The sequence below is a fragment of the Manis pentadactyla genome, chromosome 13 (assembly GCF_030020395.1).
Source record: "Manis pentadactyla isolate mManPen7 chromosome 13, mManPen7.hap1, whole genome shotgun sequence".
NCBI classification, from domain to species: Eukaryota; Metazoa; Chordata; class Mammalia; order Pholidota; family Manidae; genus Manis; species Manis pentadactyla.
The window spans coordinates 107748105-107819879 of record NC_080031.1 but is presented as its reverse complement, the minus strand read 5'-3'; the positions used below and the strand labels follow the sequence as shown (position 1 = coordinate 107819879).

Here is a 71775-nt window from a genome sequence, read left to right as displayed (position 1 = left end):
AACAGTGCATGGCCTTCTGATGATATTGGGTGTTTCAGGCCTGTTTGTTGGCTTTTGGGTTATCTGTCAACCAGCTTCATTGTAGGTGGAAATTCATTGCCAACCTTTTAAATCCTAACTGAAAGGCTATTGGTAGCTAGCTAGCTGTCAGTGGGACAAAAATGTAAATGCTCGGAAGAAACTAAGTGCTTGAGGTGAGTAGATGGGAGAAAAATAAAACTAACTCCATTTTTACATGAAGTGAATATACTTATGTTTTTAAATATTCCGAGCTTTTCAAATTTTCTTACTGCCTACACACTGGTACTGTAAAAGTAGTATACTGAAGGAAAAGCACTAAAGTCAGTATACATACTGAAAAAAAAAAAGGCTAGGAAAGCATTTTTTGGCATCAGCATGAAACTAAGTGCATGAAACATTCCCTTTGCTTTTAAGAATCCCCTGATGCAGTACCGGCAACCATAGAACTTTTTACACTGGGATTTTAAAATTGGAGTCTAGTTCTCCCGTGATTGGAATGCAGTGCAACTGAGGACCAACTCTGTGATTTATTAGTTAGGTTTGTTTTACAGTGCTTAGCAAATACTGTATAGTTACCTCATGCATGAGCAGGGTATAGCACTTAGAAACATTTGCTAATAAATTTTAGTGCATATTTTATCACTTGTTATTACTGTATAAATGATGTAATTTTCAAAAAATGGGTCACAAATCCCTATTATGTTGCTTATAAAATGTAGCAATTATTTTTTACTTAAACCTAGTCTAAATGACTTTTCATTGATACACATATTTTATTAAGTGATACTTACAATAAAAATGCACAAATCTTAGTGTACAGCTTGAGGAATTTTGACATGTGTATATATTCATGTCCCTGTCACTGAGATCAAGATATCAGACATTCTAACCAATTTTTTCCCCTTTTGTCTATTTCACCCATCCCCCTGTCTCCTTCCCCGTGGCAACCATCAGTCTCTTCTCTGTGTATATGGATCTGTTTCTGTTTTGTTTGTTTGTTCATTCATTTTGTTTTTAGGTTCTACATACAGTATTTGTCTTTGTCTTATTTCACTTAGCTTAATATCCTCTAGGTCCACCTATGTTGCAAATGGTGAGATTTCATTCATTTTTATGACTGAGTAATACTCCATTATGTACATATGTACCTCATATTCCTTATCCATTTGTCTGGTGATGGACACATTGCTTTCGTATTTTGGCTATTGTAAATGATACTGCAGTGAACATAGGGGTGCATATATCTTTTTGAATTAGTGATTTTGTTTTCTTCAGGGTAAATTCCCACGAGTGGAATTACTAGATTGTATGGTATTTTTCACTTTTTGAGAAACCTCCATACTGCTTCCCATAGTGGCCACACTAACTTACATTCTCATCAACAGTTTAGGAGAGTTCCCTTTCTCCACATCCTCTCCAATTCTTATTTCTTGTGTTCTTGATATTAGTAGCCAGTCTGACTGGTGTGAAGTATCTCATTGTGATTTTGATATGCATTTTCTTGATGATTAGTGATATTGAGTATCTTTTCATGTCTGTTGGCCATCTATATACCTTAGGAAAAATGTCCATTTGGGTACGGTGCACAATTTTAATTGGATTACTTGTTATTTTTCTGGAGTTGAGTTGTATGAGTTTTTTTTAATATATTTTGTTTGTTAGCCTTTGTTAGCCCCGTATTGGATATATAATTTGCAGATATATTCTCCCATACAGCAGGCTGCCTTTGCATTTTGTTGGTGGTTTCCTTTGCTGTGCAGAAGCTTTTTAGTTTGAAGTAGTCCCACTTGTTTATTTTTGCTTTTGGTTCCCTTGCCTGGGGAGACACATCCCCCCAAAAATTACTAATGTGAATGTTCAAGAGCATTCTGCATATGTTTTCTTCTAGTTCTATAAAAGCTATGTTTTATAGTTTCAGGTTTTATATTTAGGTGTTTAATCCATTTTTAGTTTATTTTTGGATGTGGTGTAAGACAGTGCTCCTATTTCATTCTTTTGCATGTAGATATCCAATTTTCCCAACAACATTTACTGAAGAGACTCTTTACAGTGTGATTTTTTTTTCTAAATGGATCTAACTTTGAAACAAATTCTAAAGAGGTTAACATATCTAGTGGGAAAGAAACCTGATTACTCTGCATTCTGTTAGTATATACTCTGCACTTGAAACAGTGAATGAACACGTGAGTATTGCAAACTTACTGGTTGTTGATTTAACAAATATTTATTGAACAATTGCTATGTCATCCACTGTGTTAGGTGGTAAGATTCAGTGTTGAGTAAAACCAGATACTTGACCTTCATGGAATTTATAACCTACTGAAAGGAAGACACATTAAACATAATTAGATCAAAATTAAAATTAAACTAAATTAAACTAAAACTAACAGTCATGATAAGTTCTAGCAGCACTCTAAGTGCTCATAAAAGGAATGTTTTACCTTCTCCAGGAGGCCAGAAAATATTTCCCTGAGAAATGACCAACGTCATTGGATAAGGATTTCCCTGAGAAGTTGAGCCAACGTCAGAGGGATAAGATGTTTACAAGCTAACTTGGGGAGAAAGAGCATTCATACCAGAGAATATTGCAAGTGTAAAGACTTGGAGGTAGATGTGATCATGGCGAGTATGAAGGAATAAAAAAGGCCCGTGTGACCATCTAAGAGCAACTGGAAACCACTGGGGAGAGTTAAGTAAAAGTGTGACATCGGATCTGCATGTTAAATAACGTATTATGACTGAATTGTGGATAACTGGAGAGGAACAAGTGTGAGTTGGAAATAATTTTAAACACACTCGAGAGGAAATACCAGGTAGGCAGTTGCAGTTGTATATTTAGATCTGGACTAAAAGAGAGATCTCAGACAAAGGCAGAAATGTTTGAGTCATCTTTGGTTAGGTGGCAAATTAAAACAATATATGCATGTACATCTTTAGGGTTCAAAAGTATATTGTGAAAAGAAGAGTTGGCCTTGAACTCATGACTGATTAGAGGTCTGTGAGCCTTAGAAAACCGAGATGGAGTGTGTAGGGAGGAAGGAGGAAAACCAGGGGAGCGATCTGTCCTGGAAACCGAGGACCGAGCGTTTCAAGGAGGAGGAGGCAGTCAGCAGTGTCCAATGCTGCTCAGATGTCAAGTAAATGAAGTCTGAAAAATTCCTGTTGAATTTTGTGATAGCTTTAAGTGGACCATGGGGAAGGGAAACTGGAATTATGTGGAATGCGTGAAATAGTTTGAACTCTTTAAAAGCTTAGCTCTGAGGCAGTTGGAGAGAGAGGGTGCTCCCAGTAAACTCTGTAGTGTGGATGTTTTGTTGTATCTTTAGTGAAAATGATCCTGGCATGATTAAAAATCACTGGAAAACATCCATTTAAAGAGATGGACAATGGTAGAGGAAAGGAATAGTCTATAGAAAGGGTTCTAGGGAGGCAGAAAAGGATGGGCTCCCAAAACACAATTAGGAGACTAACCTGACATATGTGTAGGGGTAGTTCTTATAACTTTATTAATAGAGGATGAGGATGCAAGTAAATTTGTATTTGTGGTAATAAAAAATGATGGATCCCGTCTGATATTTATTTTCTCCATGAAATTGAAAAATAGAGGAAGAAGGTCAGATGTTTTAGGAAAGCACGCAAAGGTTTAAAATAGTCGTTGTAGAGTGTATTGACCAAGAAAGTCCAGTAGAGTTGCTAGGAAGTGTAGAGGCCAGTCAACGTTAGCCCTGGGGGATTTATCGTAGAATCTCAAATATTTCCTGCCTTCTGGAGACTCAGAATGTTGCTTTCATCCAGGATTAACCAGAGGGAGTTTAAGGTATTGGCAAGTGTTGATCATGTACCCAAACTGGATAAAAGGAAAATTAAAAGGCCTAACCGTTTGGGAGAAGGTGAAAGGGGTCAGTGAACTGGTGGTTTTGGTGAAGTCACAGACGGTTGTGGTGGATGAAGTTGAATAAGCAAGTTGATGGAAGTTGTGATCTCACTGTGGAGTATTTGAATTCATGGTTTTAGAAATGGGGTTGTTATTAGTGATGACAAGGGCTGCAGTATGACCTTGGAATTGTGGGTGGCTGAGATGGAAAAGATTAGGTCATTAGAAAAGAGGAAGTCAAGAAGTGAGGATGTAATATCAGATGGGTTATTCAAGTGGACATCTACCTCACCCAGAATGATGGCAAAACTTAGAATGGAGAGAAATTGTAAGTTGGTTGCCAATATCTTCAGCAGATAAGGGATGAATGGTACTAATAGGAGATAAGAGAAGCTGTTAAAGCTAAATCCAAGAGCCTTGAAGAAACAGGATGAGGTTGATAATACTATTTTTGTGAGAAGAATTTGAGGGCTTGTGTGTGCCAGGCACTCTTGCAAGGCACAGAAAACACTGTGTAAATATTGCAAGGCCCTGTCGTCTGAGGGGAGGTCAGACTATAGAAGAAGGCAGCCACATGTGCAGTTAGTGACAGTCCAGTGAGACCCTACCTTCAAAGTATGGTGGGAACCTCAAGGGAGAACAGGTTATGTTTAGCTGAAGAAATCATTGAAGGTTTCACAGGAGAGATTATATCTGAACTGAAGTTTATGTATTTCCTCAACTGGAGAAGGAGAAGGACATTACAGGAAGAATTATAAGATGTATGGCTCCTAACAATGACAGACGAACATAAACTCAACATGGTAGCATCCCTTCTCATAGTAAGCACTGTCGTAATACGGAGTTCTTTATCATTGTAATATCTCCATGTCTTTGGCCATAGTTCTATTTTTTTGTTCTAGAGTTAAACATTGTTCTCTAATGGGATGATTGAAAGCATGTATCTGGTGTGTGTATGTCCTTGTGTTTTTGGTGTTTCTTTTAAAGTTATGCTTGAAATAGTATATTACCAAAAGTAAATGTGGAGGTGCTCTATAAATAAATACAGTACAATTCTTTGACATATTTGCTATTGTTGTTCCAAACACTCCTTCAGGAAATTAAATGTCTCCCATTATGGGTGAAGTTCTGTTTTAAACCACAAGGACCCGAAGATGAACATGATGGTCTCTGACCTCAGGGAACTCATCGTTTATGATGATCCAGGAACAGGATGGAAGGGTGATATCAATATACTAACCACAGGGAATGCTATGACCTTTTTGAAAAATCACAACTTATTTCTCTTAAATCCTCAGACATGTTTTTAGAATGTTGATTTATTCCTTTGCTGTTGATGGAAGAGGTTTGATTTCATCAAACTGAATATAGTTAAACAAAAATTTGGTTCAATTGGTAATCTATAAGAAACTCAAAACAAAGTATGTTTCTTCTTGAATTAAGAGCCTTCGTAATTTTGGCTTTATTCCTCACAGGTTGGGAAGATGAGGAAAGAAGTGAAGAGAATCCGAGTTTTTATCTGAAAACTTGTCAGGAGTGTGAGCAGACTGGAGTCAAAAAGTTAGTCACTTAAACTAATGGTCCTGGGCTAATAAAATGTGAAAAGTTGTTTGTATTCAGTATTTACAAAAGTGAAGCATGGGACCTAGAGGAATAATTAAATATCTTACTCATGCAGCACTTTGTTTTATATGTGGAAAGGATGTGAGTGAGATAAAATGTGCTGTGTCAGCATGTCATCATATGGTTTGGACCTTATTTACTTTAAAACGTGTGATGGATTCTTCTGATTTTTTTCCCAAACTCTCCTTTCCGCCATTTTGGAATGAAAGCCCTTTGGGGTTGTTTATGTGTTTTATGTTATTGGAAGTTACTTTAAGATGTTGCTATAGTTTAACAAATGTACTAATGCTTTGGATCCTTACAAAGATTTTATATCACTTTATTCCTTGAATTGGTGATTAATTTGAAATTCTCAGTGTCTTGTGGAAGTGCTTATGAAAAAGTGTTCAACCTAATTTTTTTGAAAATGTACTTTGTAATTTTAGTTTCACTAGTAGTAGAGGAAAAATATGCTATTTATAGTTTTTATGCTTTAAGATGTGTTCTATTCCTGATTAACTTCTTGTTCCTTCTCAATAAATATTTCAGAAGATAGCCTTCCTCTCCAGTAGAATCAGATTTTTAACTTAGATATTCCATTAACTCTAGAGAACAAGTTTTGGTTTAATAAAATCTAATTCAACCTTTAATTATAGCTTATGAAATTTGTATTACATTAAAACAAAGCATTATTAATCTGTTAATTTAAAAATATTATTTGGCCATCCTATTAAAGAATAGAAGGCAAACTGTTAATGTTAATAGTCATTGATATAATGCTGGGACAATGCCTCTTTTTGCCAAAAACTTGAGTTTGTTAATGGAATTGAGTTTGTTGAGGGCAGTACAGGATGACAGAGTGTTATTTAGAGATTTATTATGCTTTTTTAAAAGAAATGAAGAAATTTTTCATTTGATATGAGTCCAAGAGAAATGCTTTTCTTGGCCTCATATTGTATTATCTGCAGGGGCACTGAAGATGTACTGTTAAAAAAAACCAGAGACAAGCACAACGATTGCTTAAAGAAATCCATACCATGAAGGTAAGGACTTACCACATGGGTGTGTGCATATGTGTGTGTCCATGTCTCCTGTCAGCCTGCACTTTGTGGGTGTGCAGGGGGTAGGGGTAAGTGGTGTTATTTACTTGAATATTAGTTGGAGTTGACTTAGACTTATTTATATGGGTCTGTTTGGTGCAGAATGTAGCACATTTAGAAAATTGTAATGTTTAAGCTTGCATTTTTTCATGTTTTTAATGGAATTTGTTAAAGTACTAGACTAATTTGAGCCAAACCATGCCAAACTAAACTCATCTATGTTTAATGATGCCTCATGCCTAAGGTTTTTGTTTTTACTGTAATGTTAGCCATGAAGTCTAAGAAGTTCAAGCATTGAACGTTCATGCTGTTTGGTAATGTGGATGGTGATATTGGAGGCTGACATCATGCTTTGCCTTTTGCCCGCTCAATACATTTTTGTGTGGTGGTGTCAGCATTTTATTCAGCTCTGTAGGAACTTGAAGTAAAATTAGTGTTGGATCAAAATGATCCATATTTTTGTTTCTTTCAGCCAGACTCTTCACTAGCATAATTTTTAGGTCATCTCACTGCTGTTACTTTATGGAAACTTTCATTTACCAAGTGACATACTATTAAATGTCTGGGAGACTGTTTTATTGCAGAACTTAAACACAACATTTGGTACCAACAATTATCTAATTGTAGGGTCATTTTGCATGTATATTTGACTATTACGTTTTGGTATTCTAAGTTCTGAGATAGATAAGAAAGCAAGATAATTCTCCAATAATATTTTAATTGAGTTAGATTATCAAACTTCTCACCATGTTTTCCTTTTGAAGAGATGATTAAGTGTTTTATAGGACAAAATTACCACAGTTAATCTGAGTGGAAGTTGTAGGACATGGTTTTTCTTTGGTGTGAGGTATGTTTTTTTGTGAGGTATTTTCATTTGTTTTATTTTCACAATACTGCCGAATTCATGGAATCCATTTGATGCACCATTCTCAAAGCTCCAACCCCCTTCTTATCCAGTCATTCAGTAACAGTACCCTGTATTTGACTTCTGATTATCATTTGTGTCAATTCGGGTTACACATTATTTAGACTTTTTTTTCCCTATGAAATTCCTGTAGAAATAAAGTCTTCAGAGACCTTTGTTCTGAGGACGACACTGAGATGGGAATCACGATTCATCCTTTTGCCTCTTATACTTTCTCTTAGCCGAGGCCCTCACTAAATTACATTCCTTTACCTAGATTTTTCCATATAATTTCTTCTGGGTAGTTTATAATCATAGTCCTAAATTATCCAGAGGCTTTGAACTACTATACAGTTCCTGATTTTATTTTATCATGGAAGGATGCATTATATATAATAAGGCTATGTGCAGTGTGTGAAGAGTTTGAAAACAGAAGATTCATTACTACTTAGAATACTTTCCCTCTGTATCTCTCAGTAGTTGCTTTAATTAATTAAAAAAGGAAATCCTATTTGATCTATATGTGGAAGTTGTTTTTTCTTATCCTTAAATTTCATCAGCAGTAAGAAATCAGGCTCAGTCATAGAGTTCATAGGTTTATAAGGCCTTTATGGAAAGGTTTTCGTTTTGTTGCCTCATAGAAAGCTAAAATGTATAGCCTGTATGTTCCTTGAATTCATAAAATTAGTAGTGTATGTATTCTTTGAATTCGTGGTGGTGGTTAGGGTAGTCTAGATGGGTTGCTGTGACTTCAACACTTTTTGTAATATTATTTGGAAATTGCATTAAGTTTAAATGTAGAAACCAGAATAAAAAGAATACGAGGAAGACTGTGTTTGCTCTCGTTATATGTCAGATTTCATTTCTCATTCATGGTTCTTTTACAGAGTTGGTCTTCCTTTCTAAGAGAGGCAAATAGAGCATTTTTAAAAATTGAAAGTTCATTTGTGATTTCTTAAGGAAGTGTTTATCATGTACATGGGAATATCAAAGAAATGGTCACAGTTTCTTTGATAGAAAGAAAGAAAACTCACAGTTTCAATGAAATTTGGAGAAAAACTTCTACTTACTCATTTTTTCCAGATGGATTTTTTTCCTTGGCTCATATACCACTATGTTTTTTTTTATTAAGGTTTCATTGATATACACTTTTATGAAGGTTTCACATGAAAAAACAATGTGGGTACTACTTTACCCATATTATCAAGTCCCCACCCACACCCCAGTGCAGTCACTGCCCATCAGAGTAGTAAGATGCCACAGATCCACTATTTACCTTCTCCATTGGTCTATGGGTCTGTTCTTGTGCCAGTACCAAATTGTCTTGATTACTGTGACTTTGTAGTAGAGCTTGAAGTTGGGGAGCATAATCCCCCCAGCTTTATTTTCTTCCTTCTCAGGATTGCTTTGGCTATTTGGGGTTTTTGGTGGTTCCATAGGAATTTTAGAATGATTTTCTCTAGTTTGTTGAAGAATGCTTATGGTAGTTTGATAGGAATTGCATTGAATCTGTAGATTGCTTTAGGCAGGATGGTCATTTTGACAATATTAATTCTTCCTATCCATGGGCATGGGATGTGTTTCCATTTATTGGTATCTTCTTTAATTTCTCTCAGGAGTGTCTTGTAGTTTTCAAAGTATAGGTCTTTCACTTCCTTGGTTAGGTTTATTCCTAGGTATTTTATTCTTTTTGATGCAACTGTGAATGGAATTGTTTTCCTGATTTCTCTCTCTATGCTGCAGATTTGTGTGTATTAATTTTGTATCCTGCAAGTTTGCTGAATTCAGATATTAGATCTAGTAGTTTGGATTCTTTGGGGTGTTTTTAATGTGCAACATCATGTCATCTGCAAACAGGGACAGTTTAACTTCTTCCTTGCCAATCTGGATGCCTTTTATTTCTTTGTGTTGTCTGAACGCCATGGCTGGTACCTCCCGTACTGTGTTGAACAGAAGTGGGGAGAGTGGGCATCCTTGTCTTGTTCCCGATCTTAAAGGAAAGGCTTTCAGCTTCTCGCTGTTAAGTATAATGTTGGCTGTGGGTTTGTCGTATATGGCCTTTATTATGTTGAGGTACTTGCCCTCTGTACCCAGTTTGTTGAGAGTGTTTATCATGAATGGATGTTGAACTTTGTCAAATGTTTTTTCAGCATCTATGGAGATGATCATGTGGTTTTGGTCCTTTTTGTTGACGTGGTGGATGATGATGGTGGATTTTCAAATGTTGTACCATCCTTGCATCTCTGGAATAAATCCTACTTGATCATGATGGATGATCTTTTTGATGTGTCTTTGAATTCGGTTTGCTAATATTTTGTTAAGTATTTTTGCATCTTTGTTCATCAGGGATATTGGTCCATTTGAATTGGTCACCCAGTTCTCTCAATATTTTATCATTCTTAGAGATCCCTTTTTCTCTCTGTGGCTCAGCTTCTTTGTATTCCTCTTCTCTAATTTCTATTCCATTTATCATCTTGGCCATATGTAATCTGCTTTTAATACCCTCCATTGTGCTCTTCAACGATTGGATCTCTGACCGGAATTCATTCCTGAATTCTTGAATATCTTTCAGTACCTCCATGAGCATGTTAATGATTTTTATTTTGAACTCCGTTTCAGGAAGATTCATAAGGTCAGTGTCCTTTAAGTCTTTCCCAGGAGTTGTATTCATAATTTTACTCTGAACCAGGTTCCTTTGGCGTTTCATGTTTGTATATGGCGTCCTCTAGTGCCCAGAAGCTCTACTCTCTGGAGCTGCTCAGCCCTGAAGCAATGTCGGGGGTCACAGGGGAGCGGTATTGGTGCCTGGGGGGAGGAAAGAGCTGTTTCCTGCCTCCCGGCCGCTATGCCTGTCTCCACTGCCTGAACCAGTGGGCCGAGCACACAGGTATAAGCCTCTGTGCTTTGCATTTGTAGTTGCTGTAGACAGATCTTCCCTCTGGCTGGCCTGACACCCGGGTAGGGTTTGCTGGTTCGCGAGCCAGGTGGGTCTGGCCGGGAGAAAGGCGCAGTCGGCTGCGTATCACGGAGGGGGTCCTTGGAGCTGTGTAGGCAGCCAGAGAGCGGAAGCCTCTGAAGATCGTGAAAGCTCCCAACCTGCTGGGCAGAGTGACCCCGGACAATCCTGTCTACTCGTCCTTTCTCTTGAGCAGTAAGCTCTGTGCAGTCCTTGCCCCTTTGGCAGCCCTCTTGCTGAGGGCTTCCTTGTTCGGACGTCTCTCAGACCGCCTGCCTTTCTTTTGTCCCAGGGCAGCCGGGGATGGATCCCTGCTTTCCACCGGCGGCTGGAATCTCAGTCCCTCCAGGAATTCTGCCTGTCTCAGCTTTCCAATCCCCTAATCACGAGAGTCTCGTGAAAGCACCATGAAGTGCAGGTCTGTGCTCCCGGCGCAGATCTCCGGAGCTGGGTACTCAGCAGGCCCAGGCCTCCACTCCGTCCCCGCTCCGTTTCTCTTCCTCCCGCCGGTGAGCTGGGGTCGGGGAGGGGCTCGGGTCCCGCGGGGCCACGGCTCCGGTGCGTTAGCCTGTCCCGTGCGGTCTGCTCTTTCCTGCAGTCTGGCGCCGCCCTCTTTCCCGCTGTCTCTCAGGATTAGTTGTATCAATGGTATTTTCGTATTTTATGCGATTTTTGGAGGAAGCCTCTGTCTCACCTCTCACGCTGTCATCTTTCATCTCCTCCACCTCCACTTTTCTAGGGCCTGAGAAAGTCTGCGCACTCGCAGCACGATGTCTTCCTGCCAGTGTTTTCTGGTCTAGCGTCTAAATGGTCTCTTCTTGGTCCTCCTCTGCCTCTACCCCCTCCTCCTGCTCTTCCTCCACATCGCCGCCTGCACATCCTCCTCCTCCTCCTGCACATACGCCTCCTCTCTGCCCCGTCCTCTTCCCTGTTCCCCCTCTGGACGTCCTCCTGCGGGGCTTTGCTCTCCAGGCCGGACACGCTGTCAGGCCGGTGTTGCTGTGCACACAAAGGGCTGGGTGTTTTGGGGCCCCTTCAGGCAAAGCACATTCTTCTCTGGTCTCCTTTGAGGCGGGCTCCAAGACTTCCGCCCTGTCCCGTGAGACAGCCACGCCTGTTTTCATCTGGACGCGCTTGCCGACGCGTGTTGTTCCCAGGTGTGGGGGAAAGGAGTCCTGGGTAGACAGGAGGCTTCCCGTTCCCCCAAGACCTGGGGGTGAGTCACCTCACGAGGCCCACTGCTAACAGTACCCGGAGGCAACCGAGGGGTTCCTGGGAAAGGAAATTTCAGACGTGAGAAAACTAGAATAAGTGTGTGAAGTCTGTAGGAGTTGGGATGGTCTTGAGACTATTCCTATGTGGGCACATGGCCTGGAAGTACATACATATGTGAAATCACAGAATGCCGTGGGACGTACATTTTATCTGAGGTATGTGTGTGGTGCGATTTATGTAGAATTGAGGGTGTGGAGGTCTGCGTATGTTCTGGGACATACCCGGTGAGAGTTTCTGACATTGGTAAGGGGGTGGTGAATGATGGTGTACATGTGTGTGTGGTGCGACAACATGTGAACGGGTGGTACGTGTTCTTATTGTGAAACAGTTAAAGACGGAGCGTGTTGGAGGAAGTGTGCTTGAGCTTCGCAGAACCCCAGCTCCCTGAAGGGCTGAGGGCTTTGGGGTGAGGGTTTTGTGGGTGAAGTGGTATGTGCAATAGAAAGACTGTATATGAAAGTGCATTCCCTTCAGGGTACATGAGTTTTTCAGTGCTTAGGCTAGCTCTAATGAGGGGGGTAAAACAAGCTACCTGTGTGAAAGGGTGTACATTATTTACAGGTTAGTGTGTAGACAGCAGAGTCTGAGAATGATTGTGTGAGCAGGGAAGGTGGAAGTGTGTATCTGTGTAACACTAGTAGAGAATGGGAAGGATGCATCTGGAATGAAGGTACGTGTATATGAGAGAAAAACTGAAAGGAAGGAATAATGGGGCTATATGTGGAATGAAGGAATATAGTGTGTGTGTGTGTGTGTGTGTGTGTGTGTGTGTGTGTGAGTGAGTGAGTTTGTGCTGATCTGAGGGAAGAGGTTGTAATTGAATTCCCACACTGTTATCAGCACAGCCCACTATCTCACTCACAGCTGTCCCAGTGTTCACACGGGGAACTCTCCTGTCCTTGAAAGCACACCCCCAGTTTGTCCCTCTGCAGAGGCTTCAGTCTTAGTTCCTCTGCCCTGAAGCCCTTTCCTGTTTTTGAAGGGAAAGTGAAATAAGGAGGGATTGGGCTGAGCAGCTCAGCTGTGCATCCTGCCCAGCCTCTGTGACCTCCCTTACCATCCTCATCGGCAGCATGAAGGTCTCCTGCAGAGGACACGCAGGAGAAGTACTCAGAGGCCGAGGACTCTTCTTCTGGGGTCTGATCGCTGCCTCCGGCCACCACATGCGCCTCAGGCTCAGGAGAGTCCTCTGGGGTCTTCTCGAATTCTGAGGAATGAACACAAAAAAACAGACGTGGCATTTCCTGGGATCTGTATCCATTCAAAAAAGACATGTTGAGTGGACAATCGTGTTCGGCATTGAAACCCCCCATGAAATTAAGCATTTGAAACTGCACTTGCTCCAAAATATAAGGAAACAACAATTATGAAAATTGTGTGTAGTAGATGTCAGTGATATTGGGTATCTTGTATGTGATATTTCTAAAGATGTATACAGAATATCAAAACTACTGACTAAAATTAGATATTAGCTCCTTTTTCCTCATGATTAATTATATAATTAGAGGACATGGGGGTACAAGATTTAAAAGAATTCTGCATGTCTACCTGCCTGCCTATCTATCTAGATTAGTATCTGTATTGATGATGACATATAGAAAGATAGAGGTGTCAATATAAATACAGAGAGGTGGACAGATACAGAATTTTTGCAGGGAATTCCTGGGCAGTAGCGATGGTGCTGGAGACGTTCAAAGGAAGACTTTACACACTCGCCCCAGACTCCTCCTCTGGGAATGGGTTTCTGTATTTCTCCAAGACTCTTAACCTCCCTATTCAGATCTTTTAAAATCCTCTTTCATAGGAGGCTCACACACCCACAGGATACATTTCTGCCCATGGATTGGAAGTGGACACGCTGGGCAGGTCTTGGACAAGGGGTCACTTACGGCCACTGCTGAGGGAAGGGACTCAGTTTTGAGCCTGGGCCCTCGCGCTGCCCCGTGTGCCCGCCTGGCTCTTCCTCAGCCCCTTCTCGCTTGCAGCCCCCACCATAGTGAGTAAGACTGTCTCCAGCAGCGGTGGGGAAGTAGTGTGTGTGCCAGTCTGGGGAGCGTGAGCCGCCAGTGACTGCAAAGAGGAGAAGCCTTTCTCCCAACCTGCTCTTTCCCTGAGCTTATCGTCGTCTCACCGGTTCCAGAGGGGGCCTGGGCCCTGGGCCGGGAGCGCGCATCCTCCAGAGCTAAGGTAATTCTGACCATGTGATTAAGTTTTCTGCAGTGGGAAATGAGTGGCAACCAGGCATAGGCATGAAGTCCTACTCTGTGCGCTGCCGTGTTCTTTCCTTTTCTGGGATGTTGATAACCTGGGGTTTATTTGAAAGCTGAGTGTTAATGATAAAAAAGTTTCTATCAGCAGGGAGACTTGCCCTATTCCTTCACATACACTAATTGTTACATAAGAAAAAGATACTAAGGCCTAATCTACTTCAACTAATGAATCTACTCCATTAGTGATATAACGAGTTTTGAGAAGCAAATAATTGGACCTGGTACATATTAAGTAAGCCATTATGTTAGAAACTACTCTGTGTCCCCCCTTGGCTTATTTATGCTGTATATTTACGCTATATAAGCCAAGGGAAGACACAGAGTCACCTCACAGTCACAACTATTTCAGTTTCCCGTTTTTCCAGGAAGAGCTTAACTTTCTCAGTTCAACCATCGTGCTTAAATGGTATTTGTGTGTGTGTGTGTGTGTGTGTGTATCGTGCTGGTGTTTTTATTTCATAAAGGAGCCTCACATTTACATGTCTGTACTCTCTGAGACAATGAAAGAAGGTTTCCATGTCTGAGATGATCTAAGAAATCAATTTATTTTCTGTATAACTTTACACTCTTATCCCTGCACCTCCAATTTTAGGCACTCAGACTTTTTTCCTAATTTTTCATTTACCTCTTTGAGCCACACTTTCTTCATTAACTGGAAAAAGTATTATTGGAAAATTTGTAACATTGTCAAAAAGGAAATAAAGGGAAATACATTCTATAGGAAATATCATACCAATCAATTTCTACACCTGCGGTACAGGAACCCAGAGCGGCACGATGTGGGGAACACACGTCCTGAGCCACAGAGACAAGGACCTAGTCACAGGAACCTTTTCTTGGCCCTCAGATGATCTGGTCCCTGAGAACGAGTGGCGCACCCACCCCTTCTCCCTCCCGCCTTCCTGCCCTTTCTCTCCTATTAAGTAGTAATCTTCGCTCCTTTTTTCTTTAGAAGATGGTTTCTAGCTCCCCAGTGCTCTGAGAATATCACTGACACAAACCTCCTGACGTCCTGGCAGCTTTGGGGGCACATGTGGTTTCAAGATGGTTCCTTTTTTGTTTGCGCTTCATGGCTCAGCACTTCAGAGAGTGACGGAAATCAGGTGCCTTCCTCCCTGGAACTCTGCTGCCAGATGTTCAAGTGATGACAGCCAAGAATCAACTCAGTATATGCAATAGCAAGCGACTGGAGAGGCTCTCTCCGCACTCACTCACTCACTGTCCTGGCTGCTGCTTAAGTACACCAGTAGGGCCAATATGATGTAAGTGAGACAGGGTTCTGTAGCATTCTGACTCGTGCATCAGAGCAGACCACTGATGGGGGGGGGGCCTTTTACCCAACAAACTCTACCATCAACTTGAATTTTATCTTGCCCTTCATATGAAAACTTGAGAACCAATGATATGGATTAAACAAAAGACAATTACTGTATGTATCTAGGGTAACCACATTACTAAATCTCCCCAAGGGTGAGGATAAGGCATTACCTGAGAGAACCAGGCCTAGACCCATAGAACATGGTGAAGTGTCCTATCTTAGCAGTTCCATATAACTTATGTACACATGTAAGGTATATGGGAGGTGCATGTGTATAGTGGGTTTGCGAACACCTTGTGACTCGTGTCAGCTCCAACATTTATTGAATTTTCCCCACTACCGGGGACAGGCTCATGTTTTAACAACCCATTGTCTCTTTTGAAACTCTCTTCCCAGTCGCTTCCCCAAAGCTTTCAGGGAAAGAAGAAGCCCCTGACTTTACATCCAGGGCCCTCGTCATGAATCCTGTGCTTGTCAAGCATGAAGGCTTCATTCACCAGCTTCTGTTCGAGGCCCCCGTCTCCTGGAAACCAATGGGCTCTGCACAGGGTTTGAACTCTCGTTAGCTCCATTCTGCTCCCAACCTCCCACTGACTGGCTCCTCCTTGAGGGGCAGTATGTATTTCCTTCAAACTTAGCAGTTGCTCTAGAGCCAGGCTGTGATCCAGCCAGCTTCAGCCTTCTTTACCTCCAGTAGATCCTCCCTCATGGTGCTTCCCCCACATGGGCTTGGCCTCTTGCAGCCACTAAACGGTAGGCACATTTCCCAAGATATTCTCAGCCTTGTCAGCTACTGGAAAAGCCCAAACCAAAAATTAGATACTATTTTACACATACCAAGTTGGTAAAAATTAGATCAATGTATACAAATGATTGTAAGGATATGGGTGAAAGAAAGAACCTTCGTGATGTGAAATGAAGTATTGACCTATGTAGCTGTGTTGGGGAACAATTAGCCACCATTTTATGAAATTAAATAAGGATATAACCTATGAGCCTATAATCTCATTCTCTAATGGGATCTTTACAAGGGTGATATTCGTAGCATTATTTATACTAGTAGGGAAGGTGGCATTTTAGTTTCTAACTCAAGAAGAATGGATAAGCAACATATGGTTGGTATATACAACAGAATACATTTTCAAGAATAGAAGGCAAGCCCGTTAAACTGTATGCCTACAGGGCAGGGCATCAGGAAGGAATTGGAGATCAGATACAAAAAGAAAATTTAAATAAATGAAATAACCATAAGCTAGCGACTAAGGAGAATTATTAAGTTACTAGGCAATAAACATTAAAGAGGGAAAAAGAGGATCTTTCCCAAAAGTAAAAGGGTTCAGATCAGGTCTAGAACTAAGAGGATTATTCTAAAACTACCCTATAGTATTAGCTTCCTATGGTAAGTTACTTTACCTCCTAAAGTCTCACTTCTGTCATCTATAATCCAGGAAAAAATAATTTTTCTCTCCTACCTTAGTGGGGTCCTGCATGGATGCCAGTAGAAAGACACCAAAGCTTGAATTTCCTTTTAAATTCTGTCCCTAGGTTACCTTGACCAAGTCATTTCATCACCACAGGGACCTGGGTCCTCCTGTCTCCCTGCTAAGAATCTCTGGGCAGCTGAGTAATGGGAAGGCTGGCTAACAACATGCAGAACACAGGTGGGAAGTGGTAAGGTGGGCCTTGTTCCATGTCACCCTGCTGCGGCTGGGAAGGCATGCAGCAAGGGCGCCAGGACACGGAGAACCACTGTGCTCTGGGCGGCAGGCAGTGAAGCCACTGTCAGCTGCTCGGGTGCCTTGGAAGCTCTTTCACCTCCCTTCCTCCTCTCAGTTGCCAGCTTCAAGCAGCCAGTTTAGTGAGGTGGCGCTCCTAGAAGGCAAGGTACCCTGGTTTGCCATGCTTTTGATTTGGGACTCACTTAAACATTGATGTACTCCTGCTAAGGACTTCGGATATTCTCGCCCTGATGGGGGTGGTGGCAGGGCAGTGGTGGTAAGGAATTACGCTGTTTATAGGAACGGCTTCCTGTTGGTACGATGAGGCGTACAGCATCCTTCAGAAATGCAGTATCCCGTATGCACCATGTTCTGCTGACCTCTGGCTGGTGGGGGGTGAGGAGGATATTGCAGGACTGGACATTAAAACAATGTGTCCTTTATCTCTAAGTAGAGACAATACTGTTGTATAGCCTCCTCATAAACTGCAAAGTCTGTGTTTGAGACCAGGACTGCCCTTCAACTCTGCTTACTCAGGGAGCCCCTACAGGGGTTAGGACTGAATCCTGGCTGTGCCACTTGTAGCTCTCTGATCTCTGACAAGTGTTTTCATGGCTGTTTCCTTATTTGTAAGTCAGGAGTAACAGTGCCTGCCTCGTAGCATTGTTATGAGTATTAAATGAGATAATGCATTAAAAATTTTAACACTGTGCCTGGACAATGAAAAATGCTAGAAAGCAAATTCAGCAGTCAGCCACTACACTTGTTGACAGAAACCTTGGAAGTACTCGTGTGTTTTCCTTCTCCCTCACCCTCCACATTCATCAGTTTTGACTGCCCCATTCTGCATGCCAAGGAGCTTCTTAATCTTTCTACTTTTTCCCCTACTGTCACCATTCCAGTCCCACTGAACATTAACTCATCCTTTGACTCCTGGAATACTTTTCTTAAACCCTCTTCCTTTTCTTTATCCTCTAAAAAGAACAGTAATGAGTAACACTGGGTGAGGGCTCAGTAAACACCCAGTGCTGCGGTGCACTTTACTTTTGCTCTCTCATTCAGTTCTCACAGAGACTTTGCAAAGTAAATGGCTGTAATATTCTCCACTCTTTGGAAGGGAAAACTTTACTTAGAAGCAAACCTCTTAATACTCAAAAGTTCCTCAGTAGCTTCCCATTTCCCTACATTCCTGATATCTATTTTTATGTAACAAAATGTTCCAAGATGTACTGTCCAAAGAACAATAATGACCGTTTGTTTACATTAATAATCTACAAGGTGGGCAGGGCTCAGCAGAGAAGGCTCATCTTGTCTCCTTGCAGCACCAGCTGAAGAGACTCGGCCGGAGGACGGGGAATCGGCTTCTGCACTGGCTCACTTACATGGCGGGCAGCTTAGCGCTGGTTGTTGTCTACAAGCTGAACTTAGGGCTAAGGGTCAAGGATTTCAGTTCCTGTCCATATGGCTGCTCTGTGTGGGCCTCTCCACAGTCTGCTTGGGCTTCCTCACAGCATGGTGGCTGGGTTCCAGAAATGTACCAAAAGACAGGAAGTAGGAGCTGCTGTTTCTTAAGACCTGAGCGCAGAATCTGGCGCAGGCTCAGAGTGCCCAGTTTCAAGGTGAGTGACCTAGAGCTCCTCTTAATGGGAGGAGAATCAAACAATTTTGGGGTCAAGTTTTAAAACTGCCACATCCTAACTATAAAAATATATGAAATGAACTAAAGGGCTTTTTAAAAAAATATGATTGAGTACTTGCTAACCAATCTATGATGCCATTTCACAATAATCTCTCTCTGATCACAATGGCCTTCTTTCAGTTTTCCAACATACTGTGTTCTCTCTCACCTCAGGGCTATTGCGCCTGTTATTTGCACTCACCTGGAGTGCTTTCCCTGTCTTTAGCCAGTCCCCTAGCTTGAGATCTCAGCATAAAAGTTCTCTCCCAATACTAGTCTAGGTTAAGCCCTTCCATTTTAAGATGTCATACAATTTCTGGATCACAATAGGTACATTCTAAGTATGTTTTGAAAAAAGAATGATTGAGTGAATGAGAAAATTCACTGCCCCTTCAGTTTGAAATGCCTTTCCATCAACATGTCTTTTCATGATGCACCCCAGCCCCACCCATTGTCCAGTTTCTGGGTGAATGGACTCTGTCTCTTGCAGCATTTCAGCTCTTTTTAAAATTCCCTCTCCTCCAGGAAAGTGACAGTTTTCCCTAGGATCCACCCAGCATGAACACACAGCTTTCAGGGCTCACCAGCCCCGTTGCCCATATGAATGGAAAGTCTGGAGTGTGCGTGTTTTCACAGACCCTTTGTCTAACGATCACAGTGTTCCTATCAGTATTGTCACTGTTTGTTTTGAAGCTCCTGGAAGGCAGGCACAGTATCTGTCTGACTCACTCTTCTCTATATTCTTAGAAAACAGGAAACAGATGGCCTGAGGAGCAGCAGAATGAAGCTGAGTTTTATCAGGCAGAGGGTACAGAATGAGTGGGCTGGGTGTGCTCCCTGTCCTCCAGTGGGGGGAACTCAGTTCTCATCATGCATGGCCTGTGATCAATTTCTGGTCAGGGAAGGACACAGATCTTATAATGGAAAATATACCCAATAGGAAGCCAGAGTTCTGGCTTACCACCAGCGGGTGCTGTCACTTAGCCTCCCTGGGCATTGTCTCCTTACCCAGAAATCTGGGGCCCTTACACAAGAGGATAATGGGGGGCTTCCCCGGCCACAGTGATAGTGATTCTCTCAGTGGTTAGGTGCTCCAGAGGCAGACAAACTAGGGTTCAAGCCCAGTTCTGTCCTTTGAGCTATTTGGCCTAGGATAAGTTACTTTACCTCCTAAAGTCTCACTTCTGTCATCTGTAATCCAGGAAAAATAGTTCTTCTCTCATACAGCTGTTCTGAGAATTCAGATGAGACAAACTATTCAAAGTGTTTAGGTCATGATAAATACTTACTTATTGAGTCACTGAAAACCTCTCACAGGAGGATGTGGTGCAGCGATGGTGGTCTCAGCTTTGGAGCCAAATAAGACATGAGTTTAAATACTGGTTTCATCAAATTTACTAGCTGTGCGACCTTGGGCAAGCGGCTTATCCTTTCTGAACTTTAGTGTTTTCATCTCTAGAATAAGGGTAAGAGATGAAATCTCATCTCTTACTATGAGTGTTTTTTGATGTGATTATTGTGATAATTCAGTAAGATGTAGTATATAAAATGTTTTGTCATGATGTCTAGGACATAATATATGCTAAATAACTAAAAGCTGTTGTTTTGAAATTAATATTATGACTAATGACTCTCCTGCAGGGAATAACCTGTAGGTTAGTGTGATTGGGATGCAGAGGAACCCTGTAGAAGATCCTGGGAGACGTTTAGAAAAGATAGGCTGGGACCATACATGGTTGTTCTTGAAGGCCCACATGAAGGTTTTAGATTTTATTCCACTGGCGATGATAAGTCACTTTCATTGGAGAAGGTCAGGCTTTCAAAAAGATAATTTCAGTGTAGAATATAAAAGATACTGAAGAACAGACACCTGGAGAAACCATTCATCCCTTCACTCACTCGTGTATTCCTGCATTCTGTTGATCCCCAGACAGTTCTTGAACCCCACCTGCCAGTCACTGGCTTGTGAGGATGTGGAGGGGAAGTCCTGATTAGGGAGTACCTAATGCATAATCAACGCTAGAAGAGATGTTTGGAGGGATCCAAAAATCCTTCCAGAATTTGTAAATGGAGGCCCGAAGTGTAAAGGAGGGAAAGAGCATTTCCATCAGAAGGGTCAAGTGCAAAGGATGCACAGGCCACAAAGAGCAGGATGAGCGGAGGACTTAAAAGACAGGCCACCTTTAAGACCAAACGTGAGGACAGTCAGAACTCGGGCGGATGATCGTGGGATGGAGAAGAGGGGATACATCAGTCTGCACTGTGGACGTAGATGCAAAGAGTGTGATGACGAACCGGGCTTGTGGGAGATGTAGGAGGGCCGACGTGGGCCCTAATGCGATACCCTTTCCTGCATTCGTGGACCCTTTGCCTTTTGCTTCTCAAGGGTGGGTGCTGGATTTTGCTGTGTCAACTCAGATTAGCTGGGAACTCATAAACTTCCTTTTTTGACCCCAGGCCAGAGTTGTGCAAAACGGAAACTTGTATAAAGTTTGGAAGGCAGAAGTGGAGCAGCGACCTTCATTGCTCTCTGAAGGTCACTGAGGTCCGATGAGATGACAGGTGCAGAAGCACCTGGCAGGTTTCAGCTCATTCAGTTCTTCCTCTTGACAATCAGTGGCACAGGCCCGCCACTTTGTTTTAGACCCCCAGAAGCAGTAGCCTCTGAGAAATAATGGCTTCCCACAGACCTCTTCATACACTACGTCTTTGTGAGCCCAAACTGGTGGCTGGATGTGCTTGACTTTTCAGATTTACTATAACTCCCTTTCTGCTCCTTCAAATCTGTCTTCAAGATATTTACTTCCCCAGCTTCTCTAATAATTGTCCAATTTTTCTAATAACTCTCTTATTCTCTAACACTCATAATCTATACCCAGTAGAAGGAAACCGGACTGATAATAAGGTTCATAAAGTACTAAGTAGTTTGGATTTCACTTATTCTTGAGTGTGTCAGCCAGGGATGGACTGATATCATTTCTTCTCCTTAAGGAGAGACATAGATCATCACCTCACTTAGTCCAAAACCAAATAAAGATACTCACCTGAGACTCTGACTATGCTCCCCTCCCTTAGCTTAGCAGACCAGAACATAGAAATAAGCCAGGTAACTAAGCCGTTAGCATAGGAAAAGGGGAGAGGGGGAGGAATGTTCCAAGAAGAGGGGACAGGATATGCAAGGACCTGAGTCACATTCCTTGTCTACTTAGGTTTGTTGTGGAAATTACATGAGATATGCATATGAAGGCACTTAGCAAATGGTACAGAAGTGTGTAGATAAGGAATCAAACTGGGGGATCATTCCTAAGAGAGACTTCCTGCTTTCTGCTCTTCAGTAGTCCTCTGGGATCTTCAGTTCATCTGTGTGCTTTAACCCTCAGAGAAGTGAATTTCAAAGAACATAATAATGTGGTTAGTGCCAGCAGGGCCTAGAGCATTTGGCTCAGGGAAAACCATTGTCTGCTAAGCAAGTAGGAAAAAGGAACTCGGAGTACCTAAGGACCAGTTTGTTCTCCTTTCATGCCAGGACTTTTCTGGAATGGAAGTGTCCTGGCAACCTCAGAATTACTTCACCGTTCCTGCCCTCCACCCTTCTAATTTATTTTTTTCTCTCCTGACCCTGGAACAAGTCAAGGAGCAACATCCCTACATCCCTAAAGAATCTTGACTCCAACACTTCCTTGCCATGTGAATGTGGATATGTGACCTCACCTTGGTGCATCTCAGTTTCTTCTGCATCTGGAAAATAGAGATAATGAGTTATCTCATGAGGTTGTTGTGAGGGTAAACGTGTTCTATGCATCAAGTCTTTAAAACCATGCACAGCACCTAATGAGTGTTCAGCAAATGTTAGCTGATATTACTATAATAAAAAATAATTTTTATTTTTACTGTGGAATGAAAGGGTCCACTGCAGCCTCCTTGGTGTCCAAATCAAATGTTGTGATATTCTCCATAATCTCTATTTCTGACATTTTCTAAAGAGAAATCAAGTGATTCATAAGTTCAGTGGCCCCTGAGTAGTAATAACATTGCTTATTGATTCTAGTGCATGTGAGGAGAAACTGGTCTCGTTCATCCTTTTATGATAACAGCGAAGTGAGAGGCTGTGCTCTCCCCCTGCCACCATCCCTACCCATCCATCTCCTTGCCTGTATCGCCTTGGAATATGTGTGTCCATGCTCTTTCTCCACACCTTCCCTCCTACTCACCTGCTGAGCGGCTACCATGCCGTCTGGCTTCTGCCCCCACCTTGCTGCTCAAGCTGAACTTCCCAGAGGTGACCAACCACTTCCTTGTTTCTAAATCCAGTTAATGTTTCTTTGCCTGCCAACTGCTTCCACCTTCTGGAATCGTTTTCTTTGCAGGCCTCCAGGGCACCACACTCTTCCTCTGTCAACATTTTCCTTACTACCCTTTTTGGCTGCTGTAATTTCCCAGGCATTTTTATTCTTTTCAGTCTTACTCTTTTTCTAAACCGTTGCACGCTGGTGTTCCGTGCTAGGCGCTCTTGTCTTCTCGCTGTGTACTTCTCCCAAGGGAACCTTTCCCGAGGCTGAGTCATCAGACACATAGACCTGGAGCCCAGCTCCTTCTCCTGAGCTTCAGACAAGCTTCTCACTGAGCATCGCCACCTAAATGTCACAAAGGTGCTTCAAACCCAGCTTGTCCTCAAGTGAAGTCATTATGTCCCCTGGAAATGAAATCCCCCTCGTGTTCCTTCTCTCAGTGACCGGCTCAGTCAGTAGATTACTTGATTTGTCTTACTTGAGAACCATCCCAGCATCGTATTTCTGCCTCCCTCTCACTTTCCCATACTCAGTTAGTTTCTACATGTGTCAGCTTTACTTCCAAAACATTTCTGGGAGCAGACATCTCTCTCCTTGTTTCTTCTATTCTGGTTCTTACGCCATTGTCTTTCTATGGGATTCACTGCCAGAGCCTCCTGACTGACTTCCAGGCCTTCATTCTTGATTCATTCAAATTATTCTCCACTGAGTTGCCAGAATTACATATTACAAATGGAAACCTGACCTTGATGCTTTCCTGCTTAAAACACTGCAGTGATTTTCAGCACTTCTAAGGATGAACTTGAAATATCTTAACTGAGCTCCCGGGGCTCTGTATCATCGGGCCTCTGCTTGCCCCTCTGGCCTCATTCCCACCTCCCCGGCCCCTGCAGCATCACACATCCAGTCCTGCCGACCTTTCAGTTCCCATATGTTTCCCAGGTCCTTGTCTTGAAGCTTCTTTTCAAACAACTGCAGCCCGTTCTTTAGGTTTTGGGTAGAGGTTGCTTTATGCAGGAAGTTGTTCCTTATACTGAGGTCTGGCCTGGGTCCTCTCCCTGGTGGGGTCTTGGATGGCTTTTCTGATAGCTCTTCCCCCTTCCCTGTGATTTATTTAGAGTTTGGGCTTTGGAGTCAGGCAGGCCAATGGCATCTGAATTGCAGCTCTGCCAATTACTAGCTGCTGCTTAATGCAATGAGCCTCAGTTTCCATTTATAACATAATCTATTTCATAGATTTGCATGTTTATTGAGATAGAAATTAATTGGCATTCAGCTCATGATTTGTATAGTTAATTATTTAAAATCTATATTTTGTACTTGAATTTAAGCTGTATAAGGGCAGGGCCTATGTCCACCACTGAACGCCCAGTATCTGCTATAGTGCAGGTGGCAGTTCGATAAAACGGACTGAATTACTAAATGTGATTTGGTATTTTGATTATCTTTAAAAATTGTAACATTATTTGTTTTTCCCAATCCACTAAGTGTTTCTCTATTAATTATTGGTTGCTTAATAGTCTATGCCATAAATGTGCCAGAAATGATTTAAGTGTTCATTTATCGTTGGATGTTTAGGGTATGTCAATTCTTCATTGTTTCACCCAATATTGAGACAAACATTCTATGTAACTTGGAGTATTTCCTTAACGTCCTTCCATTGAAGAGGACTTTTGTTAATGTCTTCTCCTGAAAATGTGTCGGAGCTCTCTCTTTCATTTCCATTTCATTGCCTGCAGAATATTCACACTTGGTGTTTTGTGCCTTTGTCTTTCTCTGATGGCTTTGGGAGAAGTGACATCAGCCCTCCTGCTTTCCCTGCTCCACACAGGTGTTTTTGCTCCTATACTGGGAGCTACCAACATTTAGACCTTTGTCTTTTTAAATATACCAGGCTACAGAGGGGTATTGAAAATGTATTACTATTTTTGTTCTTTTTCCTCTTCATCCCCTTCTCGTTTCTCTTCACCCCCCTGATCTGCCTCCTCCTCCTCCTCCTTCTTCTATTTGCTTCTTCTCACACTCACCTTTTTAAGGAAGGAAAGATAAAACTCTGGAAAACATAAAAATGTAGTTGTTATTACTGTGGGTAATAAAGGGGAAAAATAATGAAAAGAAAGGAAGAAGAGAAAGGGGAGAGAATGAGAAAAGAAGAAAAACTAGAAAAAGAAAGAGAAAAGAGAGAAGGGAATGACAAGTGGCCAGAAATAACATCTCAGGGAAGGAAGAACAACTAGAAACTGAGAGAGGAGAAAACAGAAAACAAAAAATCCCAGTGTAGCAAAATGCACATTTAGGTCCATTGTTACACATGCTGTGATTTAAATTATCTGACAGCCTTTTAGAGATTTGAAGAAGCTATTGTGACTCCATAAGATGAGTTTTTATTTCTATTTTTGCTTTTCTCCAGGGTAAGTTTAACCAATTATTTCTGTTGGCCTTCTGGGGATATAGTTATCCTCCTCAGTAGTCTGGTTGCCCTTTTTGGGTAGTGTACATTTACTTGTCAGCAGCCTTACAGAAGTGTGGTGCTCAGAGTTGGACAGGACGTTCCAGAGCGTTCCTGGCGTGGGCTGATGAGCAGAGGGTGCACAGGGCTGTTACCCTCCTGGGCAAAAGGGACTCCCCTTCACTCGCCCCTCCTCTCTGCCCGTCTCTCGCAGGCACCTCTAGTAGTGATTCTAAAGCTTCTTGGTCGTAGATCTCTTTACTCTTTTAAAACATGATGGAGGACTACATACAAATTTTGTTGATGAAGGTTTACACCTGGTCATATTTACCATGCAAGAAATTAAAATGTATAAGTTTTAAAAATATTAATCAATGAATTCATTCAGCAAAAATAACAAGAAGCCCACTGCATGTTAATATGATATATCTTCATGAAAAATCTTCAAAAACAAAAAGCAATATTGAGAAAAATAGCATTGTTTTATATTGTTACATATCTTTTCAATATCTAGTTTAACAGAAGACAACTGGATTCTCATATCTGACTTTGCAATGTATTCATTTAATTTCAGTGTTGCAATGTGCTGTTTTGTTGAAGTATGTACATAAAGTCTGGCCTCAGAGGCATAGTTGGAGGAATATTTTAATGGTCTTTCAAGATAATTATGGCTATTCTTTGATATTACATGAAAACTTGACAAGAGGTAGTTTCTGAAAGGTTAATTGCAATGTGGAATCTGGAACCATGTCAAGGAACTTTTCATACTTTATTACATAGAATCCATTAATCTAACTTAACTTTTCAAACAGATCTTTCACCTATGTGTGATTTTGTAACATTGTGCATTGCTCGTTGGGGATATACAGTTCACTGAGTTATGCTGATCTTCTAAGTGTTGACACATTTCATTCCACATTATAAAAAAAAATACATTCATTAATATTACCATTAATCTTATTAGAAAAAAATCTCTTAAGCATTGGGAAGCTGACAAGCTCATGGTAGCAGATATGTCTTCTAAATTTCACTTGAAAAAAGCGTGAATTTAATCATTGGCAACAAATATTGGTTGTGATTTTCCTTGAGGTGACAGGCTCTCTTCATGCATTTTTTCAGAAATGTCTGCCAAATGCCCCCATCTGAATAACATGGTTCATTCATCAGCCAGTCGTTCTTTCAAGTAAAAATGTTACTTCATGAAACAGCGGCTGATTCATTCATTCCTGCCAGTCAGACAGCTACAGGAGTGTCCTTCCTTGAGACGTGCTTGGACTCTGGCTCCAGCTCCTGACACTCGCATCCTGGTGCAGCAGAGGTGCTTCACGCACCTCTTCATTTTGTAGCACAGGATATTAACAGGAAGTATAATTAAAAACCAAGATTGAATAGAACTACCAATATTTACTGCTTAATAAAACACAGTATTAAGTGAAACAGACTTGCTCTCTTTGTTTCTGGGAGGGGATAGCAGTAAAAAATGAATGACGAATTGCCCGGTCAGGCACCCCTACTTTGATTCAGGCCAAGGTATCAGCTGTTTCACCGGCCATTGCTTTGCATCATCTGTGCAAATGAGAACAGTGGTAAGGACAAAGTAGTAGTATTTTGAAACAGTTTGGCTTTGGGTGCCTTGAAGGGCTCTTGACGACTCCCAAAGGTCTGTGGACCACACCTTGAGATCTCATGGTTTACAGGATGCCTACTGAAGACATGAGTTATGTCAAGTCTTACGCTGATCTGATTAGTGATGCTGGGTCACCAACAGGTTGGGGGTCTTCAAAGAGCTAATCCTAATGTTATCACACATTACCTCCCAGTAACCCTTGAGGTAGGTTCTGTTTTATGCCTGTGTTGTGTTCTGATGAGGAAATGGAAGACCAGAGAGGGGGTTTAACTTGTGGAAGATCACCCAGCTGCTAAGTAGGAAAGCCAGCAGGGACCCCCCGGTGGTCGGGCTTCAGAGCCCACGCCCTGAGCTGCCTTGTCATGGCTGGAGCAGTTAACGGGATGGGCCAGGAGAAGCAACAGCGCGTCAGAGTGGCAGGAGGGTCAGGATGGGCTGCGAATCTTGGACCCAGAGACCTAAGTAACAACTCAAAGGCTTCCTCCAGATCTGTCCTCCCATTTGCCTCTCACAAAGGCCCTCTGAGTTGGCTGGCGAGGACTCCAAGCTCCATTCTTCAGGCAGGGCACGGATGCGGCTTGGCAGAGAAGAACCTCCTTGCTGTTCCAGAGTCTGTGCTGGCAGAGCTCCGCCTGCTCACCCAGCACCTAGTGCTCAGGACCCTCTTGGCGGCTTTTCCCCCTGGGGTGTCCCGCTGCCGCCTGCCACAGAGGGAAACGTGGCAAACAGTCAGGGGTGCCATTGCCCTGGAGAGAGAGGAAGGTGGGCCCGTCAGCCCGGTGCTGGGGGCAGCAGCGCCTGAGGTCCAGGCACTGAGTCTGGCCAGTGTGGGAGCCCTCCTCACCCTGGGCGTCTTGAGACTGAGACTCAGGGGTTCCCCATTCTTGGGCTGCAATTCCACATAAAGTGAGAAAGTTTATCCGCCAACTGAAAGAGAGGCATGGTCAGGGGAGAGATCAGGCCAGAAAAGTACACTGAAGCCTCTGAGTCCCTGACGATGAGGTTTGAAGGAAGACGAAAAGGTGCCCAGATGCAGATCTCCCTCTGCAGAAGGAGAAACAGCCCTGCGGAGGGGGGGGACTTGCCACGAGTCGTACAGCCTGTATGAATGCATGCTGGCACCCAGGCCCCTGGATGCTGGATTCCCAGTACTGTCAGGAAACAGACCGTGTTTAGGTCAATGAAAGCCTACCTGGGGTCTCTTTTCTGCCCTGCAGAGCAGGCGGAGGTGCAACTGGTAGCCAAGGTGGCTTTAGGAGGATATGCTCAAGCTCAGGGGACACACACCCCTTCGGTGAAACTCCTGTGAACAGGGACTGAGAACCAGGATGGAATTTCTTTGGTTTCTCAGGACCACTCCTGGGGCTTTGTTTTCTTGTTCCTTCTGCATACCACTCTGGGTGTGTAAATTCCAAGCTGGTTTTATGTTCGGGTCACTCTGAGATTCCTTCCCTTCCAGTGAGTTCATGTTGCTTTTGTTCTTGTGTTTATATTCTCTAGACAATCAACAGTTCCTGAAAGTTACAGGCCTCCTGGATTCGGAAGAGGGGAAATGTCAGGACAGTTCCTGAATGTCCAAGCCTTCAAAGCATCATGCAAGGCCAGCAAACAGCCCCCAGAATGGGGGGAGATCCTACCCGAGTCAGGTCTGCTGGAGGTGGAATGTATGTTTGCAGCTCAGCAGCCTCGCCTGGCCCCATGCCCCAGGCCTTCCACCTGGGACTCCATGTAGAGAAACCTTATCAGGAGTAAGGGGAAGATCACCCAGTTCCTTTCCTCACAACCAGGCAGAGTTCTGAATTCTGACAATTAGGAATTAATTATTTAACCTCAGGTTTTGCTCGCCAGGACAAAGAACAGTGTTTCTTCCCCCAGCTCCCTCCCATTCCCCATTCCTCCTCTTTCTTCCTTCTGTGTACAAACATTTGTTGAGAAGTTGCTACAATCAAGGCCCTGCTTTAAGAGCTGGGGATTCAGCAGTGAAGGAAGCCAGTCCCCTGCCCCAGTGGCACTGCTGTTCCCTTGGGGGAGTCGGACGGCATATGATGTGATGTCAGCTGTGTGTGAAGCAAAGTGTGGGTGAAGGGCCTGGAGACGGCAGAAAGGACGGTTCAGACAAGGTGTCAAGAGCGGCTTGGAGCGTGGCTCAGGGCTAGGCGGGGAGATCGGTGAGGTGATACCTGAGTGAGACCTTAACGAAATGAGAGAATGTGCCCTGAAGCCATGGGCAGGAAGGTCTACCTGTCAGAATGGTCACCCCATAAAATGCCCTTCAAGCCAAGGATTGCCGAGGACCAGCTTGTTGCTGTTTCCAGGTATGTCCTCATCCATATTCTTGAAGACCATTCTTTGTCCCAATTAAACCTTATCCCAGCAAATCTGGCTGTTATTTCAGTGTATACCTCTCTTTAGGAAAGCTCCCAACAGCCCTTCTGGATTCTGGGGTTTGCTGACTAAGCCTGTTTCTTCTTCTGTCATTCTTGATCCTCACGAGATTCCAGAGCTTTAGAGTTGGAAGTGCCCTCTGAGGTCAGATGCCCTAACCCCCTCATTTTACAAATGGAGGTCCAGGCATAGGAAGGGCCTTGCTTGTGGCTGGTCATAGGGTTAGTTACACACATGGCAGGGAGGGTCCCATGCCCAGGCATCCTACAGGCCCAGAGCTCTTTCTCCTTCCACCCCTACTCACCACATACACCCTCTATTCCACATTTATTTTCTACATTTGGAGAATAACAAACAGTAAGAGTTCGTGTTCCTCCAGAACTTGGGTTTTCTGCAATGTTGTTCTGTTCTTCTCTGAGGATGTTTTCTGAGAAGGGAAACTCTCTGTAGGTTTCTTTTGTTCCTTTCAAACTAAATATTATCTTTTGCTCTACACCAGGCTCTATGTAAATGGCTTTACACTGGGGATTTCATTTAACCCTCACAACCCCTTTATGAGGCATTATTATAATTTTTACTGGGGGGCTGGAAAGCTCAAGTTCAGAGAGGTTGAATAACTTGTCCGAGGTCACACAGCCAGAGAATGGTGGCACTGGAATAAGAACCTAGGCAGTGTGACCCCAAGGCTGTATCCTCACCCACTAGGCTGGTCTGCTTTTCATGTGTAGCCTCCGTCATCGGCTGGGGTGCCATGCTCCGGCGGGAGCATCTGTCCCTGCAGACTTCTGGTGTCTCTCTTTGGCTGTTCTGGTTCCTTCTCTCACTGTATCATCACAGGCCCATATCCTGGGCCAGGAAAGGGGTCTACTGCTCCCCAGCCTTTCTCTGGGAGGCTCCTGGCATGGGTGGTACCACCTCATTTTGACACCCTGGCCCCAGCTGATGCCATTCAGAATGGCAGCCCGACCCAAGGACGACCAGCTCTGTGCTGGCCAGCACCTGCCAGGTGTGAACTCTATGCAGCAGGCGCACTGCTCCTGGCTGAGGACTGGCTGACCCGATCAGAGTTCACATAGAGTCAAGGCACAGAACAGGGCTCATAGCCACAGCAGGCAGTGGCAGAGGCCCACCGCTTGTGGGCGGCTGAGACAGTCCAGTCTCTAAGAGTGAAAAACCGTCCAGGGGCTGCACAATACCCTGGCCTCCACGGCTCAGATGGCTTCTTACCATCCTTACTTCTCAGCAAATTCTTCAAATAACCCCCTAGTAGAGAAGTAATGTGCATGGGTCTTTGTCCATGCCCCCTAGAAGGGGCAAATATCCCTCTTCAGTGTGAACCCCTCAAGTTCAGCTGGTGACCCTCCGGTGCAGTCCAGGCCTGCTGCAGTCATCCCCTTCCAGACCCTGGCTAGATCTGGTCAGTTTTTCCAAAGCGAGGCCTAGGAACCATTGTTTCTGAGGCCCACCGCAGACCTGCAGGATGAGGCTTACTGTGGCTGGTGCCTGAGGGATTCAGGTACCTGAACTCCTCAGGTGCTTTTACTCTCCAGCGATTTCTGTGGCTCCTGAAGTTTGAAAACAATGGCCATGGAGAGCCGCCTTGGGGCCAGACACTCATCGGGGCCCTACTGAATGTGGTTGACATGCTTTCTAGGGGTGAGGAGCCAGTTTCCTGCTGGGGAGGGGCAGAAGGCGGACACCGGGACCCGGCACCCAACATCTGCTGGTATGTCTTAGGAACCAATTACACCTGAAATTGCAAAATGCCATCCATGAGCTGAGTCTGCAGATTGCAGAAGTATTTTCTAAAGATTTTGAATTATATGCCAACCTTCATGATCAGATAATTTCACACACACACAATCTGATTTCCAACCTTCTTGAAAATCTAGAAGATGTAGTAGCACTAAACTTTGTTCTGTTTGGTGACAACTGACTGTTGTTGAATAGTGGGTGCCACCTTTAGATGGGACTGGAGTACTCCTGTTCACTTCAGGCCCCCCTTGTCCTCTGTTCTCTCTAAATTTGAGGCTGTGTCAGTGGGTCAAGGAAAGTGGGGGCCAGGACATTTCTTGGTGGATATGAAAAACTGTCCTTCAAACTTAATAAGCCAACTTTGTGATTGACTTGAAAACAACACAACTCATGGTAGCTCATTTTACTCATGGCTGATTATGTTGGCATTTGAGTTGGACACTGACTCCCAGATCCCTCCACAGGGCTCTCACTGGACACCTTGAGTACAGCACAAGCCAGAGCACATTAGAATCTGTGGAGTGCAACATCCTCCTTGCACAGGTGGAGACACGGTAGCCCAGGAGGGTGAGCCCTCCTGGAGGCTGCGCAGGAAGTGGGCACGGCCAGGGTGCTGGCCTTGCCCTCCCTCCATTCTGTCACCTAACCTTCCCCATCCTTTATCTACCCCCACACTCTTTCCTTCAAATTTTCCTTACATTTGGCCATACCATTTTTTTTTTCTGGTGTTAACTATATCCCAAGTCCAGTGCCAGCCAAAGTGTTTTACAGAAATTATCTGATTTAATCATTATCCCTTCTTGACAAATGGAGAACAGAGGTTTACAGAGTAGATTTGCTGATTAGTGGAAGAGAGGGGATTTGAATACAGGCTGGGTGCAGTCAAAGCTTTCCGCACTGTGCTGCCTCCTGCTGACTGACCTGGCGACCTGCAAGGGGGCCCCACACTACCCCCATTTGACAGATGGGGGAAACGGAAGGGCACGTGGCTTGCCCAGGACAACGCCACCGATCATTGGTACAGTCAGGACTGCAATCTAGGTCTGGTTCCAGGGCTGGGCTTACAAATGAGACCTCATTTGCTGCTCCTCTGCACCTCCTGGAACCACTGGAAACCTTTCAAGAGTTCATTTGCATTGCAATCACCCTATAGAACTAGAACCACATGCAAATGTGGATGTGCCAGAGGGGCTAGGTTCCTCCTGTGGCACACTGAGTCTACCTGTGTGGCTTTGAGATCCTGCCACGTTCTGTGCTGAACAGGGGGGGCAGGGGTGGGGCGAGCTGCGGCCCACACCTGTGGGTGCAGCGACCCCCGGCTTCTGGGAATCCAAGTCTGCAGCCGGGAAGGGGCTGGTGGGGTGTCCCACAGGGAGGATAATGTGAAGAAGACTAGAACCAACACTCTCCGGAGCCCAAACTGGAATACAGAGCCCGGACCTTCTGCACCCCATTTCTCGTTCCAGCACACAATGCTAGTTAGCTCCCTCTCATCCCAATTTAATCAGCAAAATGCTGTGAAATGCTGTAATGCCCTTCTGTTGTCATTGTCTCACTTTGTGAAACATGCTGGCAGTGACCTTATTCTGTGAAAGAAGCGGCAGTGACTTCTCATCTCAGAATCCCAGCAGCCTGGAAAGGGATGCACGCTCCATACTCCGAAGAACCCTGAAGTCTCCTGTAGGTACTTGGGAGATTTCAAAAATAATAACGTCTTTGCCACTGAAGAATAAAGATTCAGATTGTGTTAAGGAACATGTTAATTACTCATTTAAAAATGTATATAATGAGGTTTGGTGCAAGACGTCATTTTAAAGAAAGAGTTCTGCCCTTGAAAAAGATAGCAAATTTCTTTTTCTAAAACGCCACAGATCCTTGAGCTACAGGATGCAGCTGCTTAGAGGTAGAAAGTAATTACAGATCAAAGTCAAATAACCCAGCGAAGCAGAGGAAACGCAGTTCTCACCTCAGGCTAGCAAAGTACCTGGCAGGACGGTGGTCCTGCCTTCCCAGTTACCCCCGTGTCGATCTGCTGGGACACCGGCAGCGTTTCCTCTGTCCCTGCTGGGCATGCACTGACCTGCCCCGTCCTTGCAACGCAGGCCCTGGAATGCCCAGCTATCGCTTGGCAGGAGGGTCTGAGCTTCATGGCAGCCCTTAACACAATACTCAGGCTGGCCTGTAGGATTCCCTGCATCTCCACTCTGAGTTCTTGAATAAAACTGTGAAAACTTCTAGACATGGCGTTACAGCTGGTGTTTCCTTCTCTGTGGGTAAAAGGGATTACAAAGCTCTGTTCACACAGGAACAAACTTGAGAAAAGCAAACATATGAAGCAGATATCCTCTCTGTCTCCCCAGCTCAGGCAGGCATGCGCGCAGGCTGCTTGTGCAGGCCGCTCTCCACCCCCTACCCCCACCCCCCCCACACATGCAAGGACTCAGAATCATACTCAGTTCACTTCTTAGTAAAGTGGTTTAACTTGTCAGGTCAGATATCCTGCTTCTCTGTCTCTCCAGCTTACTACCTCTCCTACTTGTCTTTTTCCACTGTGAGTAAATAACCATGGGCTTCTCTCCACTACAGCCTTGAGGCCAGGCCTGGGGGTTACTTTCTACCTCTGAGCAGATGCATCCTGTAGCTCAAGGACCTGTGGCGTTTTAGAAAAAGAAATTTGCTATCTTTTTCAAGGGCAGAACTCTTTCTTTAAAATGACATCTTGCACAAAACCCCATTATATATAATACATGTTTAAATGAGTAATTAAAAAAGACACCAGTGATGTCTTGCCCAGCCCTGGACACAACCCAGTGTTCATCGTCTCAACACCATCAAGGCCAGACTCCATGTTTTCAGATACTTGCATCTGAGGCATGCAGGGCTGGTAGGGGTGGTAGGGGCCGGGTCACCCTCTGCTAACCTGTCCTCTTACCTGTGGGAGCTGTGGGAGCCCGTCTCCGAAGCAGGAAGTGGTGGCTCTCCCTTCCAAAGGGAGCCCAAGCTGGAAGCCTGTCTTAAACCATATCTCACAAATGGTAGCCCCTGGATTGTGCTGGCGCCACAGACAAGTTGTGTCTGGTCCATGCACTGTGGGGCACCACAATATTATTTTGTAATTTAAATTCAGAGTTAATTTTAAAATGGGAAATTTCATCCCCCTAAAGTCTAGATTTCCAGCTTCTCTTGAAAAATTGGATGTCTGGCAACCTAGATCTCCATTCCCATGTGGCAGTAATCTTTTGAGGATGAATGAATAGTCACTGTTCTTTTTAGATGGAGAATTGGCCTAATTCGTTTCTCTTTTCAGTTGAGCCCCCATAGACATCTGTATTTGTGTCCTCTGTCCTAAATAAAAGTAATAAAATAATATCAATGGTGGTTGAGGTATATGGAGTATTCTACCAGTAGTAGACACCTTGCTAAGGACTTCATGTGTGTATGCTATTTACTTCTCACTAAAGCCCTATGAGGTTAACATATTATCATTCCCATTTTGCAGATGAAAAAGTAGAGGCTGAGAGAAGAGATTTACCCAAGATCACACACATAAGAAGAAGCAGAACCAGGATTAGAAGTCAGATTTTCCCAACACTATAAACTATGCAGATTCCAAGGCCTAGCTAGACTCCATCCATGGAGATGGCTTTCATGGATGTAACTTAAAATTTCGCTAGCCCTTTTCTACATTTGGAATTTCAGTCTCTGTTTCCAGTCGCCAGTGGAATTTTGCTGCTTTTATGTCTGCAAACATTCACCAAATTTGGAATCTGAATAACAGACCAGAGCAAATTTGCATTATTGTTTCCAGACTCTCAACCCTTTCTGCTCCCCTCCTGACCTCTCTGCTTCTGCTGCAGTGATGGTCTCTCTCTTTCAATGGGCCATGTAGACACTTCAGCCTCATCTCTGATGCTCCCCTTCCCTGCTCATTGTTTTAAATCAATGTCCAATGACACACTGAGTCCTGTTCATACTTTTTTCAAGCCTCTGATTTCAGAACTTTGTTTTCTGTCTCCCTCCCACTCAAATCCACTCTGCAAGGCATTGCCATGCTAATCTTCTTAAAGCATTGTCAGATCACATTAACCCCTCCTTAAAGACTGTCACTAGCCAGCCCTCCACTGCCCAATGGAGGCAGGCTCCCTTTCTTTGGCATGGCCTTTGAGCTACAATATCACAGAAACTTCTCTAGGCATGGCTTCCTATAAGTCCTCTTGACACTTCTAGCCCTCCAGCCACATGGAACAATTCCCAGTTTCTCAAACATTTCCCGTGTCTTCCATATCTGCTTGTCCCTTCTGTTTGGAGTGCTTCTCCACTCAATGCTTGTGGAATTCCACTCCATCTTTAATCTAGCTCAAAAGCCACCTCCAGGAAGGCTTCCCTGAACAAAAAGCCTCTCCTCCCTGGTCCCCAGGCAGATGTCTTACCATTCTATTTATGGCACATCTGTATGTGCCAGGTCCCACGAGAACTCACTCATGGATTCTTCCAACTTTCGGCAAATACTCCCTGAGTGCTTACTTTGTGGCCACAGGCCATGTCCTGATACAAGACATACAACACTTGCTGCCAAGCTGTAACAGCAGAACAATGAAGAAAATATGAAGCTGTTGCATCTGATTCACAGGACGCAATAACGAATCACGTGAGGGATGAACAGGGCTCGCCAAGAGCTAGGGCATCAAAGCACGCTGGCACTAGAGATGTGCAGGCTGAGCTGGTCTGGACCAGAGCAAAACCTTAGAAGCAACCCCTGGCAGTTCTGTGGCTCCTTCTGCATGCTGACCCCTTCATTGTTGATTGACACTGGCTGCTGGGCCTCCGTGTTTAGCTCTCTGCCAGGGAAATGCAGCAGCACAGAGAAGGACCTGCTTCCAGCACCTGTGGGTGGAGGAGCACCCACTGGGTGGACCCTGGAGGCTCTGTCCTGGTGCCAAGAGCCCCACTCTCAGAGGGGAAAATGAGGAGCCCAGCCACTGGACAGCGCAGGGCAGGGTGGCCCATCAGAGCAGGGCAGCCGAGAAGTGTGAGGGCCTGACCTTTCCTTCCAAAATGCCCCTCTGACGTCTGTTAGCAGGATGGTGCAGGAACCACCCTGAGCAGTAGTTGTCATTCATTCATGCAGCGTGTACCGCATACCCACTGGCTACTCTTGGCTGAATCTCACTACCCCCTTCTTGGGAAGCTCCCTGTCCGGTTAATTCAAGGCAGAAGCAAGGCTACATGGGATGGGTCTGATATGTTCACGTTTATGCCCATTTGAAGCAGTAGGTATCATCATTTCCAGGGCTCAAGAAAGTCATGGGTCTCTCCTACTGCCAGACCATCAAAGTCATGTAAGAATTCAGGTCAGACATATGGAAGTTCAGCAAGCTGCAAAAGGAGCAGGTGGAGAAATAGCAGGGAGCTCCGCGAGGCAAAGCAGTGCTGGAGGGGGAGCATTTACAGTTCTCGCCCCTCTCCCTGCAACGGTCCCATAGAGCCGGACTTCCAAAGACAAAGGAATGACCTGGTAGCTCTGCTCCGTGTGATTCCTCCGGTGCTGGGGGCTTTTGCCAAGTGTTTGCAAAGTCACTTTGAGCAATGCCCGGCTTCTTTCTCCAGGTTTCTGTCATTGCAGCACCTCCAAGACTACCCTGCCCGGGACTTAGAGGGAGCCAGGATTAGGCTGTGCCCTGTCAAGTTCCCAGGATCAAGTCCAAGAGACACAATCCCCTCCCCGCCCCCACTCCTACCCCACCCAGTAACTGAGCAGTATTTCCTTAGTCAGTTAGAATACACTTGAAAAGGCAGATGGGAGAAAATTTGCTGAAAAGAGCCCCAGGCAGTTATTTGGAAACCATGGTGCTTTTCCCCAGTCTCTCCTCAAGGAAGATCTGACAGGTTCCTAGGGATCCATCCAGAGGCAGCCATTCTCAGCTTTTTATGGAATAGATGGACCTTTAAGATTTTTTAAATTTTATAAAATCTCTCCTTACAAAAATCCCCCTTCTCCCACACACAACCGGGTGTACGATTTTAGGCCCCCCAAGGACCTCCAGAAGTACATTCATGAGCCCTGACTTTGATTTCCCTAAAGTGTTGCCTGCAAACAGCATGATTTGGGGTGGTATGTGACAAATATTGTTTTAAATTTTAATTCCTGACTATTTTTTTAAATTTTGGTATCATTAATCTACAATTACATGAAGAACATTTATGTTTACTAGGCTCCCCCCTTCATCAAGTCCCCCCTCATACCCCTTCACAGTCACTGTCCATCAGCGTAGTAAGATGCTGTAAAATCACTACTTGTCTTCTCTGTGTTGCACAGCCCTCCCCGTGCCCCCCACGCACTATACATGCTAATTGTAAGGCCCCCTTTCTTTTTTCCCACCCTTATCCCTCCCTTCCCACCCGTCCTCCCCAGTCCCTTTCCCTTTGGTAACTGTTAGTCCATTCTTGGGTTCTGTGCTTCTGCTGCTGTTTTGTTCCTTCAGTTTTTCTTTGCTCTTATACCCCACATATGAGTGAAATCATTTGGTACTTGTCTTTCTCCTCCTGGCTTATTTCGCTGAGCATAATACCCTCTAGCTCCATCCATGTTGTTGCAAATGGTAGGATTTGTTTTCTTCTTATGGCTGAGTAATATTCCATTGTGTAAATGCACCATCTCTTCTTTATCCATTCATCTACTGATGGACACTTAGGTTGCTTCCATATCTTGGCTATTGTAAATAGTGCTGCGATAAACATAGGGGTGCATCTGTCTTTTTCAAACTGGGCTGCTGCATTCTTAGGGTAAATTCCTAGAAGTGGAATTCCTGGGTCAAATGGTGTTTCTATTTTAAGCATTTTGAGGAACCTCCATACTGCTTTCCACAATGGTTGAACTAATTTACATTCCCACCAACAGTGTAGGAGGGTTCCCCTTTCTCCACAACCTCGCCAACATTTGTTGTTGTTTGTCTTTTGGATGGTGGCGATCTTTACTGGTGTGAGGTAATATCTCATTGTGGTTTTAATTTGCATTTCTCTGCTGACTATTTTTATAGGCACTGAAGTCAAAATTAACACACCAAATCTGTGCTCTTGTAAATGTTTTGGGATGAGTCTAAACTAAAAAATGATGACTAGAATGCAAGTCAGTTTTAAAGGCATTAATTAAATGATCGATGGTTCAGGGGCCTAAGGCAGGAGAAAAGGCGGGGAAAAGCAATGCAAAAATGATGTGCGTTTTGGATGCCTTGCTCTGGTTTGCGGGGCCTCCAACTGGATTCAACAATCTTGCTGCACAAATAAAGCCAGTGAGGCCCAGAGAGTTAAGTGACCTGCCTAAGAACACCCACTAGTCAGAAGCAGGTTGGAGGAAAGTCCCAGGGGTGACAGATTCCTGGGCCAGGGTTTTTCTATAGTACCATTAGTTTTCTTGCTCTCTACTTGTGCAATTTGAACCTCACAGGCAAAGAAAGAGGTCTACCTGGGTTCGTGCTGGGAGCAGAGAACCAGCAGTAACCTCAAACAGCCAGCTGGATCACTGTCACTTTACAAGGGCTTTTACAAGTATTTTCCTTAGACTCTTCTCACTGTTTATACTTATAAATGAAAAATGTTTCAAGATGCCTGTCATTCCTCCCAGATTACTCCAGGTTCGCCTGTGTACAGTCTCAGGAAATGATTTGATGTTCTCCCCTGGGGGTTATTCTGTTTAGCTGGAGTCATAAGAGAGGATCAGCTTTGTATGTCATGAAGCTTCTTTCAATTTGGGTTAACATTGTGCTTGCTGGTCTGGTGGCCCGGCTAAAAATTAATGGTGTATAAAACAGACTTTAAATCCTCGGCCTGAGTCAGCGCTTCCCACCTCCAGGGAGTATTGTTCTGGGCTTGGAATGCATCCCTTTGAAAGGCACATGGACCTTGGGGAGTGTGGCCAGAAAGAGGGTGACAGGACAGATAGGAGGCTGCAGCCCTTATCAGAGGAGAGGGCTGACTAACTGGCACCAGACAGCTTGCAGACAGAAGACTCAAGGGGCCATTCCAGGTCCCCGCCTGCAGATGTCTGAAGGGCTGTCGTGGGCCAGGGCAGGGCAGGGCAGGCATGCCTGCTGCAGGTCTGCTGTGCTCAGGCTGCTGAGTGGGCAGGTGGGCACCTGGGCTAGGCAAGGAGGGGTAGGCAGCACCTCCAGGTAATTGCTGTCATGCAGGAATGCAGGCTAGAAATCTGAATTTCTATGCCTGACTGGTTTTTAAAAGGTGGTAGTACATTTCAAAAACATTTGAAAACATCATGTGTGACTAAACAAAACCCATCTGTGAGCCAGATCTGATCTGTGGACTACCATGTTGTAACGTCTGGCTGTGTGGTTGTGAGTTATCTTGGGGTTCCTGGTTGCTAATCCAGGACTTGAGCCCAGGCGTGGCCTCCCCTTCGGGTGACAGTTCCTGTGGCATGGTCTTGTGTTCAGTGTTCAGGGCACACACGGACTCAGGACAGCATTTTTGCCACTCTATAGGTCGGGGGAAGCTTTAACAGCAGGGGGACTTCTTGAGTCAGGCAATGCCAGGAGCCACGGGTCGGGGGGCATCACAGTAAGTAGCATACTGATGCAGAGGCCAGACAGCCGGGATCCCACGGCTCCTCTGCAACCCCCAGCTGTGTGTCCTGGGACAGGAACTTTTCTGGGTCTGTTTCTTCCTGTATAAAACGAGAGATGGGATTGGATGGGGTTCAGCGATTTTATGACAGTCAATCCTCTTCAGCCTCATCCCGGTGCAGCAGGACTTCCAAGTCCCTATAGCCGGTGTCCCTTTCTGCAGTGTCCCTTTCCACCAACCCTAAGAAACGCCTCTGCAGAGCCGACCTGGATCACGTTGCTCCCTCCCTGCCACCTTAGGGCTCTCTCTCTGTGATGTCTTCCCTCTTTCCCCGCCCACTAACTCCCACTTGTCTGCTCCCTGGCAAGCGTCCCTTGACCCCAGGCCAGCTCTGCGCCCCAGTCATACGCACCTGCCAGCAGAGAACTCGCCATAGTGGGGCTACTCACGCCTCACTGGGTTTGTTTATCCTCGTGGTTTCTTCTAAGGCTGATATTTGGTGGTTCTGGGGTTACTGACCAATGGGGGACAGCCAGAGCTGCGATTCTCAACCTTTATTTCTGGCCTATGCACCCAGGAGTTCACGGCACACACCCAGCAGAGCTGATCGCGGGGTTCAGCCTCAGCCCCGCAGTGGTGGAGAGCGAGCACAAACCTGGTCTTGACATGTCCCCTGCTCCTTGTTAGCTGTCTGACTTCTTGGACAAGCCGCACAGAGCCTTTGCTCCTCATCTGTCACATGGGAAGGGTGACAGCCGCCCCATGGTGTTCTTGTGAGGTACGAGTGAGACAAATCACCCCGCTACTGTTGGGAGCATGAGGGTACTCTCAGATCTCAGTTCAGTGGGCCCTGTGCTGGGCATCCCAGCTGGGGTTCTGGGTACCTGTTCTCTTCACCACTTAGACCCCCCTCTTCCAAAGGACTAAGGGAGACATGAGGCTGAGTCAGTGGTTCTCAAGTGGGGGACATTTTGCTATGTCTGGAAACATCTCTGGTTGTCATATTGAGGGCTTGGGAAGGTGCTATTGGCATCTAGTGGGTAAAGGCCGGGGAGACTGCTAAATATTTTATAATGCACAGGGCAGTCCCCACTACAAAGAATTACCTACATAGTTATAGACATAATAGGAATAGTATAAAATATTGATAGTAGTCTAAATAGTAACCAAAGGGCATATATTACAATGAAAGAAAATAATATCATGAGGTTGTATGTATATATGTAGTCATACATACACACACACACGTGTGTGTGTGTATATATATGTATATACATGTACATACAATATCCAGTGACACTGTATGTACATGTACCCACCATCCTGAGTGCCCTGAAGTCCGTAAACACAGCGCCAACTGACAGCACAGAGGCAAAGCTGTGGCTCAGACTCCCAGCCGCGGGCCAGACTGACCCACCCACCGGAGGCTGACTTACTGGAATGGAAAGTAAGCGTTTGTTTGATCTACACACAACTTTTCAGGAAAGTAAAGCTTCAGGGAAGCTGGGATGTCCCTAGTGTCCTATGCGGTGTGATCATGAAGCCTGCCGAAAGTTTGCGTGCACACCCTCTTCCTGCCTAAGCTTTCCAATACTGAGCAATTCCTGTCCCTCCAAAACTCTTCAGGAAAATGAGAGGCTGAGAGGTTGTAGGCAGCAGGGGAAAAGACACGGGGCTGGCTGTTGTGCTGGGCCACCAACTGGCCAGGCCACCTGGGTGGCTCACTTTCCCGTCTTTGGCTTTAATTCCTGCATCAGTGAAAGGAGAGTGTGGATGAAATGACCTTGTCGGTATCCTTTCCGTTTGAACGGTGTCGACTCCCCAAGGAAGGTGGGGATGCCCTTGGTGGGGGCTGTCCTCACTGCCTCTGTGTTAGGCAGGAAATCATAGACGTTAGGAGCACCAGCCTGGGAATGAGAGAATCAGATAAACCTGGTTGGAAATTCTCGCTTCTTCTCTTCTATATAACCCTGGGAAAATTCCTCAAATGGCAATGGTACTATTTCCTCAATAGGCTCATACAAGATTAAATTAGGTATTGTTAGAACAGACTCTGAGACCAAGTAAGAACTTGATAAATAGAAGTTGCTATTATTATTATTAGGCATTGGGTGATGGTGATGGCAGTGGTGTGATTAAGAAATGGTCTTTCTACTGGAAGGATTTACAATCTACCAAAAGAACCAGCTAAGTGACACAGAAAATGATGTGTTAACTAGAAGCATGACCACTGAGATGCAAGGTGGAGTTTCGCATGATGGAGAAATTAATTTTACCTGGAGAAATCAGAGAAGTCTTTGATTGGTGGGAAAGGTAGGCAGGGAGTTGGGAGCATTCTAGAATATGCTGGAAATTCCCTCACCTAAAATGGTTTCTGGATCCTAAACGCTCTCATCTTTACTTTTCTAAGCAACAATTAAATGGATCAGGTGAGCTCTCTCTGTGTTCCACATTCGGCCTAGCTGTCTATGGAACTGATGGATTCCACAAATACTTTATTATTTGCTTGACCCCTCTGCCAAAAAGAACTGCAAAGAAAGAAAGAAGGAAAGGAAAAAAATACCAAATACATTCCATGTCCCAGAGTACTTGGTGGTGGGACACACATGTACAGATCAGGGGAGAGAAAAACAAATAGAAAAGGGCAGGAAAACTCATGGTGCCTCTTCTAATCAGGGATTCGGAGGGAGACTTTAAGGAGGGACCGTCTCCCACCTAACCCTCCGGCTGCGCAGGGAGGCCCACATGAGCTGCGTGTGCCCACCACACCCAGGCTCCCAGGAGCAGAGGGCCTCTGTAGGAAGAGGGGGCAGCGAGGGGCCAAGAGGCGAGGCCACGGCAGTGAAGCAGGTCTGTGCAGCAGAAGCACCGCAGACCTGATACTCTGCCCCATGTCTTCCTTTTAAAGAGACAGGCGGTTGCGGGGTTGGGCAAAAAGTCCTGAGCTTGGAGAGAGAGGAGGGGGCTGCAGGCCTGGCTTACCTGCTGTGTCCCTGCCCTCATGGGTGGTAATGGGATTAAACAAGAAGTCACAGGTAAAGGGACTCTTGCAACATGCAAAGTGTTCCACGTGGAACAAAGATACTGTAATTGCTGGTATTTTCAGGCATGAGGAAACGGAGGCACAGAGGGGAAGGGCTTTCCCCCTCGTCCGGTCCAGTAAATTAGCAGGGGAGCTGGGAGGACGGTTTCGTCTCCTTAGGCCAGATGGGCAAGTTGCAGGCAGGCCTGGGCCACCTCAACAGCAGAAGCCCTCTGCTCTGGCCGCAGGAACTGGGGCTGGGCTGACAAACACAGCCAAAGGCATGTCCAGTTCGCGTTCCAGCTGCCCAGCCCGCCCGCAGCCTGAGCACGCAGGTTTGTTGTGGGAAGCCCTGGGGAGCTGAGAGGAAGAGCTTGGGAGAACATGTGGGAAATTGCGCCTGCCAAGAGAACGAAAAACACATTAACTGGTGTGAAGGGAAGAGGAAGCAGAGACACAATCCATAATTTCAATGTTTCCGTCATCGGGGGCACAAAGGTGAATGCGACCTTCGGCAGGGCCAGCCCTCAGCCAGAGCCCAGGCCGCTTAAGCAAAATGCCTCTGGATTCTTCTCCGTCGAAGCTTTTGCACAGGGACTGTGGCAAGACCACAGCAGTGCAGACCTGCAGAATTTCCATGGCTTGGCTTGTAGGCTGGTCCCCAGAAACCAACTTTTGTGTACTTTGCTGGTGGAGACGCTGTAGTCTAGTGAAAAATTTCCCAACCTTTTGAGTCAAGAGATAGGGACTCAGGCTGGCTTCCATGCCAACTGGCTATGGTCTGAGGCACAAACCAAATGTCCTCCTTGAGTCTTCAAATCCCCAGCAAGGCATCTAGACGGGAAAGTTACAAGGCCCTTTCTAGATCTAAAAATGTGAGGAATATGCCAGAAGTGGAAAGCAGAAACATTTATCGAGTGTAACTACTTGTCGAATACTCATGTTCTATGTATAGCATAACTGTTCACTTTGGACTTCCCTTTGAGGGCTGTATTATGACTTCTGGTTTAAATATGAGAAATCTGAGGCCTGGAGAAGTTTGAGATGTTCGAGGTCACACAGCCAATAGTCACATACATGGGGTTCAAAGTTTAGGTCATGGTAAAAGTGGAATTGGTATTTTTGCCTACTGAACACAACACTGTCCTTGAGCACGTGTTCCTTTCTTCCCACATGCCTCTGTCCCATGTCCTAGCTCCAGATAGTTCAGAGGAAAGAGCCCTGACTTTGGAGATGGCACACAAGAGATGTGTGCTACTGCTGGCTTGCATTTTCTTGAACGAGTACATTGTGAGCATCTCTTTCTCTACCACACATCCAGCAGTGTCAAGTGGGTAGCCTGAAACTGCCCATGGGTTTATTTCCACCATGGAAATAGTCACACTACAAATCAGGGACTCATCCACTCACCAAGAGCCGGCTTACTAATACACCACTGGATGTGTCTCTTCTCTATCACCGGCCAAGAGAATAAGCATTTAGAGACATATACAGCAATTTGATGTTGCCATGTCATCCAAGGACCTGGTTCACCAGTTGGGTGCTGGTGAGTGTCAGAATCACCCGGAACACTCACGGAGAGCAGGGAGGCCCAAGCTCCTTGGAGCAGGATGGGGCCTACTGTGCTTTAGCCAAGCTCCCCTGTGATTCTGATACTCAGCCCAGTTTGAGAATTACTGGGCTGAACCACCAACTGGCAAGAGGAATCCCTCCCTTGACCTTCCTCACAAGGATGATTGATGCAAGCATGAACAAACAAAACTGGATCTTTAAAAGGAAGGTGCCATGTAAGCATCACTCTGAGTCCCATCTCCTTGCCGGTAAAATGCAGACAATTCTGCCCTTGCTTGATGGTTTTTGAGACCGTGATTCTGTAGTAACAGCTTTGTAATTAGGGGAACTGTACAATGTGCAGCATTCGATGACCAAAGTAGGAGGATGAGTTTTCCTTTGGCTCTACTTTCCTGGGAGTGCTGGGCAACACCCTCCTCTCCCCTTCTGCTCCCACATCCTATTTTTGAACCTGGCATATTTTGGCAGTGGGTTTAAATGACCAGTGGGGCCAACGAATCTGTATGGCTGCCCTGCCTCCAGAATTTCCCGGCTCCTCTGCTCCTTGCAGCAGCTGATCTGCCGCCTCCTCGTGCTGACCGCTGGCCTCCAGCGCAGGCTGAAGGGACCCAGCAGCCACCATCTCCTTTCCCAGGGTCACTTCTCAAAATCTGGCACTTGGCTTTCTATGCAGTAGCTGCCTCACCTCAGGAGGCTACTTGGCTTTAATTTTAAAAATATCCCTTCCTCCCAGTGTCGTGTTTTGGGATAGGGCCAACCTGCACCTCTCCTTCTGGGTGCAGATGAAGTCCCCAGCCTGCGGGCGGGCGCAAGTCGTGTGCACTTGCCGTGATTTTTGCCGGCTGACGTACCCCTGGGGCTCTGCTTCCTCATCTGGTATTTCCCAGTGGGAAGCTCCTGGCATTTGGCGTGGGATGACCCTTCATTGTCCTGGATGTTGGAGGATGTTTAGCATTCCTGGCCCTCAGCCACTAAATGCCAGTAGTGTCCGTTGACAACTCTAACCCCATCTCTGCCCTCCATTTCCCAGTAGAGCTGGTCCTGCTCAATCAGGGACTATGGTCTGATGGGCCTCCGTTTCCTCATCTGGCAAATGGACCAGACAGGTTCCCAGAACCAGCAGGACTTCCTCGAGCCTGGCCACAAGCACTGCCTGATGAGGCTGGAAGGGGCCATGAAGTATGCTTTCCCTGCTTCCCCAAAGTTCTGCTTAGATTTACTTAATCTATAGTGGTTCCCCAGAATAATTTGTGCAGAGAAAACCTCCTGTGGCTAAAAAAGTGTGAACACCACTGGACTGGATCAGAGGTTGCTAAATAACAGCCCAAAGGTCCAACACAGTCCATGCACATGTTTTGTTTGGCATGGGATTTTAAGATATTTGGAGTTAATATAAAAAAAAAACTGGATTTTAGGCTTCATTTCAAAAAAATGAAAAACAAGAAAATGGGAAGTTCTTGGCAATAGTAGGCCCAGATTTTTATAAGGCAGCAGTGGGCCACAGCTGAGCACAAGCTGCCCACTGAAGTGGGGTCTGCCTTGTCCCTCATTTCCTTTACTGGCCTGGCCCTGGAGGCATCTTAGTGTGCAATGTTTGGATCAGATTAGTGGTTCTCAACCCAGAATGCCTAGGGGAACTTCTAAAATTCCAGTACGAGGGCCATAAGACAGGTTAACTTAATAACTGTCTCTGGAGGGGTGGAGGACTAGGTATGATCACTCTTAAAACCTCCCCAGGTGATTCTTCTATGAAGGCAGTCATGAGAACTAGCGACTCTAGTTTGCAAACCAGCCCCAAGAAGCCCACATTCACAGAGTTCCTGTTCCCTACTCTCCTGCCCCTTGGGAACTCCAGTTTATTTCTCTTCCTCTGGAAACCCCTGATTTTCTCCCCAGACTCATGCCCCTCAATTCTCTTGCTCAGTTAATGAGTTCCAACTTGGCCGTGCGTCTACGGCCTTCCTCTGGGGTCAGTGCTTTCTGACTGTTCTCGCCGGGGCCCCACTGGGGTCCCAGTCCCAACTGCAGAGAAACTGCCGGCCCCATACATATCAGCTCCTGACAGCCTCTGCCATGGACACTAGTCCAGGCTCCTTCCTAACATTCCATCTGCAGTGACACCTTCCAGGACATGCCTCTCTGGGCCTTCATTTACATAAATGCCAAAAAGCAACTGTAAAGTGGAGTTCGCACACTCAGCACCACTGACATTTGGGAACAGATGATGTTATATGGGCTGCCTTGAGCATCCCAAAGGGTGTCCAGCAGCATCCCTGGCCTCTGCCCGTTAGATGCCAGAAGGACCGCAGTCCCTTTCCCCCAAGTCATGACAATCAGAGTTCCCTGCCACATGACCCGTAGGGGCAGAAATCACACCCACTGAACACCACTGCAGTAAATAATTCAAGGTCTCACTTTCTCTTAAGGCATACATGATACTTGCCAACTCTTAGGCCATCCATACACCTGTATACTCCCAGCTTTATACACCTGGAACTCCTGTTTCTCTTTACAGTAAATAGGTCTCTCTAATCCCATCTACTTCTAATGTTCAAGTGCACCTTACCATATCAGTAATAGCACATCCATTCACCCACTCGCTCCAAAGTCTGGAAGTCTTTTTTTTATTCCTTTGATTCTCGGTTTATATAGACAAGCTATCAGCAAGTCTTATAGGCTCTATGTTTAAATATATCCCAAATCCCTCCACTTTTTTCCATCCCCATTGTTACTAATTTTGTCTATCCTTCTATAATCCATTCTCGTTTCAGCAGTCAGGGGGGTCTTTAAGGAATATAAACCAGTTCATGTTGCTTATCCTGCATAAGACCCTTCAATGGTTTCTTTCCCATTCTTAGAATAAAACCCAAACTCCTTTCCCAGCCAACAAACTCCCAGCCAACTCCTTTAGCCACTGCTCATACTTTTCTCTTATGACATTCCAGCCAGACTGGCTACTTTTCCATTCCTTGAATATGCCAAAGGCTTTCCTGCCTCAGGACCTTTGCACACACTATTCCCTCTGCCATGACTTTTTTACACCCTGGTTTCTACAGCTGGTTTCTTCTCAAGCTTCAGATTTAAAATGCCACTTTTGCGAACAGTCGCCCCTGCTCCAAGTTATTCATTATCCATTGAATAAAGTGAATGAATTCATTACATTTTTTACCACCTTTCAAGTGATTATTGAAAACTATAATTATCTTGCTTGTTTTTAGTCCTTGTTATCATGCATGTTGCCCCACTAGCACAGGTAAAGGCAGATAGCTTTTCTTGTCTTATTCATTACTATACCTCAGGACCTAGCACAGTGCTTGGCATGGTGTGGGCCCAGTCAATTGATGTTGAAGGAATCAGTAAACGGACACTCATAAGCTTTGGGTCCCAGACTCCTCTGTTTACTCATAGTAGATGATGATGGATGCTCTTCCAGCTCTGACATTTTAAGATGCCACAGATTCTGCACCAGTAAAATGTCAATTCACAGTGGGCCACTGGGAATTCCGTTAGTCATTCAGGGTAATATTACAATCTTAGTGCCTCTGTGCCCATAATAGGCCTTCTTTGGTAGAATAATATGATTTCCTAAATGTCAGGACTAGTAGGGAACTCACAGACAACCAAAGCAGACAGTCTCCATTTGGCAAATGAGGAATACACTCTTTGACTTCATCATCCCCTGACCGATTTCACGTGCCACTAAGATGCATTAGAAGTTACAGAAGACAGGAGACCACTCTCACTGAGAGGGTCACACCACCTCGGGCCATTGGTAAAAATACTTCCATTCTCCTGGGCCTGGTTTGAGGGGCCTGTGCTTTTGTTGACAGTTCTAACCCTGGCCTGTGCTTAACTGCTGGTAGAGAGGAGGGGATTTTCACAGCACACACTGAGGCCGGCAAGAAGACTGGGCTAAAATGATGATGACACTTTCTTACACCTGATAACAAAGGGAACTGAGTTATTTAGGAAGATTTACACCTCTCAAGTTAAAATAGATGTAGTTTATTACTAAGCTTTCATTGTCTATTGGCAGACTTTAAAGGCAGAAGTCAGTGAAACTGAGTTGTCGAAGATTATTAGAAAAGATAAAGATAGAAAGAGTGGAGGCATAGGATGAATGGAAAATGGTGAAGGGGAAGTTGAAAGTGTGTAAATGGCTCTAATGAGGCTGACCAGAAGGCCTGAAGCCCAAGGAAGAACCCCATCAGGGAATGCATGAAGCTCTCCAGGGACTGTCTGTCTGTCTCTGGCCAAGAATTTGCCACGTGGCCATGTGCAAACCCTGTCCCCTCTCTGGTCCTCTGTAAATGAAAAAGGTGCAGTAAATGGCCTTGAAGTAATTTCTAGAGTCTTCTTTATTTGTGACTTTTTGAATGAAAACCACAGTCAGAACCCCAAATAGAACTGAGAGTATGCTCTGACACTCTTTCAGTTATATCAATTTATTAAAAATCAGTCAGTGGTTTTCAAAGGCTGAAGTGTCTATGTGACAGAGGAAGTGACGAGCCGTGCAAAGCAGAGCCGCCCCCCTCCACTCGGGTGGTCAGGGCCTCAGAAAGGTCCTGACGGCACCTGAACACCACCCCCCTTTTCTTCCCAAAGCTTAAGGTTCAAAACATTTTGGATTAAAACCAAAAATAAAAGCACTTGTTTGTGTGCCTTTTGAAACGTACAAAGTGCTTCCACAGATTTTATTTCAGGTAAGTCTCACAACAAACTTGAGAGGTATTATTCTTCTCAAATTACCAACAAGTAAACTAAGGCTCTGAGGGATGAAGTCATTAGCCAAGGTCACCCGGGATGCCAGGAAGACCCTGTCTGCTCCCCGCTCCGTTCCTCATGCCTCCTCCGCTCTGCTGTGCGTCATAGGGACCCACATATTGCAAGCTCCCTACCCTGCTGCTTCAAGGCAAGTTTGGCTAATGGTAAGCTGTGATGGAAGACTGGCCGGGAGGAGGGGGGAGCTCTTTCTCCTCTCTCTGCATCCAGCAGCATCTCTGGCAGCGCCTCCTGCTCCTACCAAATAAATGCCCCGGCTTCTGGGATCATGTAACATCAACTTCCCGTGTCCCTCTAGGCTCAGGAGCAGCGGCGTCTTCCTGCCGTCGCTAATCTCCAGTTCCTCACCATCCCCTGCTTGGCTTCTCCCTTGTGCTCCTATCACTTGTGCTTCCAATTCCTTATATTAAATTTCTTATGTCAAAAGACTCAGAGTAGTTTCTGTTTTCCTGGTTGGGCCCAACCTGAATCCCCTGACTGGCGAATCACTGCTATGAGCATGGCAGAAACAGCCTGAGACAGCACATCAGACTTGCGTGTGTGTGTGCACATGTGCAGGTACATGCATTAAATGGTGGGAGCCTTTCATCTGGGAACCCACCTATCTGTCTTTGGGTCTCAAGGCTCTAGCACAGTGCCTGGCAGGCAACAGTCACCAGTAAATGTTTGCTGACCTAATATACTTGTTCAGTAAAACACACCTATACAGAGTGGCTATTTAGTCTATCTCTGCATCTCTAAGTATCTCTTAGACATAAGAAATACAGGTCCTTCTGGTCTATAAAACGTACTAGTGAGCCGTTTGGCCACACTCTGCAAAGCCACACAGAGAACTGCACCATTCACAATGTCTATAGGATCTTCCTGACTTTGAATCATTGTAGTTATTTTACTGGGAAGATATTAATTTAGTTGAAACTTTGGGCAATGTACAGTGGCCCCCAAAATTTGCTAGCTGTGTGATATGGGGAAAGTCACTTACCTGCTATGCCTCAGTTTCTTCAAATGCAAATTGTTGACCATAATAGTACCTACATGAAGTTTCTTACATTGAAAGACCTAGGGTGATCCCCATTTTCCTGGTCGGACACAGAGTAAATTGCCTGGCTGGGAAACAACAACTAGCACGGGAGCCATAAACATGTTAGAAAGGGCCAGCACAGCATACCAGCTACACATGTGCTTGCATTTTCTTATTGACAGTGAGAGTCCACCTTCTGTGATGTAAGCTTATATATTTTTGGATCTCTAGGCTCTAGCACAGTGACTGACATGGCAGGCACTAGCAAACGTTTGCTGGCATTTAATTCTGGCAAGGATGGAATTAGATGAAACATTCCATGTCTAGATGAGGACGTGGCCCATGAAGAAGCTTGGTGATGCGGCTATTAGGATCATTAATCATTATCTGTGGGCCAAGGGCTTTTGCTTTCCTCTACTATAGCAGTTTTTACATTGTTTTACTGTTCCGGTTTTGTGTGTCCATCCCTTTCATTAAACTGAGCTAGTCAAAGGTAGGGAACTGTCATCAACTGAATTGTGATCCCCAAAATTCATAAGTTGAAGCCTGAACTCCCAGGACCTCAGAATGTGACTGTATTTGGAGGTAGGGCCTGTAAAGAGGTGATTAAGATGAGAGATGTAGGTGGGCTCTAATCCAGTCAGACTGGTGTCCTAACAAGAAGAGATTAGGATGTACAGAGATACACTAGGGATGTGGGTGTGCAGAGGGAAGGCCACGTGAAGAGGCAGTAGAGGAGTGGCCTCAGAGGAAACCAACTCTGCTGGTACCTTGATCTTTGACTTGTGAAAATATAAATATCCATTGGCTAGGCACCCAGTCTGTGGTGTCTTGTTATAGCAAACCCTAGCAACCTAATATAGAGACTGTGTTTTTATTCATTCATTTAACACATATTTATGGAGCATCTATTATGTGCCAGGTACTGACTTATGAAATGGGGTATAGAGTGCTGAGAAACAAAAGGAGAAAAAGGGCCTCTGCCCTGGGGAAGCCTATAGCCTATCGACAATCAGAAGATCACGAGTGGTGTGGTGAGAGCGAGGAAGGAGGGGCTGTGTGCGCTGCAGGTGCATCACGCTGGATGGGGGTGGGCGTCAGCCAGAAAGGGATGTTTATGTGCATGTATTGTTTTATCCTCAGCACTGCTGCGGTGCTGTGCTCATGGCCAGTAATCTGTAGATGGTGACTGGCTTTCAATGAAGGCCAAAATTTTCTCAATTCTTTATGTAGAATAACATGATTTCTCAGCACTCAAGGAAAGAGAGCCCAAGGGCAGATGCTGCTAAGTGCTGACTGTTCAGAGGCCCGCAGTGCTGGGGCTGTGGAAAGACGGATGGATGAGAAGGAAGAGGAAGTGGGTTTTGTCTCAGCCCGGCTACGAGCTGTTGGTGAGAAGACCTGGGACAACGCCCTTCCCTTGTCTGGACCTGCATTTCCTCATCTTCAAAAACGAAGAGGTTGGAGTGGTTCATCTCTAAGATCAGTTCCAGCTCTGCGAAATCCTCTAAAATCTAGTCTACAAATGACTAATACTGAAAGTAGGAAGGAAGGGAGAGAGGGAGATGTCGAGGGGGAAGAGAGGTGGAATGTGGATCCACCATGATCTGCTATGGGACCCTGGGCAAGAGGGTGCCCCTTCCTGAGCCTCTCTTTCCTTTTTCTTAAAGTGGGGGAGTTATTTCTCTAATATTCATGGACATTGTATAAGTCTATGAGTATTAGGATACTCTTGACTCTGCTGTCCCTGCATATTAATTAATTTCAACAGGAAAACATGGTTGGGCTAGAAAAGCCTGGCTCAGATGCAGTCGGGGGGCAGCCTTCTTCTCCTCATCCACTCCACTCATTGTGGATACTTACATTCGTTTATCTTTCAAAGAGGAAGTCTTAGAAACACAACCCTTTGCTAACCACAAATCTTTGACTTAATAACTAGATCATTAACTAAGTCAATCCCCACTGAAAGAACTGCAGAAAACATACAAAATTAAGGATTGGTCTGTTGATGTTTCCTAGAAGGGAAGGGAGTGTTTTACCCAACCATTCACAGTGAAGAGCAGGTGCCACAAGTATCTTAAAAGCCAAGTTCTATTAGAACAGTTTGGAAAGAGAGTAGATCAATTAGAGAACAATTAAGTTATTAGTGTCCAACAGTAAGGAAATGCTTAAACTGATTTTGATACATTCATATGAAATTTTACATAGAACTTCAAATAGCATTTTAAAAGATTATTTTGTAATCCATGAAACTATAGTATAATGATAAATATAAAAAGCAGGATACAAACCATAATTTAGCAAAATCTTCATTTTTATTAAGTATATGCTATAGATCATATGTGTGTATATATATATATATATATATATATATATATATACACACACACACATAGGGAAAAAGTCCTGAAAAAAAGAAGTACAGCAAAATATTAATGGAAGTGATATCTGGAAGGAGGAAATGAAGGTGGTTTTTATTTGCTTCTTTACACTGTTCTGCACTTTCAAATTTCCTTCAGAATGTATTCGTTTGTTTTTTTAGTCATTCAACAAATACTTCTCATGTGTCAACTATGGGCCAATTGTGTTGTAGGAACGAGCGGGAGAGGCAAGCCCCAGGCCTCCTACGGTTTACCCTCCAGTGAGTGGCCGCAGATAATAAGGAAGAAAAATGAATCAACAAGCAAGATGATGCAGTTGTTATGGGCTGTGAATGCACCCAGTTAGGGTAATGAGAGGGAGAGTGATGGACATGCATCTGCCTCGCGTGTAAGTCAGGGAGGGCAGCCCCAAGGAGGTGCCGTGGAATTGAGACCTCCTGACACAAAAAGCCTTTAGACTTGGGAGAAGAGAACTCCCATCCGAGGACATGGCGAGGTTCAGGGACCAGACCATGCCAGGCATCATGGGCCCCGGATGAGGTCTGGTTTCTATCTTGCATTGTAGCTTCAATGGGGGTCACAGAAAACTTTCACATGGCGGGGGGCAAGATCACATGCCCCTCAGAAGGATGACTCTGGCTGCAGAGAGGAGAGCTGGTGTCAGAGGCCAAGCAGAAGCAGAGAGACTTGGTACCAGAGAGGTTTTTCTCATAACTTGTCAATTCTGTGACATCAATTTCCACCTCTGTAAAATGCGGCAGTTGGGAAGGCCAATGATTCCTAAGAGCAACGCCAGCACTTAGAAAATAAAAAACGTCGTTATTTCTGTGTACCTGCTTACCTTCTAAAAGGAGGTAAGCTTCATAAATGCAGGGCCAAGGGCTTCTTCCTCTTCACTGCCTCCGGCACACGGCCTGGCACCCCGCAGGCCCCTGGGAAGGAGGGCTGTGTGCTGGGCACCCTCGGGTGTGTCCTTGGCGCTCAGCACCAGTTCCCACTGTGCTTCCTCGTGGACTCATCTGCTCAGGCCTTTTCCTGAATGTAATAGGGAGCCACTGAAGGCTCGCAGCAAAGGCTACCTTCTGGGCTTCAAAAAGTTCACCCGGGCAGTAGTGGAGTCCGGGGTGGGGCGCAAGAGCAGAAACAGAGGCAGAAACACGTTGTTTTACTGGAGAATCCCCCAGCCCCGAGACTCGAGAGAGCCCGTCAGTGGGCAGAGACCTGCCGGCGGCCGGGGCCACCGCACCTGCGGAAAGTAAGAAAGTGCGAGACTCCGCCTACTTGTGACTGGGGGAAATGAGGCACAAAGAGACAAAGTGACTCCTGTGCCAGGGATTTCGGTCTTCGGTCTTCGGGGCCTCCTCTCAGCTAATGTGAAAACCACACTCCGCTTTGCGGTCGGCCGGGGCGGAGGCGGGGTTCCGCCCGTGTCAGGAGGGAGGGCGCGTCGGGGGGCGGGGCGGGGCGGGGCGCGGAGGGGGACAGGCCGCTTCCAGAAACCATGACAAATACCCCAAGACCTTCATTCTGACACTCCCATAATCCGAGACGAGCTAAAATTGGCTGTAAAGCTTGTGTTATGAAACCAGATCAGATCAAACAAAAGAAATAAGCAAACCTTGAGTCAGCCAGTTGATAATCCTTGTACAGAGCATGCAAATCCCAGCGAAAATAGACCAGAGACTCTTTCCCGAGAGACACAGAACTCAGAGATGCTGGACCCGAACCCCTCATGTGAAAGACGGGGGGTGGGGGGGTGGGGGAGAAGGTGAGGAGGGGAGTCACAACCTGGAGAGCAGGCTTTGCCAGCAGAGTCGGGGCTGTGGCCGGAACCCAGCAGCCGGAACCCAGACTCCCCTGTTCTGAGGTCAGGGCTCAGCTCCGTCCTTCACAACTCGCTCTGCGTCTCTCTATCTGTCAAACCCACAGAGAGGCACACGGCAGGGAGCAATTACGGGGACTCTGAAGCACCTTGTGAATACTGCATGTTGCTACACACACACACAGAGCTTTGGTTCGGTGAGGTCCACGAATCAAATGCATTACTTAAGTATTTTCATTGACTGCCCCAATTCAAAGGCACAGCACACAGAACCTAGAGGTAATCCTAGTCCAACTCCTTTATTTTACAGGCTAGGACTAGAGTCCAGACTGGATGAGTGGGAGTCATTTATGCTAAGAACCAAAGCAACCTGCCCCCAGTCTGGTGCTCTCTGTAGCACTGGCCCTAGTCCTGCGGGACGGATAACTAGGATCCTTAATACACAAGCATTCCTTTCTGTTCTCAAGCGTGAATCACAGAAGGAAGGTGTGAGAGATCTAGACCATTTCTTTCTTGTTTACTTTGGTTGGGGCCTGAAATCCTGGTACCCTGATTAGTCAGATTCTGAAAATCTATTAACTTCTTTGAAAAGTTTTGCCATGATGGTAACAATCCCAGTCATCTATTAAATAAGCATTTACTGAATGTCCACTATGTACTGAACTCATCTGCTGGGTCTTTTGTATACTTTTCTTCTTTTTTAGTGTTCATAATACCATGAGGCAGGTATCATCATTCCAGTTTTTTTCACAGAGGGAAATACAGCTGAGAGAGGTCAACCAGTTTCCTGTAGGTCATAGGCTCAGAGAGGAGCAGAGGTGAGATCTGACCCTCTGTTGGCATCTATGATGCCAAGCACCTCTGACAGATAGTGATCACACCATGGACACTGCATGGGGCTGTTTCCCAGGCCTAGAGGAGTCTGGGGCCAGAATTCTCTGGACCGCATCCTCTTCTGGGCTGCTAAGCTCATCTGTGAGCTCTTTCTTACATCTAAGCCCCTCCCAGAGGCTCAGGGTGGGGTTCTTGACTGCCAAGATTGAAGCTGGGCTAGGCGATAAAGAGGCCCAGGTCACAGCAAAGACCATTAACTTGGGAGGAAGAACTCTGTGAGGGGTTGGGCCCATGGATGTGAAGGGACGCAGTAACAGTGTGCCGTCCGGAGGATGGACTCAGATGGCAGAAAAGATTTAGAACATGGGACGTAATTTTGAAGACAGTTTGCTGGTGGAGGCCCCTCTGTGTTTCACGTGAATGTGCACCTTTCATAGCAGACCTGGAGAACTCCCTACACAGAAAGAGAATTCCCTCTAGTGCCCTGATGGCATTTTGTTTCTGCTTTAATGTCTCCAAGAACAGGGAGCTCATTACTGTTTGAGCTATAATAATTGTTAGAAAGTTCTAGCCTTCCTACTGGGCCAAAATTCTGTCTCCCAGATGTGTCCATGCATTAGGTCCAGGTCTGCCTTTTGGTTTAAAAAAATACTAAATCCACCTTATTTTCTGCCCAGCAGTCTGGATATTGGAGGTCAGCATTCATTATTTATACAAATGCTCCCCAAAGTGTGCTGAGCAAAGTATTAAGTTTGCACGGTGTTTATAGGTGTCCTCTATAAAATAAACATCAAAACGAACAGGACAAAAGCCTACAAATAGCATTCTGTGGGCATGCTAAGTTAAACCAGGTCAACCAGATATGTTTCCTGAAAGACTGCTTAGAACTTTTATTATGCTGCTGCATGGTGTGAGCTCCAAAACAGAAACACTGGCCATGCAGTTTCCCAAACTTTTGACTTTAAAACCTTTTTCTCTCCCAGTGTACCTTTTACTATTTTTCCATATGTACTATTAGAATCACTGTTCGGCAAATGTTTCCCCACACAGATCTAGGTTCTTATCATCGTTTTCAAGCTAAAAGCCAGGCTCCTGCAACTACTCCTTCTGAGAGAAGCTGCTGGGCTTCCTCACTGTCTTCACTCTTGTTCTCAGTAGGGCTTTCGGAATAAACTGCAGGACATCCAGTTAAATCTGAATTTCAGATAAACAATGGATAATTTGGGATGTACATAACTGAAAAATTATTCATTTTTTATCTAAAATTCAGATTTAACTGGATCACCTGTATTTTTATTTGCTAAATCTGGAAGCCTAGAAGAGCCCCCTAGGCCCTCCTTCTCTTAAAAAATGTGCCCTCAGAGCACTGGGTACAGTGCTCCAGGGGGAGCTGACATGGGGACAGCTGGTGGCCTTTGCAGCCACCATCAACTATGCTTTTTCCCTGAGACGTTTTTAAAGGGAAGATCATAATATTTTTATGGATGGCTAGAGGCCAGTCTGAGCTTGACAGATACCAGATATCTTTCTGAACCGACTAGCAAAATCCAGAAGCCAATTTCTCATCCCTTGTCCCTTTTTATAAATATATTTATGCTTCCCCAGTGTTAGTATTAGGGAACTTGATCCACATATCATTTATGATTCCCTTTTCATTGTCTGTCTTCCGCTTTAAACCATAAGAAACTAAAACATAGGGACCAACCTCATCTGACTCGGTCACGGCTGTACCCCTGGTAGTTAGCACAGGTTCTGGCATATGTAAGGGTCAAACAGCTTTTGAATGAATGAATGAATGAATGAATCATATATTGCTTGGAAAGTTAAGTAAACCGGATAAACTGACACTATGAGGAGAAGAGATTGCCAATGGGAGCTTCCCCCACGGGGATTTGTCATCCACCCTAAGCTTTCCCAAACCCATCAAACACTGTTCACCTGTGCTGAAGGCAATTCTGTTGGATGGTGTATGTGCAAAATGAGAACGTCTAATTGCTGTGACTAAAATAGGACATTTCAATCAACATGAGCTGTTTCTAAGAAGTTGAAGTACTTCCCGGAGCCTGCAATTTTTACTGAGGTGTGGAACTTGGCCCTTAAAAGCAGGCTGGGCTGTGCCCAGTGGGTGTGGGTTGGGGCAAATCACACCGGGTCTTCCCACAGAAACGTCCTGACCCAAGAGGTGTGCAGGCAGACTGACAAGGATGGCCTCGGTGGAGCCCTGAGCTGCCAGAAGGGCGTGTATGAGATGCAGGGCACATGGTTTCCATGGCTCTCACTCGGTGAAAGTGCATCTGGTGACTGGCACGAGGAGTGGTCATTGCTCGAGTTGGGCCCTGCCTGCCCCCGGCATGAGCTTACCCAAGCTTGGGGCTTGTCGCTACTGAGAGCATCCCCACGGACTGTTCCTGGAGTGGACGACTGCTTCTCTGCTGCTTGGCAGCTGTGGCTTCTGTGCTGGGGAGTGCTCACCCTGAATTTGTAAGATGAAATGCAGCAGAAAGTAGAGAAGTACAGTTAGGAAGAGCCCCGGGTCCTGGGAGGGCAGCAGAGTGTAATAAAACTTGTGTTTCCTGAGTATGAGTATGAAGACCTAAGTTCAAGTCCAGTTCTGCCATGTGTTAGCTCCTGGTCCTCGGGCAAGTCTTTAAGCCTCAGTCTTTCTATCTGTGAAAGGGGAACAACCATGCTAAACTAACCTCAGCATTGTGAAGGTTAGATGGGATGGCAGCTGCCAAGTGCTGGGTCAATGTGAGCAACTGTTAGGACACAGTGTCTCCTTGAGCACAATTAGCTTGCTGTCTGAATAGCATAAAAGAGCGCCCACCTGGGAGCAAAGGATGTTCCTTACATGGGCTGAAGCAAAATAAAAAGAGCTTCAACTTACATTATACAGTTTCTTTTAATTATGGAATAAAACATCTTCCAAGCACACATTTGAAAACATAAAAATCTCAGTGGGTAGGAGTCTTTAGGTATCCAGAAATCACCTGGGGGCATCTTTATGCCTCTCAGATGTAAGGCTCTGGGTGAGCCTGTAATTCTGCATGAATGTTTCTATTGATCCCCCTGGAGTCGGTCACTGGCTCTGGTTAAGGTCTTTGCTGGTTTTGCTGGTAAACAGGAGCAAAATGTACACAAACGTAGCGCTAGTTTACTGGAGGGAGAATAATTCAGGATGTTGTGGCTGACAAATTATTTGCTGCTTCCTCTGCTGAGATGCTACACCCACTGGAGGAAAGTTCGTTAATATGTAAATACATATGTACACGTGTTTACTGTGCCAAGACAATCAGGGACACAGTCAGCTCTCTTGCCTTCAAAAGGCTTTCCTGCCGGGCTCTGCCTCTTTCTTCCTCCAGTGTCACATTTTCACGCACAGGCTCCGTACAGAATGCACTACTTCGAGCCCCACCACGGTGCCCACCAGGCCCTGCAGACCTCTAATCTCCCATCCTTACATTTACTTCTTGGTATTGCTGACTCTACGCAGAGAGTATTCTAGCCTAGGTGCTGGGCAGGGATTCTGCTTACAATTTGGGAAAGCACAAGGCAATCTTTATGCAGCTGAACCTGCCCATCCTCCCCTCCTCGCCGCGGCCAAGAATAGTCAATGATTGTGTTCTGGAAGGAACCCCACCTTGTCGCTGTGTTCTGCGAGCCAAGAGGAGAGGGAGCAGAGGTGGAGGTGCAGGAAAGAGGCCAAGATGCAAAACTCAAAACTCACAGGCAGAGACTTCAGTCGGTCACCCCTTGCCCAGTCCCTGCCCTGACAGCTGGCTGAGGCTGATGCTACCCACCGAGGATGTTTCAATGCCTCCCCCTGCCCACCGAGTTTATGTCACCACGCCTCTCGAATGTGTGTTCAGAGAGGCAGCGCTTCCAATACTTAGACTCAAATAGGCATTCACACGGGTGAGTCCGCGCGCGAGGGCTTTTGTATGAGTAAGTGTATCCTCAGGAGTGGTCTCTCAGAATACAGTCGGATCTCTGCTGTAAACGTACCAGTGGCTTCCAAAGCTCTCAGGATAAAAAGACTCAGATCCTTAATGTGGCCTTAGGGCTAATGTGGCCCTTCACAGGCAGCCCCTGTCTGACTCCTGCAGGCTCCTCGTGCACCCAGCTAAGCTCACCCTCTGCACACAAGCGGCACTGACTTTTTTTTTTTTTTTTTGCTTAGTCCTTCTTCTGCAAGGTTTCCTTTCACCACAGGACATTGGTGTGTGCTCTTCTTCCTCCTTTCCAAGAAATTATCCAGTCACCCTTCAACCCCTAGTTGAAACCTTGCTTCTTTGGGGGAAATGCTTACTGACCTCTCAGAATTAGTCAGATCCCTCAGAACACCCTGGATCGCCTTCACAACACCCGCACAGTTGCTATTTTGCACACATATTTAAGCACAAATCTCTCCCATTCCACACAAACTTGGTAGGTGCAGAGATAAACTGTTACTGTTGCCTCACTGATTTTCAGCACCTAACAATTCCTGGCACTTAATAAGAACTCAATAGACATGTCCTGAATCAGAGCTTACCTAAGAGGAGGTCTCAGCATATGCACCTGTGTGCACGTATATGGCAGTTGGACCGTGGTTATGCAACATGGCATGTTTGCTCATTTGGAGCACACAAAAGTGTGCTTAGGCATCCCTACGTGTGTATTCACCTGCAGGAGAATGATCAGGGCTGAGGATGTCTGCGTCTGTGGTACGTATTCACATGGGAGCATACAGAGAGGAACCCAGATGTGTCTGCAGAACTGTGTGAACACAGATCGTGTGTACCTGTGTCCATATGGGTATGGGCCTCGATGTAAAAGCCTGTGTATTTGTGTGTTTATTTGGGTGTGTCCACTGTGGAGGCATATGTATATGTATGAGTCATACTCTTCTCTGCAGCTAGGTGGGTCCCCCTTCAGATTTCCAAGTGGGAGAGTTTATGTACATTGGGCAAATTGATTCATAAAGACCTCAGTATGACTTGACTTAATCAAGGCAGGGAGGGAGGAACACTGATAGGGTAGGAGTCTGTCACTGCAGTAAAATCTCTTTTTTTCCTGTGCTGCTACCTTCCAGTCAGCATGCAGAGGGTCTAGGACAGGGTGACAATGACGCTATTGGGGGGGTGCAACTGTGCAGATGCCATGTTGTCACGAAACACGTTTTAAATTAAGTGCCTGATCACTCAAGGCGCTTTATTATCGCCTTCCTCTTTCAAAGTATTGTTTTATCATCTCTAAATTGTTTTTATCTATGTTGTTCTTTTGATAACAGGAAAATTAGGATTCTGTTTATTGGACAGAATGATAATCTCTGTGAATGCGTGCAGCCCTATGGGATCATTGTTCATATGCCTCCATTTTGATTTATATGCTCCTGCTTTTGAGTGGGGAGAGTGGGGAGGGGAAAGCAGTGTGGTCACCAGGTCCCTGAACTGCAATCCTCAGCGACCCTGCGTCACAGTCCTCCAGGGGAAGTTGTGGCAAAATGCAGCTTGCTGGCCTCTGGTTCTGTTAGATCCAAATCTCAGGGAGGAGGGTCAGGAATATGCATTTTTTCAGAAGTCCACCCAGATAATCTGGGGGCTCTTTAAGGCTTGGGACCTACTGAAATAAAATAAAATCATGTCAAGAAGCTCCTACCTAAACTGACACCACTAACCCTTCCACAACCCTGCGAAAGAGACTTTTAAGTCTGGTCCCCTTGGGCCCTTGAGGTTGACCTTTAGTTCTCCCAGGCTGGAGGCCTCCGGACTCCAATTTTGCTTTGTCACAGGTGTTGCCGTTGTGATTTTTAAAAACTGTTTTCTCTTTCTGGAGAAATGAATACATTCAGAAACTCCAGTCTTCCCCTCTCAGCACTGGAAAAATAATAACAAAACAACCCAGGAGAGATGGTCCTTTCCCGGCTGCTGTACTACCTTGCCACTGACTGTGCCTTGCACACACTGAGGAGGCTATGGGTCACTCAACACCCATCCCACCCTGATGTACCCTAATGTGAAATCTCAGACACTGACCCAGACCTGGACAGAGAAATGGGAAGAGCACCCCATTTTCTGAAGTCAAGTATTTCCTGGTGCAAAAGTAACAGTTTGACTCAGTGCAAATCACTGTGTTGTTAACCAGGCACCTCCCTCTGCCTTCTACCTGGCAGGGGGACACTCCCTCAAACTGTGCCCGGATGGTGGTGAAATACAGTGAGCTGCTAACTTGCAGTGTGATCTGGTTTCCTGGTTTATCCTCAGTCGCCATCTACCAGATGGCATGGGCTTGTCCCTCAGCTCCAAGGTTCAGACATCAATTAGGCCTCTCTGAAAAGAACCCTGGAGAATAAGACGTTACACATTTTTTCTCGTTGTCTCCCCCCTTCTCTCTTACCTGGCACCCAATGGGGGGAATGATCACCTATCCTGTGGGGAGGCACATGGGCTCTGGTTCAGGATAGCTGGGTTTACTCCAGTCAGTTGTGTAATCTTCAGCAACTCAGTCATCCCCTTAGAGTCGCAGGTGTCTTGTTTATACAATGAGGCCAAACATAAACCCATTTGTAGGGCTGCTGTGAGGCCTAAATGAGATCAGGTATGAACATCGCCAAGTACCATGCCTGGTTAGTAGAGAGCACCCAGCTATCATCGTCACAAGAGGGGCTCTAGTGAGAGAAGCCTGCTGTTGCAGTTTTCAAACAGTAGATACTGGTCACTACATAACTTGAATAGGTTGATTTTAGTACAGGTCAACAGGCTGGGTCAGAGGCATTGAACAGCGTGGAGAGAGCCCTTTCCTGGGAGTTCGGTGGTCAGTTTCCCGTGCTCTGAGAGCAGACCAGAGTCCCCGTGGAGAGAGCATGCTTTCCAAGAGACAAGAATAGAAGCATCTTTCCCATCCACTAGCAAGGGGGACATTCTATTTAATTTACAAAATTTATCTCTGTAACCTCAATCCTTAAAATGTGGTCCATGGATCACCTGTGTTGGAAAAACTTGGGGAAATTTCTAAAACACAGATTCTTGGGCCTCAGCTCAGCTCTCCTAATCCAGATGCTCTGGGAGGGAGATTCTTTTATACTCCTAAAACCTGAAAACTGCTGATCATTGTATATCACCAGGCCAGTGGACCACTAGGAATTACGATATCTGGATCATACTATACATAAAATATCTTCAAGGAGACATTTGTAAAAGTATTAGCAGTGAGTCCAAAATTATATGAAAAATCTAATTCTATTTTTATTTAAAAACATATTCAAACATGTTGTGTAGCCATGCTTAAGACAAAGACGTAGAGTATATACACCACACTTACCAGTGGCTATCTCTCCAGGTAGTAATGTTATGTGTGATTTATCTCATTGTAGGCTTTTGTAAATTTTGAAATGTTCTGCAAAGAATCACTATTACCTCTTTAACGAGAAGAAAGTGTGTTTTTAAAATAAAAGTAATGCAGCCAGATGTGCAGCACTGAAGACTTCCTGAAATCTTACAGGATTTTTGAGAAGGAAACATAGGACTCCTGGAAGCTAAACCGTCTCTTACTAGAGATGATAAAACAGGTCTAGAGAGGGGAAGGGACCTGGCTGCGGCTGCCCTGGGTGGTGATAGACCCCAGGTCTCCTGGCTCTTGGACCAGAGGGCTTTGAAGTGCTCTGTGCTGGCCAGGGACCTGCCTCCCTTCCTTCCCCGCCCTGTGAGGGTGCCGGAAAGACCACAGGAAGTGCAATGATCCCGGGGTAGAGAAACATGTAATAGCCTTTGCAGAGAGGACTTTGTGGCTCTCATTATTCTCTCTCTGGGAGTTAGTAGGTCATTTGCAAAAGGCATGGGAAGAGCAGCTGATGAAAAGGCCTAAGAGTTTGGAAAACTGCTTAACCTTATTTCTCTATTTCTGGATTTCCCCCTATGGCCAAGGACTGTTGAGATCCTAATTTCCCCGGGAGATTTCCTGTTTAGGAATGCAGTGAAACCTCTGAAATCTAGAAGATTTGGGGAGAAGGCCAGCTGGATACAAGGAATGGTAGGAATACTCTTTAAGAACATTCAGGTCTACTGTTTGCAAGGACAGAGGATAATAGCTTTGGAAGGAGCTCAGTCCAGGTCCTGCCCAGTGTGGGAACCCTGTGTGCTTCATCAGGCACAGAGCCTTATTTGGACTAACCTTGAATGCTTCCAGTGATGGGAGGCTCACTATGCTGATAGATGACCTATTTCACTCTTAGAAAAGCCTTCTTTCACCTGAGCTGGAATCTGCCCTCCTGTGAGGTTCTGTTTGCCTTCCCTTATTCATGTAGAATGGGTATGTTCCTTTCTCCTGGCCCTAAAGTATTTGAAGGCAGTTATTATGCACCAAATAATCCTCCTTCACAGCATTCTCTCCTGCAAGCTGACCACCCTCAGCACACTCTACCATTATTTATATGACAAATGTCATCAATTCTGATAATAAATAGAAACTAGTGTTTCTAATTAGCCTCTGTATTAAGGACTATATAAATTCAGAGCTGAGCAGAGCTTAGAGATCACCTGCACTGGCCTCATTATTCTACAGATGAGGTCCTCTGAGGAAAATCACTTATCCAACTCGAGAAAGAGAGACAGAGACGGAGACAGAGATGGAGAGAGAAAGAGACCGAGTCACTGCCTGAAACCCAGCTGTGTCAATGCCAATCCAGGCCTCTCTTCTCCTCCCCCTGCCTCCTGTTATTCATAAGACACCAGTATTTCTCAAGTTCTTGAAAGTGCTTGGGAAGTTTGTTCTCATAGGTATTTCAAAAATTCCTCCTTAAAATCATATTTACACTGTCAGTGAAGTAAGGATTAGTACAGGGCTGAGGGAATGCTGAACTGTCACTGAAAAGTCTCATTCACAGTGCATCAGCCCCTTGGTCTCCGCTGCCAGGCCACCTCCCTGACCACCCTGGAATGCCAGTTCAGAATGGACAACACACCTCTGGGCCACCCAGGCCTGCCAAATTTTCCAGGAGCCCACTAACTGCTCAATTTAGGTGACCATCCCAACTTTGGAACCAAAAATGAATGTGCCAGGATGTGAGGCAAGCTTTACCCAGTGCTCTTTTTAAAGTTTCATATCCTCTTTTCAGTTTGGCCTGATTCTCTGAAGAAGACAAAGACCCAGAGAGGCAGGCTAGGCATCTGGGAGACTCGGTTTCCTGTCCCGTTCCCCAGCAGCCCTGCCGTCACATGCTCCAAAGGGAACATTCCTCCCTGCCCCAGCCCACGGCGGTCTCCCTCTTCTCTCAGCAAGGTATTGCATTTCCAGTTCTTACACTCAGCCTGGCATGGAGTAGCAGCTGCCTCGTGCTGCTTCCTGGTTTGCACGTCTGCTCGGCTCCGTGGCTGCTGGACTCACAGAGGCCAGGGTTTCAGTCCTGACTCTGCAACTGGTCGATTGTGTGGCTTTAGAAAGTTAACCTTTCTGAGCCTCAGTTCTCTCCTCTGTTCTGCTGTCATGAGGCTGTCAGGATAACATAATGCCTCAGAGGTGCCTAGCACAGTCCCTAACATTTAGTAAGATTCCATAAAAGGCGTCTGCTTAGTATTATTAATATCATGCTCCAAAAGGCAGAGACTGAAGCCCATACTTTTCTCATGCTGCACACAGTAGGCGCTCCGTGAACACTCCTGACTGATTCTGGTCCAGGTTTCAGAAACATTCTAGGCATTGTGCAGACAGTTCCTATTTCCAAGCTCCCTTTTCCCTAGATTCCTCCCCCTAGTAATGATCTCAGTGGGGAGGCCCACCCTGTCCTGCCGCTTTGCACACCTGTCAGCTTGCATCTCGGGTAAGGTTCTCATTTGACAGACTCTGAGAACTTGCTGTCCAGGCAAAGAAAACTTTATGATGATGAGTCCAACACAAAAGTTATGTAACTGACCTGTCAGCAAACAGAGGGACAGAGGGACACTGACAAATGTCTGTTCCCAGAAGAAACAAAGTGAAACAAAAGGAGATAGAAAGTAAGGGATTGAGGCACACTTATAGTGCTCTTACTGGTTAGGCCCTTAAAACTGATCAAAGTTCTTGTATTTAAAGTATTCCTAAAGGGACATGAATACGGCTAAACTCTTGTTTGCTGGGAATCTGAATTAACATTCATAAGTGAATTTTACCTACAATGATATTAGATGCCCCTCTAAACATAATATATTTTATTAATACTATTTATTATCCATGGGACTTACAAATGATGACAGAAAGTTTCCAAATCTTTTTCTTTTTTTTTTAACGTGACACTGTGGAAATTTCTATCTGTAGTGGCTTGAAATTCCTGGCAGGTCAAAAAAGTTAAGGAATCTCCTAGCCTCCCCTAAATGCTGGGGATATTCTAGTGGACTGTTAGTAAAAGAGCAACTCTTTCTCTTGTCCCCATTGCAGACTATTTGTTTATTTCCTGAATTCTGTGTTAAGGACCCAAAAGCAATAAAAACTTACATCTGCTAAAATGAATTTGTTATGTGACAGCCCCAGAGAAAAGCCTCCCCGGCTGAGAGCGAGGTGGAATCCAACGACACGTGGTGGAGGGAACGCAGCCGGGCTCCCTGGCTGCAGACATCCTTGGCTTCTTACCTGGCCTTCTTACCTTGGGCAGGTCACTCTTCCTCACGGGCTTTTGGTCTCTTTGGATGCCAAATGCTTTCTATGGGCTCTTCCAAGTCTGAGATCCCATGAGACTATGAGGAGTGTGCAGATTAGCTGGAGAAGCTGCCTGCACCTCTGGGTGTGTGGCCCAGACCAGGAGGAGAATGTGATAAAAGGTACGAAAACCCTTGGAGAAAAATGAAGTGCCTAGCAGTACACACCCTCCTATTCGCCATGACATGTCCAAAGCCACGGGCGCCTAACTTTCTTCGGAGAGCTCCGTGCCCCGCCGGACGCCCAGCACTGGGCTGACGGGAAGCAGAGCAGGCCATTGCTTTTCTGGTTGGGGACCTTGGCTGGGACAGAAGGGAAGAAAGAAGTGGAGGCAGCTTCATGTGCAAGTGAGACGGCAACGAGCCCTGAAGGCTGATCCCCTCCGGGCTGGCGTCGCCAAGGAGGAGGATCCACCCAGGCAAACCTGGGCCAAGCTCTGGCTCAGACACACGGGCAAAAATAGAAAGGGATTGGGCAGAGAAATGTGTTTACTTTTGTGATTTCCTCTCATGTGCCTCTTAACAGCATTATAATCTCTCCACAGACAGGCAACAATGGCTCACAGGCCTCGCCTCCGTTGACAGACCCTCCCCGGTAATTCCTATCTCCCAGTCAGCGTCTGGGCAGCTGGAAGGCGGTTTGGAAGGCAGCACGGAGGAGTGGAAGGGGCACTAGAAGGAGCCCTGGGCCAGGCTCGGTCACCACCGGGGCAATCGTGGGAAATCCCTCTCGGATGCTCTGCAAGATAAAGACAGAATCTAAACACGTGTTTAGACATCTGAAGTTTCTATCTGTGGTTCTCAGCCAGGGGCATTTCACACTCCAGGAGTATTTGGCAATGTCTGCAGACAATTTTGGCTGCCACAACTCAGGGGGTGCTCCTGGCAATCTAATGGGTAGAGGCCAGGGGTGCTGCTGAGCATCTGATAATGCACAGCGAAATGTCTGGCCCAAAGTGTTAATAGTGCCAAGGTTGAGAAATCTTGGTTTAAACTGAAGTGAGGAGACCCAAAGGGAGAGGGGAGAAAAACAGAAGTAAAGGAGGAGCGGGGGTCGAAACCCTGTTTCTAGGTCATGAGGTGCTCATCGGCTAAATGTCCTCCAGCTTCTCTCCCGATGACCAGTGCCCTTTCACTTTCCCTGGGAATTATGGGGCTCTGTTTTAGTAGCTTGTCATTAGAACGTCTTCCTTACCTTTAAAATGCCAAACCCTGATGCAGTACAAAGATCTCCTCTAGAAGACAACAGCAAATGTACAACTATAAGCAACTGTTAAGTAGAACTAGAAGGGGGGTGGGGGGGACACGTGGAGGAACAAAACAGGGGCCCATAACTCCGCTTCTCTGAGGCAGTGTTTCTGCTGTAACAGCACGGAGTGTTCACCATAGGAGAGATCCACGTTCGCAGCGGCAGATTCAAAGGCGAACAAAAGGGTCAAGCAATCAGTGCCTGCAATCCCCCTATCAGTCCACATTAAATCACTGGCAGTTATTACAAATAGTTACCTGCGGTTTCCAGCGGGGGACGCAACCGCACTCCCATCAAGGGGTTTTGGAGAAACAGGTGCAATGAAGTCATGGTCAAACAATTTATTTACTGTAAACTTCAGACTTTGCTTAGGAAAACAACTGAAGCTGCCCCTCAAGTCCCTGCCTACAACACCCCGTTTGAGCAAATAAGAGGAGCAAGAGAGTCCGTGTTCACAGCTGAAAGGTCCGAGATGCTCAAGATCCTCCCGTCCAAGGGTGCAGGAAGGAAAGACTCCTTCAGACACAAGTTACCAGCAGCAATATATTACCCCTAATACTTGACCAATGAGGTAGATACACAGGAAAGTCATCAAAACATAGCAGCCCCAGGTCCTCTGGGACTGAGCCCTTCAGACACACAGAATTACAAGTTCCATGCAAAGAGGAACTGAACTGTATAAGAAACAAAATCACTCAAATATGTTTTCTCTTTTTTACAGCTTAAAAAAATAAAAAAAAAAGGGCAGAAGGATGTCCATCCTCCTGCACATCTCTATACAGTTTTATTCTAAATTAATTTTACACTCAAGTTAAATAGTCTATTTAGTGTTTTGTTGGGGAGGGGGCTTAAAAAGTAGAGAAAACGCATTACAGCAGCGAGTCATTTGTGCTACAATTCCTCCCTTGTGAATCAATGCTATCATTAGGCACAGTACCTTGGCAGTTCAAAAAGCCTTCGGTGCCTGGCAGGTCCTCACACAGCAGTTCGCTGTCTTTCTCCTGTCCCGGGTGACAGCCGGTCTGTTCCCCTGTGCAGTCGGTTCTGCCATTGCTGTTGCTAGAGCAGCCATTCCCAAAGGCCTTCAAAGAAGACCTGCGCAGGCACAGAAGCTCCTGGAAGGCAATCCTGAAATCTGGGCTCCGGCAGTAGATGAGAGGATTGAAAGCGGAGTTGACGTAGCCCACCCAGTTCAGGAGGATGTAGACTTCCTTGGGGATGAGGTTGTCCCGGATCACGTGCACAATGTTGACAATGAAGAAGGGCAGCCAGCAGAGCGTGAAGGTACCCATGATAATGCCCAGCGTTTTGAGGGCTTTGTGCTCCTTCAGGCAGAATTTGGAGGTCCTGCGGTGCCCATGGCCACCCCGCGCATCCTGCTCCACATGGCTGAGGTCCTGAGCATGGAAGCGGCCCTCAGACTGATCGATCTTCTGGAGCTGCCTTTTGGCCACCCGGAAGACCCTGGAGTAGACAAAGACCATGACCACCAGGGGCACGTAGAAGGACACGATGGAGGAGGCGATGGCATAAGCTTGGTTCGTGAAGAAGTCGCAGCACGTCTCGTTGGCGTAGCAGTCGATGGCTTCCTGGCGGGTGGCCCGGTACCAGTGCATCTGGATGGGCAAGAAGGAGGTAAGGCCAGACACAACCCACACCATTAGAATGACCACCCGGGCCTTACTCTTGGTCAGCAGGCTCCGGTACCTGAAGGGGGATGTGATGGCTAAGTATCGATCCACCGCGATCACGCACAGGGTCTCAATGCTGGCCGTGACGCACAGCACGTCAATGGAAGTCCAGAACTCGCACCAGAAGTTGCCGAAAGTCCACATTTTCATGAGGATGTGGCTGGCCCCAAAGGGCACCACCGCCAGGCCCATGACCAGGTCAGCACAGGCCAGGGAGGTGATGAAGTAGTTGGTGACGGTCTGCAGACGCTCGAACTTGGCGATGGCCGTGATGACCAGGACGTTCCCAAACACGATGGCCAGGACGATGAGCGACATGACAATGCCCATGCTCGCCACCCACGCCTCGTCCCCTTCCCGAGCGGCTTCCTGGGCCGGCGCGTGGCTGCCGTTGGGCGCCAGCAGGAGGACACTGCGGTTCCCGGGCTGCCCCATGGCGCGCAGGCTGGCAGGTGGGTGCGCTGGCCGCGCCTCAGCGGGCGAACCTCCGGCCGGGCGCGGCGGGCGGCGGGCGGACGCCTGGAAGCCTCATGCAGCGGCCGCGGGGTGGGTGTGGCAGGGGCGCGTCCCGCGCCGTCCGTGGGGTGCTCCGGGCTCGCCGCGCCCGGCAGCGCCAGCCCGCGCTCTGGAGGAGCCGCCGCGGAGTGCGCGCCGCCCGTTATGTGCGCCGGGCTCCAGGGGCGCCGCCCTCGCGGTGACGTGCGCGAACTTTCCGCCAATGGTGCGCGGGCGGCCCCAAGAGGGCGAGGCCCCCTCGGCTGCCCGCCCCTTCCCTGGCTCCCCGCCCCTCCGGGGGCTGCCCGGGCGGGGCCCCGGTGCTCCCCGCAGGCCGCCCAGGCTGGCCCCGCTTCCGCGCCGCCCCGGGAGCTCCGGGCTCTTCCGCGGCCGCCAGCGGGGCGGCAGAGGGCAGAGCGCCCCCCGGGACCCGCAAGGACAGGCACCCCTGCGCCCCGACGGGCGTGCTCAGACCCCCGCGGGGCCACCGCCGCCGACACCGGGACACGCCCGGCCGGCGCGCCCACGAACCCCGACAGGCACAAAGTCACCCCTGCCCAACGCAGGGGCGCGGCCCGAAACACACACGGGCGCACCCCGAAGCGCCAAAGCCTGGGCGCGCACAGAGAGAAGTAACGACACGCGAGCGCTCACTTGGAGGCAGCGGAGCGCCGCGGACGCCGACGGCCCCGTCCAGGTGCTCCAAGGAACCCCCTCGGGCGCCCCTGACCTGCACCCACCCCGCCTCACCACACCCGCACGCACACACCCGCGCCCACTCGGCACATTCCCTTTCAAACATTTGGCGAGACCGCAGGAGGTGACTTCAACAGCTGCGGGTTTCCTCGGCGCACTCGCTCTCAAGGACTGTTGGTCCCTCCCCGGGAATTTGCGGGCCCTGGAGACAGTTTCACCCTTTGGATTTCATTCGGAGTGGACTGGGGTATGCATGTGTATGTTTCTGGATAGGGAGACAAAGTTGGATGCTTTAATTAGTAATTCTAGGGAGTTGGGGCATCACTTACTGAGGAAATGACAATATACTGAAAAACGGAACAAGTCTGCCTTCAGTCTCTTCTTCAGCAATCCCATTGCGACAGAAAAGCCCTTTCTTTTCATCTACTGGACAGTTTGGTTGATCTGTTGGGTTGACCCACATGAAATTGCTGCTATTCTGTGATTTCTGACCTTCAAAAAATGTCAATTTCATATGGCTCAGGTTAATAAGAATGTGTTAACATTAAGAACATTTAAAACCACACACAGCAAAAGATGATTTATTTTTCTGAAAAAGTCAGATCAAGCCTTCAAACTAGGGTCTTTGTTCATGAAATATTTTCCTTTGCATCTGGCATATGACTTTACTGTTGAAAAATTAATTTTCAGGGTTTGATTTCACATGTATCAGTAGTGTCTTTGAAAAACTCAAAGTATTTCATGCAGTGTGACCAAACATACTTTGTAGATTACATAATAACATAACAATGGCGAACATTTATGGAACATTCTGATATGTGCTTTTCATGCATTATTCCATTTAGTCCTTCCTGCAGCCCCATGGTGTGGGAAGGGGGGGAGTACTATTTTTAGCTTAATCCACAAATGGGGCTATAAGAGGAAAATAACCTGCCAAAGGGCACAGAGCCACGTGGTGCCAGAGGCAGGCGGTGAACCCAAGTCTGCATGACTCCAAATATTTCAGTCCTTTCCATGTACAGCACTTTCAGTTACAGAAAGAGATGGATGGCAGGGAAGGACTATACAACTGGAATCAGAATACCATGGTTCCAGCTCTCCCTTGGAACCTTCTAGCTCACTTCCCATAGACAAATAGAAAAGATGGACCCCTCTTCCCTCCTTCCCTAACTAGGGAATGAAGTCACTTCCACTGGGCTGGGTGAGAATTCAATGATCCAAAATAGTGAATGTGAAAGTGCTTTTGCACATGTAAATGCCACACAAATTTGGGCTATAAATGAAATTTATATAAATTACTTAGTAGTTTAGAATATGTTGTTAGACTTCTGTGAAAGAACAACATAGGACAAAAGTAACAGGGACAATTACTATAGAAGTAAAGCTCAGAAACAAAATTTACGCTACCTGCCCCCCTTAACTATTTTCACTAGCCAGAAATTGTTTTGCAAGACAGATGCCTTAAAATACAAATATTTTCCATAAAAGCCACAAATATGAATTAAGAATCTATTATGTTCACATAGTTTTCAAAATATACCCACTCTGTATTTGAGTTTTCCAAATTTGGCTCTGGTATGATACATTTTAGGAAGAGACAGTTTCTGTTATGCAACAACGTTTCTTTAAATATTCATCTACCCCAGTTGTGGAACTAAACCATTTAAAACCTCCTTCCTGTTTGTGAAGCTATGGAATAAATAAGCATATTGTTTAATCTAACCATAAAAAAAAAGAACAAAGACTAATTCATTATTTAGGTGTCC

General features: G+C 45.8%; 1 protein-coding gene across 2 annotated transcripts; it reads right to left on the bottom strand.

Moving 5' to 3' along the window:
• Positions 1 to 41927: 41927 nt before the first annotated feature.
• ADRB2 (adrenoceptor beta 2) lies at positions 41928 to 69445 on the bottom strand. 2 transcript variants are annotated; one of them, XM_036894324.2, is made up of 2 exons: positions 68065 to 69445; positions 41928 to 43220 (listed from the first exon to the last, which is right to left on the bottom strand). In XM_036894324.2, the coding sequence occupies exons 1-2, from the start codon at positions 69251 to 69253 to the stop codon at positions 42997 to 42999; spliced, it is 1413 nt and encodes a 470-aa protein (XP_036750219.2). In that variant the 5' UTR covers positions 69254 to 69445; the 3' UTR covers positions 41928 to 42996. The 2 variants fall into 2 exon arrangements, with proteins under 2 accessions (XP_036750219.2, XP_036750227.2); XM_036894332.2 differs by lacking the exon at positions 41928 to 43220 and adding an exon at positions 65381 to 66617 and having other exon boundaries at positions 68065 to 69443.
• Positions 69446 to 71775: the final 2330 nt, after the last annotated feature.

Excerpts from the sequence above, each read along its gene's own strand:
- ADRB2 (XM_036894324.2), bottom strand. The coding sequence starts at position 69,253 with ATGGGGCAGCCCGGGAACCGCAGTGTCCTCCTGCTGGCGCCCAACGGC. Across the intron at positions 43,221-68,064 it reads AGGCTTTTTGAACTGCCAAG|GCGCAATTTCCCACATGTTC; the intron begins GTACTGTGCCTA and ends TTCTCTTGGCAG.